A 69,837-nucleotide genomic window follows, 5' to 3' on the forward strand; every position below is an offset into this window, starting at 1 on the left:
AGCTCCCAGTCTCTTCCTGAGAACACGGGTGGGACAAGCGAGAATCAGGTATGGCTCTTTGTTAACTAGGCAGGTGAGGTGGGGGTTGGGCCCAGCACCTCTGTCCTCAAGATATATCCAAATTGCAAAAATACCCTGTTTATATTTTGGTCCCCAACAACTTGATATCAGAAAGTGTGAAATCTTCCACTTTGTTCTTCATTTTCAAGATTGCTGAGGCTATTATGTTGGTCTTTTTTGTTTATTTTTTTGCTTCCACATAAATTTTTGGAATATTTGTTCTAAATCTGTGAATTATGCCATTGGTGTTTTAATAGGAATTGCACTGAATCTATAGATTGCTTTGGGTAGTATAGAGATTTTTTTGTGTATGTGACAGAGTCAGAGAGAGACAGAGAGAGGGACAGAGAGGGACAGACAGACAGGAGGGGAGAGAGATGAGAAGCATCAATTATTTGTTGTGGCACCTTAGCTGTTCATTGATTACTTTCTCATATGTGCCCTGACCGGGGGGTCCACAGCAGAATGAGTGACCTCTTCCTCAAGCCAGCAACCTTGGGCTCAAGCCAGTGAACTTTGGGCTCAAGTCAATGACCATGGGGTCATGTCTATGATCCCACATTCAAGTCAGTGACTCTGCACTCAAGCTGGTGAGTCTGCGCTCAAGCCAGCAACTTCGGGGTTTCAAACTTGGGTCCTCTGTGTCCCAGTTTGATGCTCTACCCACTGCACAACTGCCTGGTCAGACAGTATAGACATTTTTTTGTTTGTTTGTTTTTTATTTATTCATTTCAGAGGAGAGAGAGAGAGAGAGAGAAGGTGGGGAGGAGCAGGAAGCATCAACTTGTGCCTTGGGTTTGAAGCCCAGGGTTTCAAACCGGTGACCTCAGCATTCCAGGTCAAGGTTTTATCCATTTAACGATATTAATTCTTCCTGTCCATTAACACGTATATGCTTCCACTTGTTTGTATCTTCCTTGATTTCTTTTTTCAATGTCTTATAATTTTCTGAGTACAAGTCTTTTACCTCCTTGGTTAAATTTATTCCTAAGTACTTGATTTCTTTGTTTTTGTTGCAATAATGAAGGGGATTGTTTCCAAAATTTCTATTTCTGACAGTTTATTTTTGGTGTATAAAAATGCCACTGATTTCTGAGTATTAATTTTATGTCCTGCCACTTTGCGAAATTCATTTATCAGGTCAAGTAGTTTTTTTGAAAGAGACTTTAGGGTTTTCTATGTACAGTATCATGTCATCAGCAAATAATGACATTTTTACTATTTCTTTTCCAATTTGGATGCCTTTTATTTCTTCTTCTTGTCTGATTGCGGCGGCTAGAACTTCCAGAACTATGTTAACTAAGAGTGGTGAAAGGGGGCCCCCCCTGCCTTGTTCCTGATCTTAAGGGGATTGCTTTTTTTTGCCCATTGAGTATGATGTTGGCTGTGGGTCTGTCATAGATGGCATTTACTGTGTTGTGGTATGTGCCCTGTATTCCCACTTTGCTCAGAGTTTTTATCATAAATGGGTGCTGGATTTTATCAAATGCTTTTTCTGAATCTATTGATATAATCATGTAATTTTTGTCCTTCATTTTTTTTTATGTGATGAATCACATTTATCAATTTGCAAATATTGTACCAGCCTTGCCTCCCCAGAATAAATCCCACTTGATTGTGGTGTATGATCTTTTTAAATGTATTGCTAGATCCGATTTGCTAATGTTTTGTTAAGAATTGTAGCATTCAAGTTCATCAGGGATACTGACCTATAGTTTTCTTTTTTTTGTAGTGTCTTTACCTGGTTTTGGAATAAGGATAATGCTTGCCTCATAAAAGGATCTTAAAAGTTTTCCCTCTCGAATTTTTGGAATAGCTTGAGAAAAATAGGAGTTAGTTCTTTGAATGTTTGGTAAAATTCACTTGTGAAGCCATCTGATCCAGGACTTTTGTTTGCTAGGAGTTTTTTGATAACTACAGTATTTCAACTTCATTTGTTGTAATCAGTCTGTTTATTGTTTCTGATTCTTCCAGATTGAGTTTTGGACAATTATATGTTTCTAGAAATTTATCCATTTCAATTGGGTTGTTCAACTTTATAGTATTGCTGCCTATCTCACCCTTCATGTTCATCAAAATCTGCTTTATATATTTAGGTGTCCCTATATCAGGTGCATAAATATTTACAATGGTTATATCCTTTAATTGGATTGCTCCCTTTATCATTATGTAATGACCTTCTTTGTCCCTTACTATAACTTTTGTTTTAAATGTTATTTTGTCAGATATAAGTATTGCTATTCTAGCTTTTTTCTTTTTTTTTTTTCATTTCCATTTGCATAAAATACTTCTTTCTATCCCTTCACTTTCAGTCTATGTGTATCTTTTGTACTGAGGTGGGTCTCTTGTAGACAGCATATATTCAGGTCCTGTTTTCTTAACCATGCAGCTACCCTATGTCTTTTGATTGGAGCATTTAATCCATTTACATTTAAGGTTATTATTTATATGTACTTATTTATTGCCACTTTATTATTCAAACCTACATCCTCTTTCTCTATATTTCTTTTTTCCTTTGCTGTTTTTATAGCAGACCCATTAACATTTTCCACAGTACTGGTTTGGTTGTAATGAATTCCTTGACTCTTTTTTTTTTTTGTCTGGGAAGCTTTTTATTTCTCTTTCAACTTTAAATAATAGTCGTGCTGGATTAAGTAGTCTTTGTTGTAGGTTCTTGTTTTAAATATTCAAATACTTTGAATATTTCTTGCCAATATTTTCTAGCCTGAAGTGTTTTTGTTGAGAAGTAAAATGTCTTCCTTATAGGGGCAATTATGATTAACTTCTTTTCTCTTACAACTTTCTGTATTCCTTCTTTGTCTTTTAAATTTGGTATTTTAATTACAATGTGTCTTGGTGTAGGCCTCCTTGGGTTTATCTTTAATGGGACTCTCTGTGCTTCTTGAACTTCTGTGACTTTTTCCTTCATCAATTTAGGGAAATTTTCAGCTATGATTTCTTCAAATGAGTTTTTATTCCTTGTTTGTTCTCTTCTCTTTCAGGAACCCCTCTGATGCAGAAGTTGTTTCTCTTTGTGTTGTCACAGACGTCTCTTAGAGTTTCCTCAGTCTTTTGAGTCTCTTTTCTTTCTGTTGTTCTGCCTCTGTGCTTATGTTTATCTTGTCCTCTAACTTGATGATTTGATCCTCTGCTTCATCCAGCCCGCTGTTGATTCCTTCTAGTGCAATCTTCATTTCTGATACTGTATTTGTCATTTCTGACTGGTTCTTTTTTATGATTTCAATATCCTTTTTGATGCTTGCTATCTCTTTAAGTTCTTATTGTGACCATCCATTGTTGCTCTAAGATTCTTGAACATCCTAATATTCACTATTTTAAACTCTTCATCTGGTAGTTTGGTAACTTCCATTTCAATTAGTCTTTTTTCTGGAGATTTCTCTTGTTGATTCATTTGGATCATACTTTTGTGTTTGCCCATTTTGACTGTGTATTAGAAAGCTCTGCTCTGACTTTGAAATTTATTGTGGTGTCTTTATGAGGAAGATGGGCTCAGTGGTACTGACCTCCAGGCCACCTGAATTTCTTGCTTTAGAAATGCTTCTTGAGGGTGGTCTTTACCCTCTTATTGAATGCAGTTGTTCCTTTCCTGGGTGCAGTTATCCCTTCAGGCTGGCTGGCTCTAAGGGTCAAACATGATCATATGTATTAGACACTGTGCAGTGTCTGTCTTGTTGGGCATATTCTCCTCAATATCTGGTGCCTGCTGAATTTCCCCTTTGAGCATGCTGCTTGTGTAGCTAGCTGAATCTAGTCTTGCTGCTGTCCACCACCCACTACTGGTTATGTTGGTTCTGGGTCCTCTTGGGTTGGCACCAGCCATTGTTTGTAACCTACTGTGGGCTACCTGTATGGAGCTACTTCTCTGTTCACTGTTTGTGTCTGCATTTTCTGTGCCTGGGTAGTGCGGGAGGAGCCAACCTGTGTATAAAGGACCAGCTTCTGGCTCTGGCCGGTTGGCTCAGTGGTAGAGCGTCGGCCTGGCGTGCAGAAGTCCCGGGTTCAATTCCCGGCCAGGGCACCCAGGAGAAGTGCCCATCTGCTTCTCCACCCCTCCCCCTCTCCTTCCTCTCTGTCTCTCTCTTCCCCTCCCACAGCCAAGGCTCCATTGGAGCAAAGATAGCCCGGGCGCTGGGGATGGCTCCTTGGCCTCTGCCCCAGGTGCTAGAGTGACTCTGGTCACAACAGAGCGATGCCCTGGAGGGGCAGAGCATCGCCCCCTGGTGGGCAGAGCATCGCCCTTTGGTGGGCGTGCCGGGTGGATCCTGGTCGGGCGCATACGGGAGTCTGTGTGACTGTCTCTCACCATTTCCAGCTTCAGAAAAATACAAAAAAAAAAAAAGGACCAGCTTCCTCTGGCTTAGAGATGACAGAAGCTCTGTAAAAGTCCAAGGTCTGTAAGATTTACCTCCACTTTTCAGCTGTTCCACCTCTTCTTGCAGCTGTGTGGTCTTCCCAAAGAGTCCTCTCTAGAAAGACTGTAGTGTGGGCTCAGACTGGCCTCACCCAAGCAAACTCTCTACAGGTTGCAACCTTGGTGGTTTAGGGGAGCCAAGGTTGGGAATACAGTGTAAGTGGCATCCCCTACTTCAGGAGTCTCTTGGTCAGGAGCTCAGTATGGGGAAAGTGGCCCCTACTTCAGAGCCTAATCCCTCAGACAGTGCTAGATACTCCAATTCTATTTCTCCCCAGAGAGGTGAGTCACAGGTTTAGATTGGGTGAGGCCAACAGGCCTCTCTGCAGAAGTTCTTCCAGCTGGAGAGCCCCTGCTCTCAGGGAGAAACACTGAGAAAGTCCTCCCCTAGGGCTGGCTGTGCCCCCCAGAAAGTGGCTAGGCCCCTCCACCAGACCCAATACTAGGCTCGCAGGGACCCATACTTTAAATATCTGTGCTCCAATCCTCTCTCCCTTCCCCCTGTGGAACCTAGCCCAGTGGGGCAGGATACCCAGAAACCAGGCCCACTATCTATGAAGTTTCACCCTGTCCAATGTGTACAAGCTGCTGTGCTGGTGCTGATCACATAAAGTAGACCTGCCTCAGCTGGGTACAGTGTCTGATGAGCCCTCTCTTAGGACACAATGCCAGCAAGGGTCATTAGGTCCTGAACAGATGCTCTCTGTAGCTGGCCTCTGAATGAGCCAGCCCTGGGCCTCCCTGGAGAGAACCTGGCACAGACTGGTGAGGGACACTGCCCGTGGCTGGCTCTCAGCAACCTTCTTGAAGCTATAAGCAATCCAGAGTATGTGGCTGCCTCTGCTGGGCCCAGGTGCACATAGAAATACCAAGCCACACACATAGGCTGGCTTTTACCCACACTGGACCTGGAGGAATGTCAGCAAAAGGCCAAGGTTCCTTAAATTCTATCTGCTGGCTGCTTTGTTGGGCTAGGGCCCTGGTCGGCAAACTGTGGCTCGTGAACCACATGCGGCTCTTTGGCCCCTTGAGTGTGTCTCTTCCACAAAATACCACGGGCAGGGGCTACCTCAATAAGAAATGTACCTACCTATATAGTTTAAGTTAAAAAAATTTAGCTCTCAAAAGAAATTTCAATCGTTGTACTGTTGATATTTGGCTCTGTTGACTAATGAGTTTGCCGACCACTGGGCTAGGCCACTGAAAAAACCTCTGGTAGAATCTAGAGCCTGAGGAAGTTCAGGGATTAGGAAGAGTGGTGGGTGTGGCTCCTGCCCCTCAGACCCAGGTGTCAGTCTGTCCAGACTTTTTATAGACCTCAGTAGGATGTGGTCCCCAGGAGTCTGGTGGGTGTGGCCTCTGAGATCCAGAAATATGGTCTTCCCACAGTCTGGACAGTTTCTACTGAGTCTCCCCTGATGTGGAAGCACCAGTCATAGACTTTTGGAGGAAGCAGAGTGTAATGCCGGTGGCCAAGGCCAGGCAGATTCACATTGGATTCGGGCAGATGGTAGAGAAACTATGGAGCCGGAAAGTGTTGGGCCATACTCGTTTATTGAAGGCTCACAAAAACAGGTGAGTAAATGAACAAAAGAGAAAGAGCTAATAAACAAAGAAAATTTTGCTATTCACTGTGAGGCAAGGGAGCAAGGAAAACCAAACCTCACTGTGGCAGCAGAGCAATCTGGGAGAATCACTGACCAGGGAAAGCACCCATAGCCTATTATATAGGCCATGCACACATGCCTCTGCCAGGTGCTTATGCACTAATCAAGTAAAGTGCTTGCAGCTGGTAAACCCGTCAACAAGCCTAACACAGCTGCCCCACACAGAGGGAAATCTCCATTCTCAGCGCCAGAAAACTGAGTCACTGACCTGCCCCCTGCTTCCTAGCTGACTTCTCAGAATTGCCAGTCTCCATAAGATGGGGCAGGAGAGACTCCCAAAGGCAGGGTAGTTGCTTTCCCCCAGGTTGATGCTGCTCAGAGGGGATGCTTCACCACAAAAAGTTGGCGACTGCAGTATTGGAGAATGACTCAGCACAGGGGTTCTGGGTGCCATCCACCAGTGTCTTTCCCTGGGACACCAACTTCATAGTCTTCTCATGACTCTATGGTCCTCTCTGTTCTCCTTCTGCCAGAGACCCAGGTAAGTGGTTGTGAACGAGATTTTCTGTGGTTGCCCTTTAAGACAAAGCCTATGTCTCTGAGTTCCATGTCTTTCTCTCAGACAGAAACCTTGGCTCTTTTCACCTCCAAATGCTGTGTGGGCACCTCATCTAGGCTCTGCGGCACTGGCCGGAGGCTTAGGACCCTCCCCTCCCAGGGTGAACCTTTTTGCAGTGAGAGTCCCTCCAGACCTTCCGCCATCGCCCAGTCCTGGGAGCAGGGCAGCCCTCTCCATGTCTCTGCCCTTTCTACCCATCTCAGTGTGGCTTCTTCTGTGATCCTTGGTTATAGACTCCTCTTATTTTAGTCCAAAATTGGTTTTTCAAAATGATTGTTCTTAAATTAAGTTGTAATCCAATTTGACCCTGGGAGGTGACAGTTGGAATATTCACTTACTCCTTCACCATCTTGGAATCAGTTCTGTTCTAATTTTTACTAGTTCCTTTCTTCTGCTGACTTTTGATTTCCTTTGTTCTTCTTTTTTCTATTCTTTCAGATGTAATGTTAGGTTTCTTACCTGAGATCTCTCTTGTTTCTTGATATAAGCCTGTAATAATATAAACTTTCTTTTTATTACTCTTTCACTGCATTGCAGTTTGGATATGTCATGTTGTCATTCTTGTTTGTTTATATCTTTTGATTTCTGCTTTTATTTCTTCTTTGATCCAACCATATTTTATTTTATTTTTAAGTGGTTTTTCTTTTTATTTAATTAATTGTGTTTACATAGTTTCTAGTGTTGCTCCAAATGCATCCTCCTTCTCCCATATTCCCCTCAACATCTCCCTTGTCCCCCTCCCAGCAGCACCCTCCCCCCTTCCCTTCAGGATTTTCCCACCCTATAATCCCCTTTCCCTGTCCTCTTTTCCTCTGGTCCTTTTGATCCCTTCTCTGTCTCAATTCCATTCCTCAGTTCACATTGTTCCTTGGATTCCTCAAATGAGTGAGGTAATATATTTTTCTTTCTCTGCATGGCTTATTTCACTTAACATAATAGTTTATAGGTCCATCCATGTTGTTGCAAAAGGTAATATTTCCTTCTTTTTCATGGCCCCATAGTATTCCATTGTATATATGTACCACTGCTTCTTAATCCATTCATTCACTGACAGATACTTGGGCTGTTTCCAAATCTTTGCTGTTGTGAACAATGCTGCCATAAACATGGGAATGCATTTCTTTTTTTTTATTTTTTGAGTCAGTGATATTGTGTTCTTGGGTGACCCAGCCATATTTTAAAAGTATGTTGTTTAAGCCTGACCAGGAGGTGGTACAGTGGACAGAGCGTCAGACTGTGACACAGAGGACCCAGGTTTGAAACCCCAAGGTTGCTGGCTTGAGTGCAGGTGCATCTGGCTTGAGCAAGGTGTCACTTGCTCTGCTGTAGCCCCCTGGTCAAGGCACATATGAGAAAGCAATCAATGAACAACTAAGGTGCCACAACAAATAATTGATGCTTCTCATCTCTCTCCCTTCCTGTCTGTCTGTTCTTATCTGTCCCTCCCTCTGCTATCTCTATCTCTCTCTGTCAAAAAAATATATATGTTGTTTAATATCCACATTTTTGTGGGTTTCTTTACTTCATTTTTGGAGTTAAATTCTAATTTTAAAGCATTATGGTCAGAAAATATGCTTGGTGTAATTTCAATCCTCTTGAATTTGTTGAGGTTTATTTTGTGGCCCAACATAGGGTCTATCCTTGGGAATGTTTCATGAGCTGCAATAAAATGTATAATCTGATGTTCTGGAATGAAACGTTCTGTAAATGTCTAATATGACCACTTGGTCTAGTGTGTCATTTTAAGGCCAATATATCTTTATTGATTTTCTGTTTGGATGATCTATCTAAAGTCATCAGTGATATGTTGAAATCTTTAAGTATAATTGTAGTTTTGTCTGTTTCTATTTTTAGATTAGATAGTAGATGTCTTATATACATACTTGGTGCTTCCTGATTCAGTGCATATATGTTAAGAAGGGTTTTGTCTTCTTGTTATAATGACCTGACCCCTTTGTCATTATAAATGACCATTTTGTCTCTTCTTACCTTTGTTGTCTTGAAGTCAGCATTGCCAAATGTTAGTATGGCTACACCTACTTTTCTTTGGATATTATTTGCTTGGAGAATCATTTTTCAACCTTTCACTTTGAATCTACTTTTGCTTTGGAGTTTAGATATGTCTCTTGAAGGCAGCATATGGTTGGGTTTTGATTTTTGATCCAATCTGCTACTCTGTACCTTTTTATTGGTGAGTTCAGTCCATTTAAATTTAGGGTAATTATTGACGCTTGAAGATTTCCTATAGCCAGTTTATGTTTTGTTTTCTGGTAGCTCTGTGTATTGTTTGGTTCTTCTCTTTTTTGTTTTTGTCAGTTGTTTCTATTTGGTGGTTTCTTTTTAAAATTGTGTATTTCAATAGTGGCTTTTTCGTGGGTGGTTACCATTAGATTATTAAAAAAAAGTTTCATATGTACAAGAGTCCATTGTCTTGTGTGTGCTTCTGCACTCCATCCTCCTTTGCTACTCCAGATCTTTATCCCCTTTTATATTGTCTCAGATTATCCTTGTTTTTATTGTAACCTTGTTGGAGCTTTATCTGTAGTTTTGATTTGTTTTGTTCTTTGTATCTGGTAGAATAATCCCCTTGAGTATTTCTTGCAAGGGAGTTTTCTGGTGATAAATTTTCTCAGCTTCTGTATGTCTGCAAATGTTATTATTTCTCCTTTGTATTTGAAGGATAACTTTGATGGATATAGTATTCTTTCTGGTAATTCCTCTCTTTCAGTACTTTGAATAGTTGGGTCTACCCCCTTCTCATTTGTAGAGTTTCTGCTGAGAAGTCCAGTGATAACCTAATGGGCCTTTCTTTATAGGTTATGTTCTTCTATTCCCTGGCTGCCTTGAAGATTTTTTCTTTGTCATTGATTTTTGACAATTTTATTACAATGTACCTCAGAGAAGGTCTGTTTTGGTTGAAGTAACTTGGCATTCTATTTGCTTCTTGTATTTGAGGATCTTTTTCTATAGGTTTGGGAAGTTCTTATCAAATAATTATTTGTTTGAATAGACTCTTCATTCCCTTTTTCTTCTCTTCTTCTTCTGATATACCCATTATTCTTATATTGCTTTTTCTGATGGGAGTGGGAAAATTCTTTTAGAGCTCCATCATTTTTTTTTATATTGTTGAGTTTCTTCTTCTTTTTGTAGCATCACTAGTTGCCTGTCTTTGATGTCACTGATTCTCTTCTCTGTCTCACCTGTTCCATTAGCTAAACTTGCTAGATCATTTTTCAATTCATGTATTGAGTTCTTCATCCCTTCATCTTTTTTTTTTAAAGATTAAATCTCCTGGTTGAAGTACTAATTTTGTTCCTTAATTTTTTTGAGCTTATTAAATTGCCTATTTCTGTGTGATTGAGATTGATTTCTGGAGATTTTCACTTTCTTTCTGAACTACATCTCTTTTTTGTGTAGCCATGCTATTCAAATCCTTCTTCCTGGATGATATTTTAGAATGGTATTAAGAAATGTAGCCAAAAAACTAACTAAACAATGAAAAATAAGTAAATAAATAAATAAAAAATACAATGAAAAATGTAAAAGTTTTAAAAGTAACAAAGAAAAGTCACAGAATACAAAGAGTAAAAACCAAAAGATATAATTTAAAACAAACAAAACACCCACAAAATATAAGAATAAAAAACATAAAAGTTAAAGAATATGATATTTAAAAAAAGAGATTTCACTTTTGAGAGGTTTCTCTGGTTTCTTCCAGTAGGGGGTGCTGTACTACAAGTTTAGCTCTGAAATTCCTGGGCTGACCTTAGTGAGATGTTGCTGTTGCAATGACAGAGACAGGGCTGCAGTTGTGATGATAGGTGTGGTGTGCTGTGAGGGCTTTGCGGCTTTAGCAATGTTGATCTCAGGCTTCCTGTGCTCCTCCTCACATCTAAACAGTCCAGATGACCAGATATGGAGCACCTCTGTTCTCCACGGAAGAGACTGACTCTCAAGAACTAGCTGTGGTGTTTGTCTCTGCCACTCTTTGTACCTGTAAGGGGAGGGATGTGGGATCTGGGAGGTTGGGGGTCACATTTTGGTTTTCTCTGTTTCTGCACCGAGTGGCAGCTACTGGCAGACTGCGGGAACACAGGCATGATTGCTTGTTCTGCTGCCACTTTGGTTTAGTATCTCCTCTACTGCTCTTCAATGTCTCTGCTCCTTTTGGCAGAAGGAGACTCAGTCACTCCGTATTTCTCCTCGGAGCTCCTGCACACAAAACTTCAGACAGTCTGGTTTCTCATGTGTCACTCTGGAGCCAACCTCAAGTGTGTCTTACCTTCTTCTCCCCTTCTCAACCATTCCCAGCTTTAATCAATTTCAGGATCTTTTTAGGCAAGCCTGGGAACCTAGCTGTGGTTCTTTTGCTGTCTTATAGCTGTTCAATTTGTTGAAATTTCAAGAGGAAAGATCAAGTGTATCTCTCGTGTCACTATTACTCTGATGTCATCTCATTGCTTTTAATAATCTACTTGCTGGTCTTTTTGCACAAACCACCTCTAGCAATCACTGATTCCAAGGTAAGAATTTTTTAAAGTTTTTTTTCATTGATTGATTTGATAGAGAGAGAAACATTGATCCATTTTTGCACCCATCCATGCATTCATTGGTTGACTCATGTATGTGCCCTCATTAGGGATCAAACCTACAACCCTGGTGCATCAGGACAAGGCTCCAGCCAACTGAGCAACTGAGCTACTGAGCTATGGCCTCCAAGATAAGAATTTAATGTTTATACAATTATTATGCTGTACCAGGCACCATTCTATGCACTGGGACTATCAAAGACTTTAATAGATCAACACTGACTCATTTCCTCACCTATCTCCTATAGATAATAATTAGGGTTAGAATCCAAAGCAGAAGGATATTTAATCTCAGACTAATTCATATTCCTATTTACCCATTCTAGTGGGAATATCTTTTTAGTTTCAGGCACTGATGGTCAGGGATAATAGTATAAATTTAGCTCAGTAATTAAATTTCCAAACATTGTACACTCTCTAAAGTGTTCTGGTAAAACAATGTTTTTCTTTGGCATAAGCAATCCAAACAGTTATAACCTTAATTATTGTCAAATTTTAATCTCCATGTGCTTGGCATTTTCTGATAACACTGACAGGTTAAAAGCAACATTCTGTTGTATGCAGAGTGATTGCTGCAACTAACCTTAATTTCGGTTTAAAGTAGACTGATCAGCTGCCCCAGAGCAACATTTCTAAATTTATTAGCTAAATACTGCCAAAGAACTTTAGATTAAAAAGCAACCAAAACAAATTCTGCAACCTTGCTGCCTCCCCTTACATAAGGAGGGTCTTAAACCAGTAAAAGTGCTAGTAAGACCTCTTTGAGAAAAAAGACATTTTTGGCCTTCATTAGAGAGTAGCTAGAGTTCACTAAAATGATACTGGAGATAATAAAATGTAGGTAAACAATACATTTTACCTGCTCTCTGTAAAAGAACTTTTGAGTTTAGAGTATTTTACTCAAGGTGTAACCATACTATACTCCAAGCCTGAGAAACCCCTTGCAAATTCCTGAAGGACCTCACCAATGCCTAAATGACATCATTTCATTCCTTTAAAATATGTTCCGTAAATGGTGACTATTATTTATGTCCTCTTAATTTCTCAGTGTTGCCTGATTGATGTTATTATCCTTATTAATATAAAGACAGAGGTGCTCAAAATTGTTATGTGCTCAGTTACAAAACAAGTAACAAAGATAGGATACAAACGCAGGCCTGATTCCAAAGTCTGCGTTTTCCATCAAACTGTGCTGCTTGAATGTCATGGGTTAGATCTGCCTTTTGTTTACATGTCAGGATCAAATCAGAAATCAGAATAAGTGTATCTTGAGGAGGAAGGAGTAGTAAAAAAGAGAACAAGATTTCTTAGGGTTCATATTTATTATTATTAAATTTTTTAATTTATTGTGTTAACATGGATACAAGTGTCTCACCCAATATAACACCCTCGGCCCACAACAACATGCCCCCCATTTTACCCCCTTTGCCTACCTCCCTGGGACTCCCACATCCCTTCCCTCTGGGATTTGCTGTCCCATAGATCTGTATCTATGTGTTATGTATATATATTTTCATTAATCCCTTCACCTTCTCTGATCTTGTCCCCTCATGCCCTTTCCCTCTGACAGCTGTCCCTCTGGTCCCTGTGACTCCACCTCTGCCTCTATTCTGTTCCTCAGTTCACCATGTTTATTAGATTTCACATATAAGTGAGATCATATGATATTTGTCTTTCTCTGCCTGGCTTATTTCATTTAGCATAATAATCTCCAGGTCCATCCATGCCATCACAAAAGGGTAAGATTTATTTCTTTTTCATGGCCACAAAGTATTCCATTGTGTATATGTACCATGGCTTTTTTATCCACTTGTCCACTGATGGATACTTGGGCTGTTTCCAGATTTTGGCTATTGTAAAAAATGCTACAAAAAACATGGGGGTGCATATCTTCTTTTGAATTAGTGTTTTGGGATTCTTAGGCTATATTCCTAAAAGTGGGATAGTTGGGTCAAAAGGCAGCTCCATATTTAATATTTTAAGGAAATACCATATTGTTTCCCACAGTGGTTGCACCAGTCTGCATTCCCACCAGCAGTGCAAGAGGGTTCCCTTTTCTCCACACCCTTGTCAGCACTTGTGTGTTTTGCTAATGAGAGCCATTCTGAGGTGTGAAGTGGTATCTCATTGTGGTTTTAATTTGCATTTCTCTGATGATTAGTGATGTTAAACAGTTTTTCATATGCCTATTGGCCATCTGTATGTCCTCTTTAGAGAAGTGTCTATTCAGTTCCTTTACTCGTTTTTTTTTTGTGTGTGTGTGTGTGACAGAGACAGAAAGAAGGACAGACAGGGACAGACAGACAGGAAGAGACAGAGAAGTATCAATTCTTCGTTGTGTCCTTTGTTGTTCATTAATTGCTTTCTCCTTGTGTCTTGACTAGGGGGCTACAGCAGAGCAAGTGACCCCTTGCTCAAGCCAGCAACGTTGGGTTCATGCCAGCAATCTTGGGCTTCAAGCCAGCGACCTTTTGGCTCAAGCCAGTGACCAGGGGGTCATGTGTATGACCCCATGCTTAAGCCAGCAACCCTGAGCTCAAGCCAGATGAGCTCGCACTCAAGCCAGCGACCTCAGGGTTTCAAACCTGGGTCCTCTGAGTCTCAGTCCAATGCTCTAGCCACTGGACCACTGCCTGATCAGGCCCTTTGTCCATTTTTTAAATTGGATTGTTTACCCTTCTGGTGTTGACCTTTAGAAGGCCTTTATAAATACTGGTTATTAACCCCTTATCAGACATATCAGCGAATATTTCTCTCCCATTGTGTGGACTCTTTTATTTTGTTAGTGGTGTCTTTTGCTGTGCAAAAGCTTCTTAGTTTGATATATCCCAGTTTGTTTATTTTGTCCTTTATTTCACTTGCCTATGGAGATTCAAATTAGACTACGAGAAATATTGGAGTTTACTGCCTATTTTTCTTTCAATATTTTTATGGTCTCACAACTTACTTTTAAATCTTTTATCCATTTTGAGTTTGTTTTTATAAATAATGTAAGTTGGTGGCCTAGTTTTATTTTTTTGCATGTACTTGTCCAATTTTCCCCAACACCATTTATTAAAGAGACCGTCTTGATTTTATTGTATATTCTTGCCTCCTTTGTCAAATATCAACTGACCATCAAGGCGAGGGTTTATTTCTGGGTTTTCTGTTCTGTTCGATTGATCTGTGTACCTGCTATTATACCAATACCAAGCTGTCTTGAATACCCTTGTAGTATAACTTGGTATCAGGAAGTGTGATACCTCCCACTGAACAGCTGAGGCTGTTCAGGGTTTTTTGGTTCCATATAAACTTTGAGAATGTTTGTTCCAGGTCTGTGAAGTATGCCATTGGTATTTTAATAGGAATTGCACTGAATTTATAGATTGCTTTTGGTAGTATAGACATTTTAACGATGTTTTAATTCTTCCTATCCATTATAAGATATTGAAAAAAGAAATCAAGGAAGATACAAACAAGTATAATTTTTTGAGTACAAGTCTTTTACCTCCTTGGTTAAATTTATTCCTAGGTACTTTATTTTGTTGTTGTTGTTGCAATAATGAAGGGGATTGTTTCCTTAATTACTCTTTCTGATAGTTGGCTTATAAAAATGACACTGATTTCTGAGTATTAATTTTATGTCCTGCCACCTTGCTGAATTCATTTATCAGGTCCAGTAGTTTTTTGACTGAAACTTCAGGGTTTTTATATACAGTATCATGTCATAAGCAAATAATGACAGTTTTACTTGTTCCAATTTGGATGCCTTTGATTTCTTCTTCTTGTCTGATTGTTGTGGTTAGGACTTCCAGAACTATGTTGAATAAGAGTGGTGAAAGGGGCACACCTGTCTTGTTCCCGAATCTTTGGGTTCTTTGTTCTAATTTACCTTTACTATTGTTTATTGTGTCAAATACATACATACAAATAATGTATGTTTATTGCTTAGAAATTATAATTACATAAGGCAAAGAAAAAACTAATTAAAAATCACGGTGCTTTTCTCATATGTGGCCTGGAGTGACTTCTGGAAATAATTGGCTGTTCACTTGACTCAGCAAATCCCACAAAATTATACAGATGAAGAGGTTCAAATCTTTATGTTCACTTTAAGAACATGCATGAGACTTCCCAGGCCATCAAGGATATGCAGATCTTAAAAGCCACCAAGTAGCTGAAGGATATCACTTTACAGAAGCAATGTATGCCATTCCATTGTTACAATGATGGAGTTAGTAGGTGTGCTCAGGCCAAAGAGTGGGGCACGATGCCAAGTCAGTAGCCCAAGAAGAGTACTGAATTTTTGGTATACATGCTTAAAAATGCAGAGAATAATGCTGAGCTTAAGGGTTTAGATGTAGATTCTCTGGTCATTGAGCACATTCAGGTTAGCAAAGTTCCCAAGATGCAACACAGAGCACATTGGTGTATTAACCCATGTATGAGCTCTACTTGCAACACTGAAAGGATCCTTACTAAAAAAGAGCAGCTTGCTCATAAACCAAAAGAGATCACACAGAAGCAAACTAAAGAAAAACGTATGGCCTGGGAATAAATTCAGCCTAAAATAAATGCTAATAAAAATAATAAATAAATAAATAAATCTATCTCCCTAGCTGGTTGGCTCAGTGGTAAAGCACTGACCCAGCATGTGGAAGTCCCAGGTTCAATTACTGGTCAGGGCACACAGGAGAAGTGCCCATCTGTTTCTCCATCCCTTCTCCTCTTGCTTCTCTCTCTCTGCCCCTCCTGCCACCTCAATTGGAGCAAGTTGGCCTCAGATGCTGAGGATGGCTCCGTGGCCTCCACCTCAGGCACTAAGAAGAGCTTGGTTGCTAAGCAATGTTGCAGGTCCCAGATGGACAGAGCATCACCCACTAGCTGGTTTGCTGGGTGGATCCCAATTAGGGCGCATGTAGGAGTCTGTCTCCCTGACTCCCCTCCTCCACTAAAAAATAAAAAATCACCCATAATCCCACCTACCTACAGATGTCTTGAACTTCATTTGACCTCAGCAAGGTTAAGCAGTGCATGACAGAATAGTGCAATCATCACACTTTGTCATACAAACATAGTAAGACTTTTGGTCCAGCCTGACCAGGCAGTGGCGCAGTGGATAGAGCGTCGGACTGGGATGCAGAGAACCCAGGTTCAAGACCTCGAGGTCACCAGCTTGAGTGCAAGCTCATCTGGTTTGAGCAAAGCTCACCAGCTTGGACTCAAGGTCACTGGCTCGAGCAAGGGGTTACTCAGTCTGCTGAAGGCCCGCAGTCAAGGCACATATGAGAAAGCAATCAATGAACAACTAAGGTGTCACAACGAAAAACTGATGATTGATGCTTCTCATCTCTCCGTTCCTGTCTGTCTGTCCCTATCTATCCCTCTGACTCTCTGTAAAAAAGAAAAACAAAAACAAAACTTTTGGTCCAGAAAGTGCTACAAATGTCAGATGAGGCAATGGCAGCAGAAAGATCTTTGGGTTTTTGACAATAATCACAGCTCTATAGTAATCTTATTTTTAATGTTCATAAACCACTTTAGCATTTGCATGATATAAAACTGAGTTTAAAAATATTATTTTTTTAACCACCAAACTACCTTAAGTAAAAAGACTCAATATAGGCAGATAATTCCATCTTTACTAAAAACACTAAAAAACATATTAAGAAGTCTCTTATTATAGCCTGACCAGGCAGTGGCGTAGTCAGTGGATAGAGTGTCAGACTGGGAAGAAGATCCAGGTTTGAAACCCCAAGGTTGCCAGCTTGAGCATGGGCTCATCTAGTTTGAGCAAGGCTCACCAGCTCGAACCCAAGGTTGCTGGCTGGGCCAAGCGGTCACTCGGTCTGCTGTAGCCCCCAGTCAAGGCACATATGAGAAAGCAATCAATGAACAACTAAGGTGCCGCAACGAAGAATTGATGCTTCTCATCTCTCTCCCTTCCTGTTTGTCCCTCTGTCTCTGTCACACACACTCTCTCTCTCTCTCTCTCACACACACACACAAAAGAAGTCTCTTATTATATAATTTTAGCAGTATATTTCATAGAAGTAGATGGTTGTAACTATCATATTGCAGGCAAGATAGCAATTAACAGACCTGGGTTTAAATCCTGGCTTCACCACTTATTTCATGACACTGGGCAAGTCATTTAATTGTTATTGGACACAATTTACTTACTTGTAAAGTGGGGACCCTAAATCCTCAACATTTCTTTAAGACCCTAAAGAAATGTTGAGGATTAAATTATTTAAGGTATGAGATTAGCGTTAATATCTTGCACATGGGAGCAGTAAAAGAAATTTTTAATAAGTTAAATCTTAAAATTTTAAGAGATTAAGCCATAATTTTTTATTTTTGAAGATATCTATTTTCTAGGACAGTAAATAACATTCTTCCTCCATTAGGCAATGGCTAGTTTTAACGGCATTGCTACACTAAGAATTAAAATATTAGGCTCTATTTAAAAAGACATAGATATGAATAGCTCTTGCCATGCTGATTAACTACAAATGCATTATTCCAGGACTCAATTGTATACTCTGTGCTGTTCAGAATTCTTTTACTCATTCCTAATTAGTAACTTTTCTCATTTTCCAAATTTACTAACCTCCCTCGCCCTCTCAGCAAGGGACAAAAAAGATCACTGTGTATGATCTTCTTACTTACTCCTTGAAACGATTCTCTTTTCATGAAACTTTCTGGAGGGCAATTAGGTAACTCGGTCAAATGCTTGACCTCTTGTGCCACACTAAGACTTTGTTATCGTTTCCCAATACTCATAATCAGCACCCTCTCTGTAGCTGCTACCCTGTTCTAAAAGTTTTCTGTCCAGCCTCTGGATGTGAGGGGCAGCAGTCAGCACGAATAAGCATGACCTGACTGCAGAGCGAGCAGTAGCTACAGGTCACTGCAGGGTCCTACCCACAGGTCATCTGAACAAGGCATGTGTGGTTTTGTTTGAACGTGGGTATGGGGTCTCTGACTTCATTCTTTCTCCATTACCCTGATTAACTGAGACTGTCTGTATGTTCCAAAAAAAAACTTTAGTATGTGATCACTTTTTGCCTAAGAATGACAATTCTAGGAAGAAAAACCAGGAATGCATGTTGTTTATTTATTGAAATAACTTACACACCAAACAATAAGGACTAACATAAATACGTTATGATACAGACATGTAATACTCTGCAGGCATTTAAAATGATTTTGTGAAAAAAATTTACTGAAATAAGAAAACCTTTACAATGTGAAGAAGCAGGCTATGAAACAGTATGCATATTATTTTTGTGGAGAAAAATGTATATACATGCATGAAAAAAGTACTAAGACATACATAAAAATATTAACATTGCTATCTCTGAGCTTCGAACAGCGTTTTTTTCTTTTAACTGTTTTCCCAAAATTTCTGTATTAAGCTCAAATTTTACACATAGGAAAATGCAAAATGGATGTTCATTTACTGAAAGGAAGAGAGAAGGTGCCAGAGCCTGAGGAATATCTACATTTAAGGTGTTTAATAGGAACCAACATCTTAGACTTGTACTGTTTTAGAACTAATTTTCCTTCTTGCTACTTTTGTGCTATTAGATCTATTTTAGCTTCCTAGCTGCCTATCAGTCTTACAATACTCAACTTAGCCTTAAACATCTAGATTAAGACAATGGGAAAAGATATAGAATGTCTTTTGTAAAACAAAACAAAAACATAACCACAAACTAATATTTTTTTATAGTCCTAGTGGTCTCATAAACAAATGCTGGCCATAGATAGAATCTTTGAAGTCTTAAAGAGGTCCTTTAGTTTAATAATGTAGGTAAATCTTCCTCAGTGAGGAGGTACTTCTGGAAACGGAAATAATCCTTTTGGGCTAACGTCATACTATTTGGGTCTTTAGTGTCTATAGAAACAGACTTGAAAGAATCCATTCTATCCCACCCTAGAGGGTTTAGGAGTAACAACTGAGCTAATCTATCTCACAGATGGCCGCTGCTTAAAAGCAGAGTTATCATATAAAAACATCTCATACAGTGGCCTTAACATATAATTCATACTCACGCACACTAACAAGTAGCCAAATAAAAGTTTCATAAAAGTTAAAAAAAAACAACAACTATTCAGAAGCATTAAATTCACTCACATAAAAATAAGACAGGAGGAAAACCATGTTAAAGAATTACATATATTAGTCAGACTGAAATAAGTGTTCTTGTCACATAAATTTAGGATATTACATGAAAATAAAGTTTAAAGGTTTAAGAGTGTACTGTAAAGAAATTTCATTTCTAGACTTTCTCAACCACCCAGAGCACTACAGCTGGAGAAGCACCTGCTTTGAAACAGACTGCCCACCTGGCCCCGCTAGTAACTAACAATTATACAAGAATCAACTTTCTGTTTTAGGATTTGACTGCAAGTATTTCTTACGTAACTGAACTTACATAGCTATGAAAATGTAAAGACTTTTAAAATCTGGGCTTAGGTGGTCCTGAAGAAACTTCAAAGCACTGTTTGCTACCAAAGGAATCTAGGAAAACAGTAGGAAATGGGCAGCCACCAGCTGGCTTAACTGTATATAGCCAAAATATTGTTACTGTGAAGGAGCAGATCTCAAGGAAAGATAAACTCCTTAAGGGCAGTGTTGTGTCTTATTCACTGCTGTGTCCCAAATCTAGAACAGTGCCTCCCAAATGGCAGACACTCAGTATTTTAGTTAATGAGTAAATCAAAGAGACCATTCCTGATGTATATTAGGAGTCAACCCAAATTCACTTTCTATATCAATAATCTCTCACCAATGGAGACTCTTCGAATGCCATATTATGAAGCTAACTGTATTCTTTTGAGTAAAATGAGTGATAAAAAATTATGGTTTTTACTTCTAAGCACAGCCCACTAATTTTGAATTGGCATGCCTGTTAAAAGAAAGAACACAATTGAATTAGAGGGACTTAACATTTCATGTATTTCCATCTTCTTAAAATCCTTCTAAAACATTGTGAGAAAAGCCAGCGCTCCTATCCGGGCGCTGCTTCCTCAGACACTGCGCATCACGTCAGGCACTGGTCCAGCGCCTGCCCGGCGGTGCTAACAGATGGAAGGCATTAGTTCAGTGTTCCCACCTTGTCTGTCCAACTTCAAATGTAACTGCTCTGAGCTAGATGAGTCAGCATCTGGTCTTTGAAAAGCTAGTGCATCTCTCCCAAAGCAAAATGGAAAACGTTCACACTTCAGAGGCCTGAATCAATGCCAGAAGTACCCATGGTGCCTCAACGTTTCAGACTCCCTGACGATCTCTCGCTCCTTGGATACCAAGGCAAAGACAGATCTGAAAGCTACACAGAACCAGGTGGGTTGTCATATACTAGACTGCACCCCAGGCAATATAAATGCTATTTGTTCACACCATGGATTAACTGCTTTGAAAGATCAAAATGCAGAAGACAGCTACATTCAACATGTAAAGTTTCTTAAAAATAAAGCACTAAAAAATGTGAGTAAGTCATAGTTTAATTTTTCAGAAGCAAAAGTCACAAGTGTCAACTTGCCTTTGGAAAAGACATGAAAGAATATTGGGGTAACAAGCTATCTATCTCACAGAGACAGTAGCTTAAGAAAAACTATTATTATAAAGCTCTCAAAGTCCTATTAAATACATCTTGAATAAAATGTTCTCAACTAAAACAAAAAACAAAAACATCAACAACAAAAAATGGCACAGAATCCATAAAATGGTATGTCAAGAAAGAAAAAGGAAAATCTGAAAATCCACAAACTGAGAGGTCACTATGAAAATCAACAACGCCCACATCCTAAAACAGAAAAAAAAAATATATTAAAACAGTATTTTAAGAGTCCAATGAGGTTAATGTAGATGCACATTTTAATGCTTCATTTACCTAAGCCATTTTTCTTACTCTTGGAGCCCTTCTATACATGCTGTAAAGAAAGAATATAAATGTCAACACACCGATTTGCCTTTTCATTGGGCATTTTGATTTTTAAATTTCAAATTTGAACCTGGAATCCCAATTAATGTTTACATAACAGGCTACAGAGAATGGAATTGCTTTTTAAATTACATTTGCTTAATTTTTACACATTATGGTTTAAAAACAATTTATATACTTTTGAATGGGACACAATTTACAGAATGAAAAAGTTATGTGAAACTACTCAACCTTTGTCATAAAGTAAAAGTAATAATTTCCAAAATGAAGATGCTTAATATATAATGATATAACTGGGGGGGCGGGGGGGCGGTGGAGAATCACCAATGTACTCAGGGATCTAGATGCCAGTTTCAGTTTCACACTGATTGTGTTTTAGTCTCAATTTGTTCTCTGATAAAGAGAAGCAGATGGATCTCTAAGTTTCATTTCAATTTTAAACCCAAGAACTCTTATAGTTTATAAAAAAATATTTAAACATTTTTTGGACAATCAGTTGAATAAATTCCTTAGATCTTAGAAGGTTCTGCTCAAACTTATGATAATATCTATAAAGTATATTCCATAATTTTACTGAGAAAAGAAAAAAAACCTTAAGGGCAAAATTATACTTTACATCCTATTTATATACAACGTAGAAAATAAATGTGTATTCCCCTACTGGCTTCTAGAAGCACTGTCTGAGATAGAGCAAATTAAAAACCCTAGGACTATGACTGTAGCCCAAACATCTAGCCTGTCTTCCTGTCTTCCCTCTGTCTCTGAAAGCTGCTAGAAAGTTCAAAGTGAACAATCACGTAAGAAGTACCCTGCACCCTCTACGTTATATAGAGCACTTCTCCAGTACAGAGAATGATTATACCAGGAAATTGTTTCCCTGAGAAAAATCTAGCATTACTGGAAGATTACTTATTAAAATACACATGGAGATAAAAACCTTATAGTAGCAGAGTCCTAGAGAACCAGCGTTGAAATCAAGAAGACTAATGGTATTTCTGACTTCTCTAAGCGTATTGTCTATTTCAAGCTGAGGCCAATTAATAATTTTCATAAGAGCCAAATTTTAGGTTAGAATAAGTACTAACAGGAGTTCAGGTTTGAGGCTCTATCAACTTCCAGGTTTAGGGAAAAAGAAAAGAAAGAGGTTTATAGATTATATTGATCCTACTATAGAGAAACAGCAGAAAAGATATGCTTTATTGAACTAGAGACAGCAGGAAAGATATGCTTTATTGAACTATCTACAACATACACTTTCATCATAACCATTATATAATACTATAGACTTTTTGTTTGTTGTTATTTTTTCTTGTGAATTTTGTCCTTTAACTATATTCACTGTAAGGAAAAAAATCTGAATTAGGAACTACAGGGGCAATGAGCAACAAAAATACTTTACAAAGATTGGAGATATTTCAGGCATATCACACCCGTGTTTCCTGAGAAGCAAAAGGAGAGGTTTACAACACTGAAGGTTATCTTCATTTTCCTATGGTTCTCAAGTTCTCCTCATTTTATACAGATAATATACTGTAATTAATATTATACATACATATCACTTACTGTATCTTTTTAAAGTATTTATGGATATAACTGTGTTTTTCTAAATGTCTCATTAGTAATACTCAGTCTTGTAAGTCTGGTTCCATAATAATCTATAATGTAGCTGCTTCCATCAGAAGGTCCGACAACCTGGAAGAGAAAAACTTCAAAATTATTCATTTTACAAAAGGTAAAAATGCTTTGAGTTTATTTTTGTTTTAATAAAATTGTTTCAGTAGCACTGATAAGACAACTCAAATTAACTCAAGCAAAAAAAAAAAAGTCATTTAGTGACTCATGTAGCTAAAAAAGATACGGGGGAAGTTCACAGGGATCAAATGAGCTGCAGGACTGAAATTCCCCGCCCCAGAGGACCCCAGGCTGGCTTCCCTGCCTCTCTGCTCAGCTCTGCTTGCCTTCACTCTGCACACAGGCACTCCCAGTCGGCTGCCAACAGCTCCAGACGCACATCTTCACACTCAGCAGATCCCAATAGAAAGAAAGAAAAACTTTCTTCCTCAGTGTTATAAACAAATCCAATCCAGGGAAGGACTTCAATTTATCTGCTTGGTACTATATTTATGCCTATTGCTGGACAAATTACTATATCCAAGGGAATAGGATTAACATGATTAGCCAGGCCAGGATCCCTGTGGAAGGTAAGACAGTGTGACTGATAGTCCTACCAGAACAACATGGAATGGAAAAGGGGCAAGACAAGACAAGACAAAACAAAACCAAACAACCTCATTACAATCATCTTGTTCCTGCCCGACCAGTGAGTGCTGGTGCAGTGGGTGGACCTGGGAAACTGAGGTCTCAGATTCAAAATCCCAAGGTCATTGGCTTGAGCACAGGCTTGCCAGCTTTGAGTGTAAGGTCACCGGCTCAAGCACAGGATCACCATCATGATCCCCAGGTCACTGGTTTGAAGCCCAAGATAGCTGGCTTGAGCAAGGGATCAGTGGCGTGGCTTGAGACCCCAGTGAAGCTATCAGTGAACAGCTAAAGTGAAGTAACTACAAGTTGATGCTCCTCATCTCTCTCCCTGTCTCACTCAAAACACACACACACACACACTCCTCTTGTTCCTTTAACCACATTTTTAACAATACAATTAACATAATTTCTACAACTTATCCTTTAAAGCAGCAATCTTCAAACTGTGGTCATAAGGGTACACAAAGATTTACCAAGGTGTATGTGAGCCCAGATCGTTCCAGGGAATCAATTTTGGCTCAGTGGTAGAGCGTCGGCCTGGTGTGCAGAAGTCCCGGGTTCGATTCCCAGCTGGGGCACACAGGAGAAGCACCCATCTGCTTCTCCAACCCTCCCCCTCTCCTTCCTCTCTGTCTCTCTCTTCCCCTCCCGCAGCCAAGGCTCCATTGGAGCAAAGATGGCCTGGGCACTGAGGATGGCTCCATGGCCTCTGCCTCAGACGCTAGAGTGGCTCTGGTCGCAACAGAGTGACGCCCGGATGGGCAGAGCATCGCCCCCTGGTAGGCGTGCCTGGTGGATCCCGGTCGGGCACATGCAGGAGTCTGTCTGACTGCCTCCCCATTTCCAGCTTCAGAAAAATACAAAAAAAAAAAAAAAAATTGAGATTCTTAATTCCTGTATGTACTCTCTGTAAAACTGCTCCCCAATACCATGCTATGGTGGAAGCATTACCCTTCCAAGTTTCTTTTCACTGTAGTCTTTCTCCAACTTAACAACAGTAAAAATCTGAGGTACCGGCCTGACCTGTGGTGGTGCAGTGGATTAAGCATTGACCCGGAATGCTGAAGTTGCTGGTTTGAAACCCTGGGCTCGCCCAGTCAAGTCACATACGAGAAACAGCTACAAGCTGATGCTTTCTGCTCCTCCCCTTGCCTTTCTATCCTCCTCTGGAATCAATAAATAAACCTTAAAAAATAATACAAAATAAAAACCTCTGAGGTGCAAAATAAAGAGGTAATGCAAAATATGGAACTTGGGGAGATCTCTTTTAATCAAGAGGTCAAAAATATGCTCTGCCATATCTTGTTCAGACGATGCAATCATGGACACGGACAACAATGCTGGTGATTGCCGGGGGTGGAGAGGTGGCGGGGGTACAGGAGGTACGGTGATGGGCAGAGACTTGACCTGTGATGGCAAACACAATGCAGTGTACAGATGATGTGGTGTGGAACTGTGCACCTGCGATCTGTATAGTTTTGTTAACCAGTATCACTCCAATAAATTCAATGAAAAGGAAAAATAAAAGTAGAACTTTCATGTTGGAAAAAATTTTTTTAAATAAAAAAGCGCTCTTTAAAAAAAAAAGTTCTAAAATTTGTAACTTGTTTATGCAGTTTTGATCAACTGCATTATCATTAATGATTACAATCTAAACTCAGTCCAGATCACAGAAAATTTGAAGTCTTTTAATTTTAATGAGTCAGATGATTAATAGAAATTTTAAACCACAAAAATACATTACATTAGGGTAAAATTCTGTGGGAGAATGGAAAAATAAAAATTCAAGAAGAAAAAGAAATTATGTAAAATTTATAATGGTTAGTGAAGGGTTCAATTATGTCTTTTTTAAGAGAATGGTATTTAAAATTCTATGGTTTATATTCTGTCTGATACATTTTTAAGTTCATGTAACAGTTTTTAATATGTCAATATTTGCAAACTAGGAATTATATCCCTTTATTTAAATTTATGATAGAAAATTTAAATGTCAACTTACAAATATAGAGAGGGTAGGAATTTTTTAAAAATTCTTTTATAACCTGACCTGTGGTGGCGCAATGGATAAAGCGTCAACCTGGAAATGCTGAGGTCGCTGGTTCGAAACTCTGGGCTTGCCTGGTCAAGGCACATATGGGAGTTGATGCTTCCAGCTCCTCCCCCCTTCTCTCTCTCCTCTCTCTCTCTTCCCCTCTCTCTCTCCTTTCTAAAATGAATAAAAATAAAAAAAAATTCTTTTATAGGTTATATAACCAGAGTTTGATGAAGACTGCTGCAGAGAATTCTTCGTTTTAAAAATGAATTTGGGCCCTGGCCGGTTGGCTCAGCGGTAGAGCGTCTGCCTGGCGTGCGGGGGACCCGGGTTCGATTCCCGGCCAGGGCACATAGGAGAAGTGCCCATTTGCTTCTCCACCCCCCACCCCCTCCTTCCTCTCTATCTCTCTCTTCCCCTCCTGCAGCCAAGGCTCCATTGGAGCAAAGATGGCCCGGGCGCTGGGGATGGCTCCTTGGCCTCTGCCCCAGGCGCTAGAGTGGCTCTGGTCACGGCAGAGCGACGCCCCGGAGGGGCAGAGCATTGCCCCATGGTGGGCAGAGCGTCGCCCCTGGTGGGTGTGCCGGGTGGATCCCGGTCGGGCGCATGCAGGAGTCTGTCTGACTGTCTCTCCCCGTTTCCAGCTTCAGAAAAATACAAAAAAAAAAAAAAAAAAAAAAAAAAAAATTTTTAAAATGAATTTGGTTTAAAAAACCCTTTAACAAACACTTAATTCCTATAATATTCCAGACACTGTGCTAAGTATTACATACATAATAATATATAGTATACAAGCTTTGCCAACAGGGAGCTTATTCTAGTAAATTATAAATGTTTATAATCAAATGACACAAAGCACTTTTGTGCTAGGTACCATGCTGGGTATTGTAATGCACTTTGACTTACTTTTGTAAAGATTAATTTATTTATTTAAGGCAGGGGTCGGGAACCTTTTTGGCAGAGAGAGCCATGAACACCACATATTTTAAAATGTAATTCTGCGAGAGCCATACAACAACCCGTGTACGTTATGCATTATCCAATAAAAATTTGGTGTTGTCCTGGAGGACAGCTGTGATTGGCTCCAGCCACCCTCAACCATGAACAGGAGTGGTAGAAAATGAATGAATTGTAATATATGAGAATGTTTTATATTTTTAATGTTATTTTTTTTATTAAAGATTGTCGCCTGACCAGGTGGTGGCGCAGTGGATAGAGCGTTGGACTGGGATGCGAAAGGCCCAGGTTCGAGACACTGAGGTCGTCAGCTTGAGCGTGGGCTCATCTGGTTTGAGCAAAAGCACACCAGCCTGATTGAGCCCAAGGGTGCTGGCTCGAGCAAGGGGTTACTCGGTCTGCTGAAGGCCCGTGGTCAAGCACATATGAGAAAGCAATCAATGAACAACTAAGGCGTTGCAACGCGCAATGAAAAACTAATAATTGATGCTTCTCATCTCTCTGCTCCTGTCTGTCTGTCCCTGACTATCCCTCTCTCTGACTCTCTCTCCGTCTCTGAGAAAAAAAAAAAAAAAAAAGATTTGTCTGCGAGCCAGATGCAGCCATCAAAAGAGCCTCATCTGGCTCATGAGCCATAGGTTCCCGACCCCTGATTTAAGGGGTAGGTTTCTCTGTAGGTGCAAAGCCTACAGCAAATCAGGAAACTTTAGAAATACATATTAAAGTCAAGAAAATTAGGAAGTGGTCACCAAACCCCACCTGGCTGGCTCAGTGGTAGAGCTTTGGCCCCGCGTGTGGATGTCCCAGGTTCAATTCCCGAACAGAGCACACAGGAGAAGCGACAATCTGCTCCACCCCTCCCTCTCTCCCCCTCTCCCTCCCTCCCCCCCCCCCCCCCTCGTTTCCCCTCCTGTAGCCAAGGCTTGACTGGTTCGAGCAAATTGGCCTTAGGTGCTGAGAATTGCTCCGTGGCTTCCGTCTCAGGTGCTAAAAAAAAAATGGCTCCGTTGCTGAGCAATGGCGCAAGGGCCCGAGATGGGTAGTATATTGCCCCGGTAGTGGGCTTTCCTGGGGGATCCGGGTCAGGGTGCATGCAAGAGTCTATGTCTCTGCCTCACCTCTTCACACTAAAATTTAAAAAACAAAAAAAAAGTCACCAAATTTCCTGTTGTTTTTCTGCTCTTTATCTTTGATTTCCACTCTAATTCTCTACAACAGCCACCCACACAAATGGGCATGCAGTGAATTCAGTATTTGACTTGGAAATATATTTATTCTTGAAAAACATATGATGTTCTTTGAATGTGTAATTTTAATTTATCTAAGTAAAGCTGTAGATCTTCAGTTCTAAACTATGTCCACAGTACACTATAATTTCAGGACATTTTCATGTTGCTGTATGTACATCTAAGTGCTTCTAACTGCTGTCTAGTGTTACAGAGGATGCATCCATTTTCCTATTAGTGCACACATCTAGGGTGATTCCAACTTCCTGTTACACATATAGTGCTGTAGCAGACATCTTTGCACATGTCCCCTTGTAGACAGGAGTATGAGTTTTAGGGGGTAAATGCCTAGAAGTAGCTCTTTATTTACATATTTGGGTGATTCTGAGAATCACCTATTAGTTTACTGTGCTCATAGGAGCTATTAGGCTCCCTATCATTTTCTTATTGACTTGAAGAAATTATTTGTATATTCCATATATGAATTCCTATTGCTAGCATCCTTTTACTCAGTCAACTGTTAATTTAGTCTATGGTATTCTTTTAAAACATAATTTCTTAATATTAATATTCTCAAAATTCAGTGTTTTTTTTTCTTTATGGTTTATGTTTTGGGGATATTCTTTAAGAAAGCTTAACTCATTTAAAGTTATAAAGATATCCTCTTCAATTACCTTTATTAAAATTTTATCTTCTCCCAGGTATATACCCAAAAGAACTAAACATAGACTTAAACAGATAAACAGATACCTGTATACAAATATTCATAGCAGCATTATTCATAACACAAAATGTAAAAACAATGCAAGTATCCTTCAACAGAAAAATGGATCAACAAAATATGGTATACACATATAATGGAATATTATTCAGCCACTGAAAGGAGTAAAGTTGATATAGACCACAGTATCAATGAACCTTGAAAACATTATAAAAAGTAAAATAAGTCAGACATAAAAAACAAATACTGAATGAATTTACATATAAAGTATCTAGAATAGGCAAATTCAGAGAGATAAAAAGCAGACTGGAGATTACCAGGAACTAGGAGAGAAGAGTGGGGAGTTTTTGCTTAATGGGCATAGAGTTTCTGTTGGGGGTGATGAAAAAGTTTTGGAAATAGATAGTAGCAACAGTTGTATAACATTCTCAATGTGATTAATGCCAGTGAACTGTACACTTAAAAATGTAAAGTTTTATATATCTATTTTATCATGTAAAAAGAACTTAATTTATTCATGCTTATAGTTTTATTTGTAATTTATAAACCTTTGATTTTATTAGTGGAGAATTTATTTTTAAGTAGCATCCTAATAAAAATCAATTAATAAAGAAAAAAATGTGGGCCCTGGCCGGTTGGCTCAGTGGTAGAGCGTCGGCCTGGCGTGCAGAAGTCCCAGGTTCAATTCCCGGCCAGGGCACACAGGAGAAGCGCCCATCTGCTTCTCCACCCCTCCCCCTCTCCTTCCTCTCTCTCTCTCTCTTCCCCTCCCGCAGCCGAGGCTCCATTGGAGCAAAGATGGCCCGGGCGCTGGGGATGGCTCCTTGGCCTCTGCCCCAGGCGCTGGAGTGGCTCTGGTTGCGACAGAGTGACGCCCCGGAGGGGCAGAGCGTTGCCCCCTGGTGGGCGTGCCGGGTGGATCCCTGTCGGGCGCATCCCTGTCGGGTGCATGCGGGAGTCTGTCTGACTGTCTCTCCCCGTTTCTAGCTTCAGAAAAAAAAATAAAAGAGTCTAGCGTGCGGAGGACCCGGGTTCGATTCCCGGCCAGGGCACACAGGAGAAGCGCCCATTTGCTTCTCCACCCCTCCGCTGCGCTTTCCTCTCTGTCTCTCTCATCCCCTCCCACAGCCAGGGCTCCATTGGAGCAAACATGGCCCGGGTGCTGGGGATGGCTCTGTGGCCTCTGCCCCAGGCGCTAGAGTGGCTCTGGTCGCAACATGGCGACGCCCAGGATGGGCAGAGCATCGCCCCCTGGTGGGCAGAGCGTTGCCCATGGTGGGCGTGCCGGGTGGATCCCGGTCGGGCGCATGCGGGAGTCTGTCTGACTGTCTCTCCCTGTTTCCAGCTTCAGAAAAATAAAAAAAATAAAAATAAAATAAATAAATAAATAAAAAAAATAAAAGAAAAAAAAGAAAAAAATGTGGTTACCAGTATGTACCTTTAACTCTTAAATCTTAGCAAGAGATATGACACTCCATTTAAACGGCTTTCTATTGTCATTGAAGTCATACTGTTTAGGTAACACAAATGTCTTATAAATTTAAAGTGTTATCATTAATTAATGAGTGAAAAGACAAATGTAGCCCTTTTCTATCTAGTCCACTTATGAATGCAGATATTAACACTGGCAAAATCAAATCATCTCCTGAAGACCTACTAACCTGGTGAGAAAAATAAAATGACTCAGCTGCCTGCAATCAGAGGATAATGAGTCAACCTGTGTCCATCCCAATTCCCTCAAAGTAAATTTATAATTTCTTATAAATCAGATTACATTTTTGTGTCCAGAGCCGACTCCTGTGGTGGTTAATATGAGGCCATTAAAACCATTTGATTTGCCTGACCTGTGGTGGCACAGTGGATAAAGCGTCGACCTGGAAATGCTGAGGTCGCCAGTTCGAAACCATGGGCTTGCCTGGTCAAGGCACATACAGGAGTTGATGCTTCCTGCTCCTCCCCCCCTTCTCTCTCTCTCCCTCTCTCTCTCCTTTCTAAAATGAATAAATAAAATAAAATAAAATAAAAATAATAAAAAAAACATTTGATTTGCCACATTTTAATTAGGCATAAGATTCCTAAACAGTGAGAGAAATTAGGCATTTAAAACCCCAGACTTCATTTGATATCAATACTGGTTAGCAATCCTTAATGACCAACATAAACATCATTCCTCAAGAAATGAGTAATAGTCACCATTATATCTCCTGAGGAAAACACAGCTTTGGGATTCGTCTCAAAGCCAGTGTAAGATACTCTTTGTTTTATGAACATTCCTTTAATTCACTAAAATCTGCCCACGGGTAAGTGAACTAAGTGAAATCTACCTAATTAAAATCACATGACACAAACTGTCAGTCTCCTCAGTTTTCTGGTTTATTTCTCCAATAAATCACACTAGGGTTAAATAAATAATCCACAGAGTTATTGGAAAGACTTACAATATATAAAATGTCCACTGGTTTTTTAGTAAAAAGTATTTAAACAAGACAAAATCAAGATAACTTTTTTATTTCAAATCTGCAGTGCCCAAGAAAATATTTTATTTCTATTAATAAGTGAAATCTTATCACCAGACTATTCTTGGAATATTAGATTGTAAATTCCTTTAGGGCAAGACCTCAAATAATTATACCAAACTGTGCTCACTAAACTCATTTTCATTAATGGCATAAAACCTAATATTTACATCTTATCATACCAACTTTTATTTGTATTCATTATCTACCTCTCAAGTGGCCCTATAAAATTTAGATCTTTAAGGTCATAAAAAAAAGCAGTTACCTTTAAAAACTGCAATTTTTAGCTTCTCATCTTCTCTGTAATTGACATAAAGCCACATTTTCACAAGGTATATACTGCATTTAGTTCAAATCACCAAAAGTTTTTGAGGGCATACTCGATGTTCAGCATACTATTAGTGCTATATAGGATTAATAAGTCTTTTTTTTCCCCTCAAGAAATTGATCTGTGAAAAGTCAAACTTGATGTGTAAAGTTAATACAAAAGCAATATATAATCCAATGTTAAAGTGAATTACTTATATTAAATGCCAAACTAATGAAATATTTTATAAATTTGATAAAGTTATTTGTAAAATTCATCAATGTCTTGGAGATTATGCAGCTTTCCTGAATTTCTGCTTATAGTTATTAGTCCTTTAAGAAAATCTACTCTGTAATGTTACTATGAATGAAAATGAGAGTAATTTCTTTCATAATGTATAGAATTTTTAAAAATTTCACAAAGAACTGAACATACTTCCTTCTAACTAATTTCTACATTAAAACTAACCATCTGCTGCCTGACCTGTAGTGGCGCAGTGGATAAAGTGTCGACCTGAAATGCTGAGATCACCGGTTCGAAACCCTGGGCTTGCCTGGGCAAGGCATAAATGGGAGTTGATGCTTCCTGCTCCTGCCTCCCTTCTCTCTCTCTCAAATGAATAAATAAAATATTTTAAAAAACCCAAAAAACTAACCACCTTCATCTTTCTGATTTGTAGCTGTCTTATTTCCACTTAACAGAAGAAACTTTCTTTTCTTTTTGTTTGACACAGTGCATATCAGTGGTTGGGGTATAATTTAAAATGTCCACATTTTGTGAGTGAGAAAAGAGGTTTAAGTGGAATCAAGATATTCTATTTTTTATAATAAAAAATTTTTTAAATTATCTAATCTATCCTTCATGATGCATAGAAAAATATCCAAGCACAAAACAAATAGCGTTTTAAAGTCATCAGAATTGCCTGATGTATATAGTAGTTATACACAATTGTTACCTATAAATGAAAGTGTATGCTACACATGCACCACTGACTTAGATTTTTTTTTCTTTTGACAGAAAGAGACAGATTGGGACACACAGACAGGAAGGGAGAGAGATGAGAAGCATCAGTTCTTCATTGCAGCACCTCAGACGTTCACTGACTGCTTTCTCATATGTGCCTTAAACAGGGGGCTACAGCAGAGTGACTGACCCCTTGCTCAAGTCAGCAACCTTGGGTTCAAGCCAGTGACCTTGGGCTCAAGCCAGCAACCATGAGGCTATGTCTATGATCCCATGCTCAAGCCAGCGACTTCGGGGTTTCAAACCTGGGTCCTCTGAGTCCCAGTCCGACGCTCAATCCAGCCTTAGGCAAGATATTTTTGTTGGTGTTGAATGTACAAAAGAACAGAATTCTATGTGTTTTTTCATGCCATTCATTTACATAGTGCTACTTGAATATTTTTAAGAACAAAAAACAAAGAAAAACTCCAACAGTTTATTAACAAATAAACTAACGGAAGTATTTTCAGTATATATAGCAAGATGTAAAGTTTACTTACTTCAGTAATATGTGCGTTATACTTTATGTTGTTTTGGTTCAAAGATAAAATTACTGGAGCTATTTTTTAAAAAAGGATTTTCCTGACTTTTTGTTATAAACACTGTGAAGCAAAGTATGATTTTATAGGTCCTGAATTCATGCACAATATGTTTCCGGGATCACAGCCCAATAGAATAACACTGCTATTCACTGGGGAATAATATTTAATGGCAAAAAAAAAAAAAAAAAAAATCAGGGATGGAGAGAATGAAGAATGAAAGAAGAATAAACAAAAAGATTATGGAAAAAAATGTAGAAAGTCCATTAGAAATTGGAAAAAATATATTTGTGACATAGTTTATAATATCAACTTATTTGATTTGCTGAAAATTTTTTCTAATGTCATTAACATCACATGTTAAATATATGTTTTTTTCCTTTTTTTGCAATAGAGACAGAGAGGAATAGATAGGAACAGACAGACAGGAAGGAAGGAAGATGAGAAGCATCAAGTCTTCATTGGGGCAACTTAGTTGTTCAGAGATTGCTTTCTCATATGTGCCTTGATGGGGGTGGGTGTAAGAGGCTACAGCAGAGTGAGTAACCCCTTGCTCAAGCCAGTGACCTTGGGCTCAAGCGAGTGACCATGAGGTCATGTCTATGATCCCACACTCAAGCTGGCAACACCGTGGTCAAGCTGGTGAGCCTGCACTCAAGCTGTTTTTGAACCTGGGTTCTCCACATCCCAGGCCAATGCTCTATCCACTGCGCCACCACCTGGTCAGGCAGTATATGTCTTATTTAAGGATATTTATTACAGAAATTCAAACATTCTGTATGTACCTCAATAATTTCTTAATGTAATAGTCTCAATTCCAGACCTTTAAGGAAAGAACTACATATTTGTTCTGAAAAGTTTAGGCATACATATACCAGAAAGAAGTGGCTGAATCAAATAAGTTCTATAAATATAAAGCTATAAAGTAATGATATCTCCAAAGAAAGAACCTAGTGTGAAAAAAAATTTTTTTTTCAATTTTTCCACTAATTTGAGAGAGAAAGAGAGAGAGAGAAAGAGGCAGGTGGAGAGAGAGGGAGAGAGCGAGAAAGAAACACCAACTTGTTCTACTTAGTTGTTTCATTTAGTTGGGTATTCATTGGTTGCTTCTCGTATGTGCCCTGACCGGGGATCGAACCCACAACTTCAGTGTGCCAGGCCAATGCTCTATCCACTGAGAACCCAGCCAGAGCCTAGTGTGAAAATATTAACTAAATGGTTGAGCTTCAGAGATATTGAATTGTGGACCTTAAAGAATCCCAATAATGCATTAAATCCCTTGGATCCTCATTTAAAGTGAGAAACCCATTTCAAAGTATATGTGCACAAGTACCTTAGCCCCTTCATGCCTGCTTGCCTGTCCCACAGAGATGGCAGGATTCTGGTTAAATATATGTTTATGAATAAAGACAGGAGAATCCCATCTTTAAGACCAAATATTTTCCTTGTTTAATTCTGATATCTTATTGGTCCATATGCTGCCTCCTCCTCACAGTATGCTACCAAAAATCTACTAGATTTTGACTTTCTTTTAAAGCATAAGGATAGCATCAAACACAGTGAATTGAGAAGTGAATGCCGTTTGAGAAAGAAGAGCAACACTAGCAACACTGCCGATGATCAAAATACATCCTGACACACTTGCTGAAAACGTTAGGTGCTCCATAAATGGTTACTGAAATGGTTTTGTGACATTTGTTATGATAAATTCATCTTCTCTAATTTAAGAATCCTCATGAGTTAACCACAACCAGTTCAGCCTAATTTAATAGAAAACATCTGGTGGCACTTGGAAATCCTAAGGACGGCATTTCACAAACTATGCCTGCTTCCACACCATTGCAGAAGCAGAAAACGAGGCAAACACAGAGAAGAGATAAATATCAGGAGAGCCTGAGACATCATTTGATTATATCGATTTGGTCTTGCCCGAGACCAGCCCTATTCTTCAATTATCTACAGAGAATCCCAGACATTCCTTTTTTCTTTTTGGCTTAAGCAAGCTGGACTTGAGTTTCTATAATTTGCAACTAATACTAATGTTGAGTGCCTATCCAGTGCAAAAGAAAATCTTGTTTCTGTCTCCATATGTTCATATGTAAATATCAAATTCCCATCAATATCCTATTATAGTAATTAACCATGTGGCTGTAACTATCAGGAAAAGAAACAATATGTCTGAGAAATAACCTCAATCCTCCTTAGAAATTCATAATACAAACTATAAAGATTCTGAGAAGTTATCCAGTAAAGGAATCTCTTCAACTCAGTTGAACTCACATTTACAAATCATATTTAATCATGAATCCTTTTTTTTATAGTTACTATATTTTTTAGGACTACTTATTGGTAGAGCACAGGTTGAAAAATGCTACTTGGAAACATGGCCAAGATCCCCTGAATCTAGCATCCGAAGAAAAACTGAAAAAGCATTCTTAACTGCTTCCTAATATATATATTTAATATACCAGAAGATCACAGAACTCAAATTTGAAGGTAAAAGTAGTTCGTCTTCTAGATGAAAACTAACTTACCTGCATTGAAATAAGAATGAAATCAATTAGGCTCCCAATTCCGCAAAACCCTACAGTGCAAAACTTTAACAAACCTAGAAAAGAAGGTAAAATCATTTACCACCTAGAAAATCCTATAAATATAATATTAACAAACTTTTCCATTTCCCAATGAACCATTATATATACCACAAACTCTTTATGTTAAGTATATAAAATTAACACTTTAAAAAATCAAATCTTCACCTGAAAATATGAGAAAAGTTTTTAAAGTTTCCTCTATATAGAAAAGCCACAATAAAATTTATTAACTCACTTAACAAATAAATATTAGAAACTGAAAGATAAACAATATAATCTTGCAAAATTTCTTAAAAGAAAAGGCATAAAGAAATCTTTAAATCTCAGTACATGAGAATTAGAGAACATCTTTTAGTTCTAAAATCTTTATTAATTTATTTAGACTTAACATATTATATAATCTAAATTTTAATATGCATTTATAGTAGACAGTACAAATACAAATGACAGGGCACAGTAAAAATTATCAGGAAAAAGACACTGATATTATAGTTAAATTGAAAATTTTTATTAGTACCCAATTATTTTGAATTTATCCTATAGTTTTTTCCTAAGCATCTCAGTTTATTACTTCTATAGTTAAAATAACAATTCTCTACACTCTATATACACCTCTTTTCTTGCTCCCAACCTTAGAGCTAAGGTACTAAAACAGACGGTAATAGAGCATATATAAGCTGTAACACAAAAATGTGATGATAAAATCAGAAGAGGCAGATTGGGGGGGAGGCGGGATGAGTAATCTCTCTTTATATTTAAACCTGAATTGTTTTCCAGATTATCCCATTTGAGACATAAAAATGGTATGTATGTATGAAACAAGATTCTGTGTGAAAGGGTAGCTCTAAGTATCCACTACGTATAGATGCCAGCTAAAATCATCTCCTGCACAGTTTGGAAAAAACAAGTAAGACTGAAATATGTAGGCTCATTAGATGATTTTCCCCTTCTTAGTATTACACATATAGCAGAGTAGTGTTGTAAGTACTACGATAATACTGTACACGTCGGAAATAATTTAAAAATTATTAAATTATATTAAATTACTCCTTTAGTTTTTTTCAAAATACTTATTATGTACCTAATATTTTATATTTGATTACTGTCACATGGATGCCACATTAGGGAAGTGTCCTTTATCTGTTTTATTTACTCCTGTGCCTTTAGTACCTGTGACATTGTCTGGCACATGGTAATGCTCAATACCTACTGAATGAATGAATAAATTTTCTCAGCTTTTCTGTTCCCTAAAGACTTCTAACATTTTATCCATCATCTTATATAACAACTCCTTTAATTATTTTTTATTAGGTGCATTTTATTGTTGCCTAAGGAACTTATTCACTCAGTATATTATATCTATTCACTCACTCCTATTTCTGAAATGTATCTCTTCACATAGCATTCATAAATTTGAAAATATCAGTCTCTCTTCCTTCAATTTGTTTATAAAAAGAATATTAAGAATGAGCCAAAAAAAGTTTGTCTTTACTTAACTGCTACCCTATGCAGAAAATATAACCATGTCAGAGCCTTTGCCCTTGTCATTCAAACCCTTTTCCAACAGATATTTTCCTGTAGCTTCTCATTTCTCAGGCTACTTCTTTAAAGAAATGTCCCTAACCTACAAGTCTACAGCGGAATACCACTCCCCGGCCCCCAACCCAAGCACTCTATCACATCTCCCCTATTTGTTTTCCTTATGGTACTGATTAAAAATCTCTAACGGCCTCACTCACTGGTTTGCTCATTCATTCTATCTTCCACTGCCAGGTAAATTCCTAAAGGCAGGGGAGCCTATCTGTCTTATGCAAGTTGTTTCCTTGAACAGTACCCAACAGACAGTAAAAGTTTGATAAATATTTGTTATTGACTATTAAAAAAAAACCCAGAAACAATCTAAATGTTTAATAGGGAGGAACTGCCCCATAAAATTCAGGTACATCTAACAATAAGAAAAAACACTATGCAACCATTTAAAGCAATGATATGGAAGAATATCTGTTGGCAAAGTAATGTGGTAACACTAGATAGAGACAGATAATGAGCTCATTACAATTTAAATATTCTATTGCTGAGCCCCTTCTTCAGAGCGCTTCAAAATGAATATGAGGTTCCTATTGAGATAAATATTAGATAAGGGAATGACAGGTATGTTAGGAACTTTGGTAAATTTTACCTACTCCTGGAGAACAGATTTAGAGAAACTACAGAACAGATCCAAGATGATCTTTAAACATTTAAGAAACACACCTATCTCTCTGTCTCTCTTCTCTAAAAAATTTATAAACTAAAAAAAAAAAATTTTTTTTAAAGGCCTGGCCTATGGTGGCACAGTGGATCAAGCGTCAACCTGGAATGCTGAGGTCACTGGCTCAAAACCCTGGGCTTGCCTGGTCAAGGCACATATGGGAGTTGATGCTTCCTGCTCCTCCCCCCTTCTCTATCTATCTATCTATCTATCTAATCTGTCTCTCTTCTCTAAAAAATGAATGAATAAATAAATAAAAATTTAAAAAAACATTTAAGGAACCCGCAAACCAATCTGTGGTGACAGCAAGCAGATGCGTGCTTGCTTGGGAAGGAGCAGGATAAGGACGGTTGGGGGCAGGGGGTTACACACAGGCATGAAGAAACTTCTGGGCATGACAGATAGTCATTATTTTGATTATAGTGATTGTTTCATAGGTGTATATGTATGTCTAACTTATCAAACTACATTTTTAATGTGCACTTTACTGTATAACATTTATACCTCAATAAAGCTGTTTAAAAAATTTAAAGAACTTAGTTGACTGTTAAAAAGAAAAACTTTAGGGCCCTGGCTGGGTGGCTCAGCGGTAGAGCGTCGGCCTGGCGTGCAGGGGACCCGGGTTCGATTCCCGGCCAGGGCACATAGGAGAAGCACCCATTTGCTTCTCCACACCCCCCCCCCCTCCTTCCTCTCTGTCTCTCTCTTCCCCTCCCGCAGCCGAGGCTCCATTGGAGCAAAGATGGCCCGGGCGCTGGGGATGGCTCCTAGGCCTCTGCCCCAGGCGCTGGAGTGGCTCTGGTCGTGGCAGAGCGACCCCCTCCCCCGGAGGGGCAGAGCATCGCCCCCTGGTGGGCGTGCCAGTTGGATCCCGGTCGGGTGCATGCGGGAGTCTGTCTGACTGTCTCTCTCCGTTTCCAGCTTCAGAAAAATACAAAAAAAAAAAAAAAGAAAAAGAAAAACTTCTAAGTTTAGAATCATTACATTGATTTATATCCTGTCACACTCCAAATGTGCGATCTTAACAATGATCTATCTATTTCTATAAATTTAAGATAAAGAATGCTTAACTAATGAAGTTGCTAATAATGCTATCTTAAATTTGTTTTAGCTTTCCTATATAAAAATACTTCATAAATATTAGATAGAAAGGGCACTAAGGATTTAAAAAGATAATGAGGCAAACTAAAAAGTTAAAATAGTATATGGCACATGGAAAACGTGGTCTAGATGTTGGCCCAGCTGTTACTTGTGCTACAACTATTTCTACTACAATTGTTATTATAACCAAAAAATTTAGACAACATAAATCCACATTATTTATTTATTTATTTATTGTGACAGAAAGAAAGAGAGAGGAACAGACAGAGACAGAAAGGGAGAGAGATGAGAAGCATCAATTCTTCGTTGTGGTACCTTAGTTGTTGTTCATTGATTGCTTTCTCATATGTGCCTTGACTGAGGGGCTACAGCAGACTGAGTGACCCCTTGCTCAAGCCAGCAACCTTGGGCTCAAGCTGGATGAGCCTACTCTCAAGTCGGCAACCTCAGGGTTTCAAACCTGGGTTCTCCGCGTCCCAGTCTGACACTCTATCCACTGTGCCACCGCGTGGTCAGGCTGAATCCACATTCTTTATAGTAGCATCATCTAACCTAGTCTCATCTCTTGCAAAATACTTCTGCCCATGTTATATCCAAAGTTCTCTCAATGTGCCCTGCTCTTCTATCTTCATCAATCTCTGCATTTATGTGTGCTGCACTGTTCTTGCCTCCCCCCACCATTTCCAATCAGCTAGCTAACCCTTAAAAATGCTCTAAAACTTCTACAGTCTTCTCTAATGCCACCAGATGAATGTAATGCCATTCCTTGATGGTCCCAAGCACTTTAAGCTGCAGCACAGCACACACCTCACGATATGTGTTATCATGTATTTGTCTGTCTTCCCTGTGCTTTCTGTGAGCAACTGTAATCAGGGCGGTGTCATTCCTATGCTAGGCAGTATGACTACTGAAGAAACAAACTATATCAATATGTTCTCTTATTTGTAAATAAACATTGATCAACTTGAACAAAAAGCATACATTCTAAACAGCAAAAATACCTTTTTTTTTTTTTAATATGGAACACTTCACGAATTTGCGTGTCATCCTTGCGCAGGGGCCATGCTAATCTCCGTATCGTTCCAATTTTAGTATATGTGCTGCCGAAGCAAACACTACTTGTTTTTTTTGTTGTTGTTTTATTTTTAAGTGAGAGAGAGAGAGAGAAAGGAATACACAGACAGGAACAGAGGAAGATGAGAAGCATCAACTCATAGTAACAACACCTTAGTTGGTCATTATTGCTTTCTCATGTGTACCTTGACTGGGGGCGACAGCTGAGCCAGTGACCCCTTGCTCAAGCCGGCGATCTTGGGCTTCCAACAACCTTTAGGCTCAAGCCAGCAACCATGGGGTCATGTCTATGATCCCACACTTAAGCCGGTGACCCCACATTCAAGCAGGTAAGCCCAAGCTCAAGCTGGTGAGCCCGCACTCAAGCCAACAACCTTGGGGTTTTGGACCTGGGTCCTCAACGTCTCAGGCCAACCCTCTATCCACTGTGCCACCGCCTGATCAGGCTAAACAGTATTTATTAAAACCAATACAAAACATTACTCTTATTGATCTCATTTATTTTAAGCATCAATATCAGGTTTTAAAAGATGGGATATTTGTGAACCACCAAGAGTAGACTGACTTATTTTTTATTCCCCCCAAAATAGTTTTCTCTGTATAATTCTTATTTACTAACTTTCAAAAAATGTTTATTTCACTGATTTGAGAGAGAGAGGAAGGCAGAGAGAGAGAGAGAGAGGGAGAGAGAGAGAGAGACAGGAACATTGACCAAACAACCTATCTGGCCAGGGCTACTAACTTCTTATTCTGGAAAGAAGTATCAGCTTTAGATTTTAAAGAAATTGCTTTAAAATGCAAAATAAAAGTGTTTCTAATAAGAAGAATCCATTTTTATCCTGTACCATTACTACTATATATTTTTTCATAAATGTTACCAGGTGACATTAATAAAGCTCATGTTTTGAGTGTACTTTATTTATACTTTAGTAACTTAAACTTTACATTTTAAGAAAAATTCATTAAAAGGATTTATTTGGATATAAAACTTAAAAAAATTACTTTTGGGTATTTAAACTTTTTTCTGGTATTTTTGTTTTATTACAGGTTGAGTCTTGCAATATACTCTTCTTTCTGCGTAACTGTTTTAGAGAACAGATTACTTCATATTGAAGCCGCTGCTGCCAAACAAGTGTTGTATAATGATTTGGTTATCATTATTCTTTTAGTGTCTGTACCAATAAAGGAGAGCTTTTGAATCTTAAGTTTAGCCTACAAATCTCCTTATCTGTCCTATGATAGATATGTGTATATTACATACCAGTCCAATCTGGTAACTTCAAACTTAAAGATAAAAAGAGAAATAATATAACCAAAGATTTTTAAGATATAGGCTTTAAAATATAACACTTTGTTATTTTTATAAGAAAACATTTATATTTTAAAACAAGTATCATTATGAAAAGAGCATCTCTCCTATTAACTACTCTAAAAGAGCTTTTATCTTAGAGAATCCATAATCTTTTAATACTAGAGATAGGCAAAACAAAATATGCTAGTTCTTGAATATTAAAAAAAGATGTCACAGTTAAAGGTACAAAAACAATATTATTAGAAAAATAAGGCTTTGTGGTAAAAAATAAAAAAGGCTTCTAGCTAAAGCAGCACTGGTCTATTGAGAAATAAATCGACGAAAAAAAATAAATGTGAGGATGTAAATTATAGCATAGAAGATATAGTCAATGATACTGTAATAACCACGTATGGTGTCAGGTGGGTAATGGAAATATTTGAGAACACTTTGTAAAGTATATGACTGTCTAACTGCTATGCTGTATACCTGAAACTAATACAATATTGAATGTAAACTGCAATTAAAAATCTTTTTAAAAAAATGTTTTTATAAAGAAATAAAGCCATACATTGTTAAAAAGAAACAAGATCTCCAAATTTACTCAGCCAAATTTTTATTATTTAAAACACAGTCATGCCTGACCAGGCAATGGCGCAGTAGATGGGAGTTGACACTGGATGGGACTTGGTCCCAGGATGCTGAGGACCCATGTTTGAAACCCTGAGGTCGCCAGCTTGAGCGCAAGCTTACCAGCTTGCACGTGGGGTCTCACCAGCTTGTGCGTGGGATCACAGACATGACCCCATGGTCACTGGCTTGAGCCCAAAGGTCGCTGGGTTGAACCCAAGGTCACTGGTTTGAGCAAGGGGTCACTGGCTCGGCTGTCTCCCCCCACCCCCCGTCAAGATAAATATGAGAAAGCAGTCAATGAACAACTAAGGTGCCTCAATGAAGACTTGATGCTTCTCATCTCTCTCTCTTCTTGTCTGTCTGTCCTTATCTGACCCTCTCTGTCTTTCTTGCTAAAACAAAACAAAACAAAAAACATAATGTCATTACTGTGAGCTAAAAAGAAATCTGCAATAGCTAGAAACAAAATTTTTCTTAAAGGAATTTTTTAGATCTTATCAAATTCTACTCAATCTCACCTCCCAATAAATTTCCCTTGTTTAATACTGAAGTAAAATTATACAGTGAACTATCATACTCAGCACTAAATTAATTTACTAAAGCAAGTTTCATACCTGCACAATGTATATTTATTCTGTTCTTATATAACTCCAATGATTATAAATGGCACCAAAAAAGTATTGTTAAAAGCTATCTATAAATATAACTATTACATAACCATAAAAATTAAGTAATATTATAATTAAATAGAATTATATACCAGTCAACATTATTTTATCCAGTTAAGATTTTTTAATGGAAGTATTCATTTAAATTGAAAATACCAAAATTCCTTAACCTTGGATTCATAATAAAAATTAAAATTTTTGCATGATCTGTGGTGGTGCAGTGGATAAAGCTTAAGTTTGCTGGCTCAAAAACCCGGCTCACCCAGTCAAGGCACGTAGAAGAAGCAACTACTACGAGTTGATGCTTCCCACTCCTCCCCCCTTTTCTCTCCTTTCTAAAATCACTAAATAAAATCTTTAAAAAATAAAAATAAAAACGAAAATGAAAATTTAACTAAAAACATTTAAATTTTTAAAATTTACAGACATTGCAATTTGACATGATAGTTGATAAAATGTATCAAAATCCTTAACATTAAGAGAGCTTAAATGCAAGTAAAATACAGATAAAAATATTTGAATGCTTAAAGAAATGAGGATTTCCGCTAAAGATATTGAATTTGACATGCCCATTTAGCAACTCTCACTCCAAAATCCCACTAAAAAACAGGAAAGGGATTTTTAAAGTCACAAACCCAACAGAATAAAGATAATGCAATATAGACAACAGCAACAAAAATTCAGGAGCTGTAAGACAGATTTAATCTTGAGAAAGTTGTATCCTAAGCCAATAGTCAAAATGTTTGTTGAATTAATAAACATCCAAAGATTGTGATAATAAAGTAAGTTATTTAAAGATTTAAAGGGGAAAAAAACCCTTTACACTGAGGCATAAAGTTAAACATTAAAAATTATATTTGCAAGTTTATAGAGTCTCTGACTCATACTGAAAGGTTCTCTTTGACTGGAGCTAATAATACATTAGAGTAGCAGTGGTCAAAGAAAGGCTACTCCTGGTAGGAAACTAACATTCACTAACAAAGCTGCTACACAGAATTGTATGTAGAACTTTATACCTAGAGTTTGGTTGTGCAGGGAAAAATTTCACAATGTACATATCAACATATTATGTGCTGCAGTAAGTCAAAATCATACGTTATAGGACATGACAGCTCATTGGACACACATCACAAGAAGTTAAAAACTCACTCATTAAGCCAAATATTTAAAATATATTTACTATTCAAAATCACTAAGAAAAAACTACAGTAGTTTTCTACTACACTAAAATAGTGTTTTCTCCTTCCCTTCTAACCTTTTTAAAAACTTTTTTAAAGTTAGAAATGTTTCAAAAATATATATATATACTGGTATATGATCCTGTTCTGTTAAAGTGAACATAAAAGAGGCCCTGGCCGGTTAGCACAGTTCGTTAGTGTGTCATCTGGAAATATCAAGGTTGTTCAATCCCCAGTAAGGGTACATATGGAAAATGACCAATTAATGCACAAAGTGGAACAACAAACAAATGCTTCCCTCTCTCCCTCTAAAATCAATCAATCAAAAGAAAGAAAGAGAGAACATAAAAGAAAATACAAGGACTAAGGCAAAAGGCTTTGACTGTATTCTAACATCTTTCATCACCATGTCATTTTACTTTCTCATTATGAACCGAGTTTCTCCATCTGACCACATGTCCTTCTATCTATCCATCATCTAAAGAGTAAATTATTTTTATTCTCGCAACTTGGAGGACTTCTGTGCGTATCATACGGTTTTCCACTATGTGATAAAAAAGTATGGTCAGAAAAGGCATGAATGTATAGTTACACCATCACTCCGCCAGGACTATCGCATCAATCTCTTTTGGCTTGCTCTGCTACCATTCTCTCTCCCAGGCGTCCCCAAACTATGGCCCTTGGGCCACATGTGGCCCCCTGAGGCCATTTATCCAGCCCCTGCCGCACTTCCGGAAGGGGCACTTCTTTCACTGGTGGTCAGTGAGAGGAGCACTGTAAGTGGCGGCCCTCCAACGGTCTGAGGGACAGTGAACTGGCCCCCTGTGTAAAAAGTTTGGGGACTCCTGGAAGCCATTTCCCACAATTCCTCCAGTATTATCTTCCTGAAATAGAAATCTAACCATGATACTCCTCTATTTAAAAACTTTTAAGGCTTCTGATATTAGAGGGTAAAGTCTAAACTCCCTACCAGCTCAAAGCCTTTTATGATCTGCAGTCACTTTTCACCTCCTGCCATAGTTCTTTCTATAACATAGGCGAAGGTATCCACTTTCAACATGTACACATGCTCCTTCATGCCCTATGGCCTCTGACATGCTAATCCCTGGAGTACCCTAAATCTCTGTAATCTGTCTATCCTTCAAATCATAGTTCATGTGTCACCTCATCTAAGAAGTCCTCCCTCACACTTCAAGGATGACAAAACCAGTCCTCTTTCTGTGCTCTCATAGCACTGTTACGGTTCTATAACAGTGCTATATCATAAATTGGCCTACCAACATATTTAGTTTATATTTATTTTCTTTTTAACCAGTATAAACTATGATCATAATTATTTCCAGAGCACTTAATTACTTAATAGACAAGAGAATGTTGAATGTTTGTTAACTGAATAAATTCAAGTATGTAGTATTTTAAACTTTGACTTCTTTTTATGACTTTATAATACTAAGCACAAAGTAAGGCTGTAAGAAACATACTTTCCACCAACCCCACAGTGAAGATTCCTCTTTGATCTCTGGTGGGTAGCAACATGGAAAGAATAAGATTAGCTCTGCTAGCTGGAAAGTAGAGCTTTCAGAAACTTTAAATTTGCTCAGTGAAGGGCTAATATAGAAGCAGAGTACTACAGTAAATAAAGCATAATCTCTTGAGCCAGAAAACTGGGGTTCAAATTCAGGTCAATAACTTAGTGCCCTTGGGTAAATCTCTTAATCTCATAACAATTTCCCTATCTATAAAACAAGCATGATAACAGCAAATATGTCACAGAATAAAGCAAGACCTCTAGTCAATAAATCCCTTAACTTCTCTGGCGACAATTTCCCTACCTGTTAAAGAAGATTTATAGAGGATAATAAACCTAGACAGTTGTAGGGCTTAAGTAAGGGCCAGCATGTAAAAGTACTGCTAAAACAAAAACTATCGTCAAATGTAGATAGTTTTCTTTTTTTTTTTTAAATATTTTATTTATTGATTTTTTAGAGAGAGAGACAGAGAGAGAAGGGGGAGGAGCAGGAAGCATCAACTCCCATATGTGCCTTGACCAGGCAAGCCCAAGGTTTCGAACCAGCGACCTCAGTGTTCCAGGTCGACGCTTTATCCCACTGCGCCACCACAGGTCAGGCAAATGTAGATAGTTTTCATAAGCTTTAGTAGCAATGGTAAATGGAAGGATTACAATTAGGAGGAAGGTATGGGAAGTAATGCTAAGGGTAATAGAAGTCAGGCTCAAGCTGACCAGGTGGTGGCACAGTGAATAGAGTGTTGGCCTGGGACGCTGAGGATCCAGGTTTGAAAACCCGTGTTTGCCAGCTTGAGGGTGGGCTCATCTGAGCACGGGCTAACCAGCTTGAGTGCAGGGTAGCTGGCCTAAGTGTGGAATCATAGACATAACCCCATGGTCTCTGGCTTACGCCCAAGGCTGCTGGCTTACGCAAGGGGTCACTGGCTCAACTGGAGCCCCCTAGTCAAGGCCCATGTGAGAAAGCAATCAATGACCAACTAAGGTGCCACAACTATGAGTTGATGCTTCTTATCTCTCCCTTTCTGTCTGTCCCTGTAGAAAGAAAGAGAGAGAAAGAGAAAAAAAGAGAAAGAGAAATGCCCTGGCCTGGTAGAGCGTCAGCCTGGTGTGTGGAAGTCCCCGGTCAGGGCACACAAGAGAAGCACCCATCTGCTTCTGCACCCTTCCCCGTCTCGCTTCTCTCTCTTTCTCTCTCTCTTCTTCCCCTCAAGCAGCCATGGCTCAATTGGAGGGAGCTGGCTCCAGGCGCTGAAGATGGCTCCAAGGCCTCTGCCCCAGGCCCTAAGAAGAGCTCTGTTTTGGGCAGAGATCACCCCCTAGGGTGGGCTTGCCAGGTAGGTCCCCACTGGGGTGCATGTGGGAGTCTGTCTCTGCCTCCCCTCCTCTCACTGAATTAAAAAAAAAAGTCAAGCTCCAAACCAGCTTATGCTGGCTGCTGTAGCTCTGACGCCAACTTCTTCGGAAAGAAGTAGTCTCTATTTCCAAGCCAACACTGAAAGAGGTTCAAGTAGAAGAAAATATATGATATTTTGGAGAGACAGGGAGAGATATGCATTTATTCATAAAATATTTATTGAGCATCGACTGTGTGCACAGCAATAGCAATGACAGCTCAGGTCCACCTTTCTAAGTGACTACACTATCTTGAGTATGTGTTCTCATAAAGATGAAAACACAGGAAAAGTCAGTACTGTATTTCTTATCCAAGCTGAAGTATAGAGCTAATTGCTAGCTCTATACTCACAGAAGAACATGAACGATTCCAATCCAGGTACACAGAACTTGTAACTATTAATAGTATGCAGAGATTTAGTCTATAAAAATAGGTACATTTACCTACAACAAGTTTCATAGACTTTTTTTTAATAAAACATACTCACCCAAAGCAGGGTATCCAAGGTAAAATCGATCTGCTCCCAACCATCCAAGAAAAAGTGACAGTGCAACAGCCACTTTATATGAATAGCCATTTCTGCACAAAATTAGAACCTGAGTGTCACCTTCATATATTTCCAACATGTAACATGTTAGAAAACAAAACTGTTAATTATTATCTATTTGACAATTGATTCATTTATTCATCCATTCATTCACTCATCCATCCATCCAATTAATGCTTTCTGGGTAGCTACTGTATGCCAAGCACTATTTCTGGCTATTGGAATATTTTTAATGAACAAAAGAGACAAAAACCCCTGCCACTAAAGAGCTTAGTCTAATGTCAGCAAGCAATCAACATATTTAAAAATTAAATCATATATTACATTAAGAAAGCCATACACATTATGAGAAAAAGAAGTAGAACAGAGTGTGTAGGCAATCCAGAATGCTAGGGATACAAACAGGAGCCATGTATATGGGGTAATAAGAGGGCTCATTAAAAAGGTGATATATATTTTTGAGAGAAAGATGACTGGATAGAGAGAGAAGCATCAAGTCGGTCCACTTAGTTGTGCCATTTAGTTCACTCACTGAATGCTTCTCTTTCGTGACCTGACGGGATCAAAACCATGACATTGGTGCGCTGAGACTACACTTTATCCACTGAGCCACCTGGCTAGGGTCAAGAAAGTGACATCTGAGCAAAGACCTTAGGGAGGTGAGTCAGCCATGTCATGAGGGAAGAGTATCCCAGATAAAAAAACTCCTGTTACAAAGGAAGCACACCTGAGATGTCTGAGGTCTGTTAAGGAGGTCAATGTAGCACGAGCACGAGAGGGGGAAGAACAGTAAAAGACAAGGACAGAGAGGTAATAGGGGTCAAAAAGGGCAGCTCATGCAGGGAGGGCATTAGATACCATTGTAAACTCTGCCTGTTACTCTGAGAGATAATGAAAAACTACTGCAGGATTTTTAAAAATACAATTTATTGGGATGATGTTGGTTAATAAACTATAAGGTTTTAAAATAATCACTCGAGCTGCTGTGCTAAAAATAGACTACAGGGGAGGATTTGTCACAATAATTTTGTATAACAAACCACCTCAAAACTCAGTGGCTTACAACAATAAGCAATTATTCTTACACTGGTTGATTGCAATTGGCTGTGGTTCAGCTAATCCAGGCTGGGTTCAGCTGGGAGATGCTACTTAAAGCTGAAGTCTGGCTAAATTTGAATCTAGGCTGTGGATTCGGTTTAAATCAGTTCCACTTAAGTTTTCTAAGGGCCCAGGATGAAGGTGCAGCATTTACTTGGGGCAAGTTCTTTTCAGGACATATTATCAAAGTACAAGAGGAAAGTTAAACCTCACCAGCACATTTAAGCGTCTGCTTGTTTCATACCTGCTAAATTATGCAGAACAAATCAAATCACATGGTCAAGCCCAAAAATCAATGGAGTGGGAAGGATACACTGCCCAGTTAAGAGAGACAGAAAGGGATGAATTTGCTGAACAAATTCAAACTACCACAGGGACAAATGAGTTTGAAGGCTATTACAGTAATTCACACAAGAATTAAAAAGTGTCTTGACCTGGACTAATAGCAAAGGAAATAGTAAAAAAGTGATCAGATTCAGTATATATATATTTTTAACTTTTATTTATACATGGAGAGGGGAGGAGAGGAGAGGGGAGGGGAGGGGAGGGGAGGGGGAGGGGAGGTGGGGGAGGAGCAGGAAGCATCAACTCCCATATGTGCCTTGAGCAGGTAAACCTAGAGTTTTGAACTGACGACCTCAGCATTCCAGGTCGATGCTTTATCCACTGCACCACCCCAGGTCAGGCCAGATTCTGGATATATTCTGAAGTACAGCCAACTAAATCTGATGTATTAGATTTAGGATATATATATATATATATATATATATATATATATATGATAATGCTAAGTGTATCCTGAGTAACTATGAATTGGGAAAGGCTAAGGATGGACTAGACCTTGGAAGGATAATCAGTATTTCAGTTGGACATGTGAGTCTGAGATGTTTATCAAACATACAGGTAGAGCTATCCAAAAGACAGTTGGATTTACAACTCTATAGTTAGGAAGAGAAGTCTGAACATGTAAGTTAGGGAGTTACAGGCATATCAGAAGTATTTAAAGTCATGAAAATGCCATGTGAGTACATATAAGATAAAAAAAGATTCACAGACTGAGCCATGAGATATCTAATATTAAGGGATCAAGAAAATGAGAAAGCAGAAGACTGAAAAGGAGCTAACAGTGAGGAAGAAGTATAACTAGAAGAGAGTGATATCTTGGAAGACAAATGGAGGCAATGGTAATCAACTGTGCCAACTGTGAATGACAGATCACGTAAGAGGAGAGCTGGGAACTGACTCTAAATTTAACCGAGAGGAGATCATTATTGACCTCAGCAAGGCCACTTTGGTGACATAATGAGGGCAAAAGACAGAACAGGACAGCCTTAAGAAAGATGGAAAGGAAAAAAATTAAATAAAAGAAGTATTAGACAACTCTTTTGAGGGGTTTTGCTGCAAAGAGGAGTAAAGAAATAGAGAGGTAGCAGGAACTATCATTTTAAAGTCTGATTATATGTCTCCTGCTTACAATCCTATGCTTTTTGTACTGCATTGACACTTAGGACATTTTCGAGGAGTTGGGTAGATGGTAAATGGGCAAGAGGTCCTGTTTATGCATATATTGCAGGGATGTTAGATTTTATGCTGAGGGTAGTGGTACCCCATCTATATTGGAATGTGGTACCAGACTAGAAGTAGAGAAATAAATTAGGAGACTTTGTAGAAACTCAAGCTATAACCTACTGGACAGCTGCAGTGAAGAGAAAAGTGAACAAAATTAGGAAACAAAAGAAGGCAGAAACAACCAAACTAAAGGTAGGGAATGAGGAGAAAGAAGAAGTGAAGATGACTCCAAAGTTTCTGCTTAAGAAACTAGGTAGCACAGGTGCTATTCACTAAGACAAAGGAGAAATGAAGGATAGATTCAGTTTGGGGTTTTCTTCAGAGACTGAGAGAGAGTCAGAGAGAGGGACAGAGGGACAGAAAGAAGAGAGGTGAGAAGCATCAATTCTTCATTGTGGTACTCTAGTTGTTCATTGATTGCTTTTTCATATGTGCCCTCATGGGGGGGAGGACACAGCAAAGTAAGTGTCCCCTTGCGCAAGCCAGCGACCTTTGGCTTCAAGCCAGCAACCATGGGGCTATGTCCATGATCCCACGCTCAAGATGGTGAACCAGTGCTCAAGCAGGATGAGCCTGTGCTCAAGCCAGCAACCTCGGGGTTTCGAACCTGGGTCCTCTGCATCCCAGTTCAGCGCTCTATCCACTACACTACTGCCTGGTCAGGTTGGGAATCTTAATGTATAGACAGATAGTAAGGAAAGTCAAAGGGGTGGGTGAACGAAAAAGAAAAAAGGACCAGAGATATAATTTGAGATATCAGAATTTAAATTAGAAAAAAGAAAATTAAAGGAAACAAAAGAATGTTTTATACTAGAAGTTAAACAAAGAAAGTATTTTAAGACAAGAGAATGCCATATGCTAGAGAAAGATTAAGATATGGACTATAAATATGCACTTGATACAGCAAAACAGATTGCTGATGAATTTTAGCATGGTCAAAAGCCCTGCTGCATTAGACAGAAAAATTCATAAAAAAAAGAAACAAGCCTTTAAAAAAGCTTGGCTGGGAAGGGAAGTAAATTAGAAAAGGAATTATCTATATAAATAAATCACCATATAGAATAATCGGAAAACTGGTGGTATAGTAGAGATTGTCTAATTATTCACCAAATCATTTCTCTTTTTCTCATGGACATATAGCTAAACTACATAATCTAGCCCACCTTGCAGTTAAGTGCAGCCATAACTGAGATTTGTCCAATGAAATGACAGAAGTGATATATGCCATTTTGAGGTCTGGCCCATAAAACACTTTTATAGGGGGTACACTTTCTTCTTCCCTAACTGCTGGCTGAATGGAAAGGATTCTAAGAAGTAGACAGAGAAAGCAAAGCTACAAGATGAAAGGAAGAAGGCCCTTAGATGACTATATGGAGCAACCATCACTCCCTCACCTCACACAGACCTCCAAGCCAACACATACTGGACTATGATGTGAATGAAAAATAACTTTTATTGTTTTAGGCCACTGAAACTCTAAAGACATTTGTTACAGCAGTTAGCCTGCTCCAATGAATATAAATAGTGTGTAACTTGGAAATCAATCAGACATGGTTACTAGACTTTAGCTCCTGGAGAATACATTATATAATGGCTATATCTGCAATACTAAGATGGGAGTTTTAATCAGTATCAATATGATATACAGAAGAAAAACATGTAAACTGGAAAAAGTACATTCAAAAATAAGAATCTGTCAGTAGCTGATCAGCAGCTGGCTCTTTGATAGGTGTGTACTGAATATTCTGAGAGGAAAATGATATATCAGGTTATCTTAATTTTTGACTTATTAAAATTAACCATCAATCTAACTCCTTTTGATTCAATGTTCATCAAGAAAATTCTATTTTGGAACAGTAGAATTTACTAGAGAAGGGAAATAAGTTGGCCACAAGACTTGGAGTATCTGGTTTCCTTGACAGTTATAATTCTTATCATTATTGACATCAGTATCTTGTGACCATTAGTGCAGTTCAGTCCAATTGAGACTAATCTAACCAGAGGCACTGAAAAGAAAAATCAGAATTAACTTAGAAATTAATTAACATCATTGTGTGTTACCATTACAGGTAATTCCAACCTGAGTGTCTAGTTGTTCTCAACAGATTATCTTTAAAAAAAAGTGTCAGCCACTATTGTTTTTCTTATTTTTTATTTTTTAGATTTTTTCATTTTAGAGAAAGGAGAGAGAGAGAGAGAAGGGAGGAGGAGCAGGAAGCATCAACTCCTATATGTGCCTTGACCAGGCAAGCCTGGGGTTTCAAATGGCTGACCTCAGCGTTCCAGGTCGTCACTTTATCCACTGCGCTACCACAGGTCTCAATAGATTATCTTAGTTATTGTAGTATAGGCTATGATATCTTAGACCAGCACTTAATAAATAGCCATTTGAAATGTTTAAGGTAGAAATGTCAATCTATAAATTTCAAAATTTACTAAATCATATCTAAATAAAAAATAATCCCTTTTAACAATTTTTACTTTACTAATGAGAACTCTTAGAACCCAAGAATCCTAAGTGATTGGTTTAGAATTACACAGCGAGATAGAATCTAAAGCTCCTCATTAATTCACTGAAGTAGAGTCAAAAGAAAAAAGACTCTAATACACTTTCTAATAATTCTAACAGAACTTGTAGAAACAGCCAAACAGTGGTTATTTCTTGACATAACTTTCAATAGTGTGTGGATGTCTCGGGTTCCATTCTTGGTCAGGGCACACAGGAGAAGCGACCATCTGCTTCTCCTCCTTGCCCCCCCCCTCTCTCCTGCAGTCATGGCTCAACTGGTTGGAGCATATCACCCCAGAGTGCTGAGGATGGCTTCCTGGAGCCTCTGCCTCAGGTGCTAAAAATAGCTCAGTTGCAAGCATGGCCCCAGATCAGCAGGGCATCTGCTCAAAATGAGGTTTGCTGGGTAGATCCAGACCAGGGGGCATGCAGGAGTCTATCTCCCCTCCTTCTACTTGGAAAGGAAGAAAAATAAATAATAAAAAACAAAAACAAACAAAAATTTCAAATAGGTATCATCAACTGCAACAATGTACAGTTAAAAGGTAAAAATATAGTGTCAGCAATTAATAAACGTGGGTACACTAAATTAAATTTTTAGCACAAAGCAGAAATATAAGAATAAAATGGTTAGCTTTACCGTAGCAAATTTAAAAGTCCTCTAAACAAGGAATATTTCTAACAAAATAAAACCATTTGTCTTACTATTCCAAACTTACTTTTGAATTGTTTTACATTACCATTTATTATCCATACCTACTACAAAAAGTGAAAACTAAGTTTCAAAATGCCCTTACTATGCAAACAATTTAATAGTTAGCATTCTTTTAATACTATGGGAGCACAATCCTTTATTTAACTCTAGAAACTCCCCCAAATTATGAAGACAGAATTTTTTTCAGATCCCATTTGGGTAGCCTAAAAGACTGAACTGACATGCCATGAGGCCATTCAGTCTTTATATTTATCCCAAAAATGAACTATAAAGCTTTAGCAAATACAAATAGTTGGCAAATTATACATATAAAAACATATAGTAGAGGTCTTCTGATACAAGCAAAAAGTTAAAAGTTATATTAGTGCAGAGTTTTCTCCATAAATTAACTCTTTATCTCTTCACTCCATGCAATCAAGATACAACATAGGCAAGTAATCTGAAAATTTAGCTTCAATAATGTACTTACACATTTCGGCAAGAGATGGGCTTGAGAAAACCAACTTCGTTTCCATTAAAATGTGTTTCATTGCCACTGAAATCCTTACAAGTTATGTTGGGTGCTGGAAAACATGGAACTAAAGGCAGAAAAAGGCAAGAAACCACTTTTTTTCTATAGAAAAGGTATTTTTTTTTAAGAATAACAAAGTGCACAAGAAAATATAACATATAACTAACCACCTCCCAATATAACATCTGACATGAGATTTTAATTTAGATAGGAAAAACTACATTATAGATAGATACATATACATTCAGGTATAAGATGAGGATGATATGATATAGCGGTCTCAACACAAGAATATAAGAATTGTCACAATGGGTTAGATGCATGACCTATCTAGTTCAATCTCCTGTCTGTGACAAAGTTGACAAGGGAAGAAAAGCACAGTATCATTGCCCTTACTCCATCTCTAGGATAAAGAATACTTTTAGAATTTTTGTTGCTAACTCACTGAATAATTGAGTAATCCATTAAATCTAACATAATTTGACTTTATATTTTCAGTTTATATCAACTCTTGTAGGTTATGGCTGCCATAAACTTTTTATCTATTCTATTTATTTTTTTATTTTATTTACTCATTTTAGAAAGGGGAGAGAGAGAGAGAGAGAGAGAGAGAGAGAGAGAGAGAGAAGGAGGGAGGAGCAGGAAGCATCAACTCCCATATGTGCCTTGACCAGGCAAGCCCAGGGTTCCGAACCAGCGACCTCAGCATTTCCAGGTCGACGCTTTATCCACTGAGCCACCACAGGTCAGGCCTTTTTATCTATTCTAAATAGATTCTTTTTATTTCTAAATGTATTTGTTTTCCTAGCTCTCTAGGATTTGGTATAGTATATTAATTCAGCATTCAGCAATTTTTATCTTTACTCCCAGATGACAATAATAAGAGGAAGTAATACTGAGCTAATATAGGTACTGTCCTGAAGCCTTTATAGCCTCATGGTGTAAGAGCAAGAACTTGTAAATCTTCAAAGCAATAAGTTCTGGATTAAAGAACTGTGCCACAAAATAATTCTATTACTAAATTTTGGATAATTGTTCTCTAAATGTATTACCTTGCACTTGCTCAGTTTGAAGCTGTCACTCTCTTGTCATACAGCCTTGTTTGATCTTCCTGCAGACTATCTAAAATCAGATCTTAAAGAGACAATTGTAATACAAAACACTATAATTATGATTCAAGTTGGGGTTATTGTCCAGTATACCAATACACTAATGGAAATGCATTGTTTTTGACAATGAAAGGTTCCTGTACAAAATTTTTAAAAGATCAAACATTTACAGGTGAATTGTAAAAATGCATTATAAAATAATAAAAACTAAGAAATCATACTTTTTATTTTTCAATTAGGTACTATTAAAACTTTCATATTTTGACAATTATAGTTTTCAAGGATATATTTTATCATTTCTACTACATTTGTATTCAATATGAGCTGCTTTATATTCAATATGAGATGATGCAAGAGAGAAAAATGCCCAAGACTCCAGCCTTAGAACCTCAAGATACAAATAGCTGTAGTAGAAAGAGGTGTCAGCGTGAAGGGGAAGACATCACACTGACACAATGAGTCCAGAGAAGTTTGACAGAAGTATGAGATAATTATTTCAAGGGATGAAAATTATGTACTTAGAGAGGAAAGATGACCTGCTACTCTAAGTATATAGAGAGATGACATAAAAAAATAACACGGAGGCTGATCAGATTTGTTTGAATTGATAGAGAACTCTAAAGAACAGAACTTTAGAACTGGACATATCTGGGTTTAAGTCCAAACTCTGTCCCTTAATAACGTGTGCTTCTTTGGGCAAGTTACTAAACCTCTCAAACTTTCTGTAATAGTGAAATGGGGATAATACCCTTGTAATGATATTATATGTGTATTAAAGGCATAGGGTGTGTAAAGCACGGTGCTTGGTTAGAGAAACAGTTCAACAAGTGTTAGGTTCTTCCCTCTAGGAAATTAGAGAACTTCAACATTGAGAAAACTAAGAGAATGAACCTGACATGAGAAATAAATCTAACATTTTGAATGGCTGTAAAATTAATGGAAGACTTATGAAATGAAATTAATTCAAAAGAAGCCTACAACCATAGAGTTTATCTATTTTTATATACTTTATAATTTCATTGAGCCTTGTTTAAAAAAAAAAACCTATGAAGTAGACACAAAACTAGTAATATATTCCCTTTTTTTCCTTTTAAAAACAGAAAAACTGAGGTTCTAAGAAATTGAGTTCATCATGTCTCATAATTAGATACTTACAAGTCCTAGACTAACACACATTACTTTTAATCTATACTCTTTCCACCACACCCCAATTCCATGCTTGCACTGATTTCAAGAACAAAGATAAATCAATATGATGATAAAAGAAGCCAGTTTCCAATAAATGTTAAATAACAGACAAAATTGAACAACATACTATAAGCCTGAAAACTATTCAATTTGCAGTTTTCTTGCAAAAAGTTTGGCTCTGTCAATGTCTAGACTTTAGATGGCATTAATATTTACCAATTACAAAAAGCAGCACTGTTTTTAAATGGAAAAAAAGCTAACCTAGAAATAAAGTAATGAAGTTTCTTTTCTTTTTTTTTTTAAATTCTGGTGGGGTTTTTTTTATTTTTTTATTTTTTTATTCATTTTTAGAGAGGAGAGAGAGAGGGTGAGAGAGAGAGGAGAGAGAGAAGGGGGGAGGAGCTGGAAGCATCAACTCCCATATGTGCCTTGACCAGGCAAGCCCAGGGTTTTGAACCGGCGACCTCAGCATTTCCAGGTCGACGCTTATCCACTGCGCCACCACAGGTCAGACATGAAGTTTCATAACAGTAAAAAAGCTTGACTTAGGAGTAAATGGGTGATTTGAGATCCTACGTCTGTTAATGTCACGCTTCTGGACTGAAGTTGTGATCCATCAAATAAAAGATTCAGTATGATCTCTATAATGGGTTATACTGCATATCGACCAGATAATTAAAATTGTCAATCTAGAATCTGAGTGAAAGCAAGTGAGAGTATACTTATAAATTAACTTAAGGAGGAGGGGAGCCTGACCAGGAGGTGGTGCAGTGGGTAGAGCATCCACCTGCTACACTGAGGACCCGGTTCAAAACCCCAAGGTTGCAGGCTTGAGCGCAGGCTCACCAGCTTAACTGCGGGGTTTCCAGCTTGAGCGAGGGATCATAGACATGATCCTATGGTCGCTGGCTTGAGCTATGGGTCAATGGATCTGCTGGAGCCCCCCAGCAAGGCACGTATGAGAAGCAGACAATGAACAACTCAAGTGACATAATGATAAGTTGATGTTTCTTATCTCTCTCTGCCTTCCTGTCTGTCCTGTCTCTCGCTTTCTCTCTCACAAAATAAATAAAAATAAATTTAAACAGGGGATTCTTTGCTAAGTTCCTTTTAGTACATCTAAATTAAATAAATTATATGTTAAACAATGTCTACTAGACAAATCTGTATATATAAAACTGTTACATACAGCAAAATATCAATTATAAAAGTTTAACAGAACTTACTTTCAAATATCTGCTGACTAGAACTGGACTAAGAGTGTGACAAAATATAAAGATATAACAAGATAAAAGGATGTCTGCTTTTAAAAATATATATACAAATTCATAATCAAGAGGTGAATTATCTGATACTTTTTAAAAACTAAGTATTTTGCTTAACAAAAATAATTCTTTTGATCTCATTTACATAATGAATCTGTTTAATAGCTTTAACTTATAAAAAAACATCAATTATGGGCTTATTTTATGTCTAATACATAAAACCATCAATATATATTCAAAAGGTGCTCTTTTCTCAAAACAGTACTATGTAATTACCATCATTATGTACCATGCCAAATAAGAAAGCTAAATAGCTTCAATACACGTCTATCTGCCTCCCTTAAAACATGTATCTTTTTAGAAGAAAACACTAAACAAAAAATGATGAACTTTTAACTGGCATTACACATATTTTAGAATAGAGGCTCCCCCAACTTGACCGGTGGTGATGCAGTGGATAAAGCATTGACCTGGAACACTGAGGTCCCCGGTTCGAAACCTCAGGCTTGCCTGGTCAAGGCACATACTAGAAGCAACTAGAGGTGGATGCTTCCCACTCCAACCCCCCCCCCCCCAACACACCTTTCTCTCTCTCTGAAATAAATTTTTTTAAATCTTAAAAAAAATAAAAATGGAGGCCCTGACTGGTTGGCTCAGTGGTAGAGCGTCGGCCTGGCGTGCAGAAGTCCTGGGTTCGATTCCCGGCCAGGGCACACAGGAGAAGTGCCCATCTGCTTCTCCACCCCTCCCCCTCTCCTTCTTCTCTGTCTCTCCCTTCCCCTCCCACAGCGAGATGGCCCCAGGCGCTAGAGTGGCTCTGATCGCAGCAGAGCAATGCCCCAGAGGGGCAGAGCATCGCCCCCTGGTGGGCAGAGCATCATCCCCTGGTGGACGTGCCGGGTGGATCCCGGTCAGGCGCATGTGGGACTCTGTCTGACTGTCTCTCCCCGTTTCCAGCTTCAGAAAAATACAAATAAATAAATAAATAAATAAAAATAAAAATGGAATGCTAGAAGCTCCCCCAAATCACTGAGCTGAGGTTTAGCCATCCATCATCAAAACATCTCTAAGAATATACTGATACAAAAAAAAAAGGAAAAAGAAAAAAGAAAAGAAAATACTATTTATCCTTATCATACTATTTTCATACTTAGGATGTACCTAAGTATATTTTTAAAAGCACATAATGTGAGTGATACAGCTGCTTACTGCAACTTATTGGACTAATAGAATCATTTCAAGTTCTTTACAAGTGATTAAAAATCTAACTAAAGAAGCACCTTTGCAATAACATAGCTTGGTAAACAAAGCACATCAAGACAGCTATATAAACTAATTCCAAAGGTTTAAAATAACTTTTAAAGAACATAAAACTTCCCAGTTAATATAATTTTTAAAAATAAGATTCTTTTTTAACCCCCTAGCCAGTTCTCCAATTTTAAGTTGTTCCAGAAACTGAAAAATGTTGTAACTCAAGAAAAAACACATTAATTACTTTTAGTGATCATACATTTATCTATAAGACAATGTTTAAAAAATTATTTTTAAAGACGTTTCTGGAAGTCTTACCATGAGCTGTGTAGTTTGTACAGTTAACTGGTTCTTGTGTAGCATCATTTATTTTGGGGTCTTTACAAATATATTTAAGAAAAGTTAAGGAAACATGAACTCTGTTTCAACACAAAACATTACCATCTGTTTACTATCTCATATACACTCATGTTTATATTCACATGTATAGAGAGGCTGTTAATTTGTCCAGGTCAAAAAACACAAGCAGAAACATACTTTCAATGTCACTAAATAATATCTGAACATTAATTTATTACAGGAAAAGTGTATTAACATATACTAAAAACTCTAGAAAAGAATGCCATCCTTAAAGAACATCAGGATTTAAGCACAAAGCACAAAGAAAAAAATGAAAATAAAAATATTTACCCAATTATTTTAAAAGAGCTTTAAAATTAAAAAACCCATCAGTTTCTAAAGATTTGATTGAACTAACTTATGGGGTCCCACCATTTATGTATATATACATAATTTCATGTAACATGAATAACCTCGTGAGGTAAATACTATTATTCCTACATTAAGGAAGCACAAACTGAGGTTCAAAGTTTGAATGACTTATCCAAAGTCATATAAGTTTTGGGTTGTAAAATCAGGTTTCCTGACTCCACGCCCAGGGCACTATCAGACTGCAGGGAAGATGGTATTTTAGATGGGTCTGAAGGGCTCCCCAACAGGATTTTAAGCTTTTGTAACAGACATAAAATTATTTTCTTATAGATGTTCAAAACACTTTGGCACTTTTCTGTTTCATAAATATTTTACTGACACTCTACTGAGATAAGTAAGGTCCTCACAAGATGTCTCTGCAGTACCTGTTTAAGCTTTTGGAAACTTCATTTTTATGTCAGGAGTCATAGATACTTTCCAGTTACCATTACAGCATAGTCCTATATGCTCAGCCACTTTTCTCTAGGGTTTAAAAAGCACAACTCTTCATACTGTCCAATTATTTTCTTGGAGAGAACTATCCTGACATTGTTGCCAAAAAAGAACTCCATTTAGTAGGTCAGTGATTCTTAAAGTCCACAAACAAAATGGTATTCAGCAAATTAGAGGTATTCTGTAAAAATAACCGCTGTTTCTCAACTCACATAAAAATACTATGGGATAGAATTTTCTTAATTTTAGGATTTTCTCCTATAAGAATCTTTCTTATATTTCTGGCTTCTGTCATTAATGCTTTTGTTACACAATCTGCATAAAACTAATTTTGTACAAAAATAGCTGTTTGAATGGATGCAATTCCCATTTCCTAGTAGTGTCCCTCAGTCTATCAGAATTGTTACAATGAACAGATCCACTCAACCCCGTCAGCCTCAGTTTTCTCTTCTGTAAATAAACAGGTAACACATACAGTCCCTATTATGTGCCAGACATTATTCTAAGTGATTTACCTGTACTATCCATTTATCACTACAGACCCTGAAGTTGCTTCCATTGTTACCTGTATTTATAATTATGAGAAAACAAGAGTTCAAGTAATTTGCCCCCTGTAAGTCTGGCGTCTCACGTAGTTTAAGAATAATACACTGGCTTCAGCGTTATTATCTACCACTTGTGTCAAACTTCCAGGGGAGACCCTGTCAATCGTTTTATTCCTAGTTCCTAGATTAGGACTTGTATACTCCAGGAACTATGTTTATTGAACAAATAAACCCACCAGCTAAAAACAAAACAAAACAACAATAAAAACCGTGGATCCGAAGAGGGAAGCGCCAACCGTAAAATCCCAAGGAAATCACATAGGGTGGCCTGTTTTCCCCCTCCCTCACCTCTCTTCACCTCCCAGAGTCCCGCGTCATTAGAGCGCAGATCACCGCTTTCAGTAGAACCCTGGCCCACATGGAGGGCCACGACCCACTCGCGACCCTCAATCTACCTCGCCCCCAGGGGGAAGCTCTTCACAGAGGATATTGTCCCAGTTTGAGGTCCTCGCACTTAAGCGTCTCCTCACCCCCGGCGGCAGCAGCTCCCCAGGGTCCCGTGGTGACTGACACGAACCATAGGACGCCCAGGAATTGGAAAACCAGTATATCGGGAAGAATCTGTCCGGAGGGCCAGGCGGCCGCCATACTAGGGACCGGCGCGTCCCTCACGACTTCCGGCTCCGCCTTCGCGCAGGCGCAGGCGCAGGCGGGAATAGGGCGGAGGGAGATAGGTTCTTAAAGGAAACTTGCCTTCGCGTTTGGCTGGTTCTCTGCCCTGTCCGCGGACTGAATCACCTGGAAGAGCGCTGGTTGGTTTTCCAGACAGAAAAAAAGAGTTGCGACCTCCGTCCATCCCACTGCTCACTTTGGAGCTACCTGTTTTAACTGTTTTGTCCAAAGAAGTGCCTGGAGCACCCTGCGATCTGATAAGCGCTTTATAAACATTATCCCCGTTAGTCCTGGTAGGATTTGGGTTTGCAGAAAACGAATCTGGCTCAAAGACGTCTATTAATAAAGGTGACCAATTGTCCTCCTTTAGGGAGGACAGTCCTTTTGTAAGTTCCATCCTCCCTCGAAAAGTGTCCTCCTATTTGTCTTCCTTTTTGATATTGGAAGACTAATCTGTAAATGTCCATATTCATATTGATGTGGAGTCGATTCATTGCGTGTGATGTGACGTATTTGTATCTAAATGAGTACTTTTTTCTTACAATTATTATTAAAAATTAATAGGCATGTAAACATAATTATAATATAAAATATTACAAGTGCTTTTATGCATTTATCATATTATATTGTATTATTGTATAAGTATTATTGTTGCAATGAATAAAATGTTTTTTATTTACAATATTGTTTTCTCGGATTTATTTTTGTCCTTTTCATTGTAAAAAAGTTGATCACCTTAGTAATGTCCATCTTTGCGCTGCAGTCCTTAAGTACGGTTCGGGGCAGCATTACACAAATTCTCAAAGCTGATAGGGAGGCCATTATAATAGTAAGAGCACAGATTCTGAAATTAGACAAACATCACTTTTATTCCAACTCAGTAATAAGGTCAACATGCTTAATAGTAAGGTGACACCATACATAGTTAATATAATTTATTGACTGTATTTCCTATGCTGTACTTTACATTCCTGTGACTTTTTATAACTGGCAATTTGTACATAGTCCCTTAAGATCTATTTCTCATTCACCGCCAATTCTCCCCATGCCTACCACAGTGCCTAGCACATAATTGGCACCCAATAACTGTTTTGAGGAAGGAAAGTAAACTAGCATTTCGCAATGTCGTCTACACATGGGCAGGCACATTCTCTCTGTGAATGCAGAGCCACTTCCACATTCACAAAAAGATGAACTCTTTGATGCATCTTTGTGCCAAAGGAATGAAATACTGACTCATTGACATACCCTTAGCTCCTAAACAAATAGCATTAATTTCATAATATTTTAGCATTCTAGAAAAATAATAAAAGATCACAACTAACTAAAAATGTAAATCTTTGAAAACTAGAAAATGTTAAAAAGTATATTATTTGCTCTTTTGCTGCTGTAAGCAAGGCATTATATTCAGCATTATAATTCCCATTTTGGGGAAATCTTAAGTAGCTGTGCGGAGCTACAGGCAGAACTAGGACCAGTGTTGCAATTCTTATCATCACCACTGACCAGTCTTGCCAAACCCTTTGGTCCGTTTTCTCTGCCTTAGTCACTCAGCAGTTTGAGCCAGTTGACTAATCCCTTTTAAACTCCTCTGTTCTCTCTAGGCTGCATGCCACCTTGCCTCCCAGTCTCTCTTTTACTTCTTTAAAAACACTGGCATTCCCCAGGGAGCTCATTACTTGACTGTCTTCTCTATTCCTGGATGATCTCACCTAGTTCCATAGATGTAGAAAACACCAGTGGGCTGATGTCACCCAAGTCCACATCTCCAGCCAAGATTTCCTCTCTCAGCTCCATACACATTTATTAAGGTGACCAACATTTTTACAATAAAAAGGAGGACAAAAATAAATCAAAGAAAACAATATCGTAAATAAAATAAACATTTTATTCATTGCAACAGTAATACACTATAATATGATAAATGCATAATAAAAGCATTTGTAATATTTTATATTGTAATTATGCTTACTTGCCTATTAATTTTTAATAATAATTGTAAGAAGAAAAGTACTCATTTATTTATTTATTTATTTTTTTCATTTTTCTGAAGCTGGAAACAGGGTGAGACAGTCAGACAGACTCCCGCATGCGCCCGACCGGGATCCACCCGGCACGCCCACCATGGGGCGACGCTCTGCCCACCAGGGGGCGATGCTCTGCCCATCCTGGGCGTCGCCATGTTGCTACCAGAGCCACTCTAGCGCCTGAGGCAGAGGCCACAGAGCCATCCCCAGCACCCGGGCCATGTTTGCTCCAATGGAGCCTTGGCTGCGGGAGGGGAAGAGAGAGACAGAGAGAAAAGTGCGGCGGAGGGGTGGAGAAGCAAATGGGCGCTTCTCCTGTGTGCCCTGGCCGGGAATCGAACCCGGGTCCTCCGCACGCTAGGCCGACGCTCTACCACTGAGCCAACTGGCCAGGGCAAAAGTACTCATTTAGATACAAATACATTACATCACACGCAATGGATTGACTCTGCATTGATTGAATACTGACATGTGCAGATTAGTCTTCCAATATCAAAAAGGAGGACATGTAGGAGGACACTTTTCGAGGGAGGACGGAACTCACAAAAGAAGGACTGTCCTTCCTAAAGGAGGACTATTGGTCACCTTAACATTATACCTTTCTTTTGTCCTAGTGAAAGTTTAGGTGAGTGAAAGGGCATGTAACAGACCAAAAAGTTTAGATGACACTAAGTGAAAAGTCGGAGTTTTATTTTTAATTTTAATTTTTTTTATTTAATTCTAAAGTCTACATTAAATAACTACAATATATGTACTTTAAATTTCCATTGATTTAAGATGGGGGGTAAGGGAGAGGGAAAGAAGCATCAACTCCTTGTTCCACTTAGTTGTACCATTTAGTTGTACACTCATTGGTAGCTTCTTGTGTGTGCCCTGACTAGGGGGTCAAACTGCCACCTCTGGTGTAGGGATGGAAAGAGGGCTGGTTGGCAATGGAGGCTTTAGCCACTGAGCTACCCTGCCAGTGGGGACTGGATCAAAGAAGGTGAAGGGATTAGCCAAAAAACATATCGTATTTCCCCATGTATAATACACACCCTTTTCCAAAAAATTTGGGGTCTAAAAACTGGGTGTGTCTTATATAGTGGTTATAGACTTTTTTACTGCATTTTCTACTTTTTCACGCAGATGAGGAGTTGTATGAATTTTATGATGAATAAAACTTGAGTTCAGTAACTATGTAATATTTTTTTTTTCAAATTTTGAGCCCCAAAATTAAGGTGCATCTTATACATGGGGAAGTACAGTATATGAATAACAAATGTACGGACAACGGAGTAGCAGTAGCTAAGAAGAAAAGGGGTGGGTGGAGAGAGGGTGAGGAGGGCGAAGGCGTAGGGATTGGGGGTGGAAAGAGACTTTGCAGGGGGCATGGAGAGGCATAATGTGTATGTAGATGGTGTTGTATTGAATTGCACACTTGAAACCATGTCAACACATTAAAAATAAATTTAAAAATAAAAAGCCTAGTTATTTTATTTTATGATGTTTGTATGCACGTTTCCAGCTAACATGGCTCTGTCCATTTCCTCTTAGAGCAAGTTCTTCAGCCGAAAAGTGGACTTATACCCTCAGACAGACATAAGAGATTAGAGCTGGATTACAGTTGTTTTATTAAATAAATGTGCATAATTAGTAACAAGTATATTTAGCTATCACTGTGTAACTAAGTGAACATGAGATTCACCAGGATGCTGTTAAAAATATAAATTCTTGGGCCTCATCCCTAGAACTTTGATTTCTAGTTCAAGATAGGGGAACCACTCTTCTGATATAATTCCTTTACTTGCAGATAAATTGGTTGTGCAGACACATTCAATGGTTTGAAGATAGGAATTGATCTTTGGCTCTTTTTTTTTTTTTTGTACTTTTCTGAAGCTGGAGACCGGGAGGCAGTCAGACAGATTCCCGCATGCGCCCGACGGGGATCCACCGGCCCGCCCACCAGGGGGCGATGCTCTGCCCATCTGGGGCGTCGCTCTGTCACCACCAGAGCCATTCTAGCACCAGGGGCAGAGGCCAAGGAGCCATCCCCAGCGCCCGGGCCATCTTTTGCTCCAATGGAGCCTCGGCTGCGGGAGGGGAAGAGAGAGACAGAGAAGGAAGGAGAGGGGGAGGGGTGGAGAAGCAGATGGGCGCCTCTCCTGTGTGCCCTGGCTGAGAATCGAACCCGGGACTTTTGCACACCAGGCCAACGCTCTACCACTGAGCCAACTGGCCAGGGTCGATCTTTGGCTTTTGACTTAAGCAGGCTGTAATTACACAAACAGAAAGCAGCAGAAAAATTGGAGGGTTTTTTCCTCCATCTCTTCTTTCTAAATATTTATACTAAAAGCTCTCTTGGGGATATCTTTTATACTGAACAACTGTGTATTTTTTAAGTGAAAGTTTAATCTTTTTTTCCCTAATGTAACAGTATTTGAATTTGAATAGTGCCTTTTCATCCACAGTAACACTAATTTTGAAGAATTGTATTATGCAGTGATTCTCAAATTTAGGGAGCATTAGAATCACCTGGAGGATTTGTTAAATCATAGAAGAATGGGCCCTACCTGCAGAAGTTCTGAATCTGAAGATCCAAGGAGAGGCAGGATAATTTGCATTTCTAGTGAGTTCCCAAATGATACTGCTGATGTTGCTGATTTGGAGACCACACTTTGAGAACCCTGGGATAATGTACTGTATTAAAAGTATCATTTTGGAATAGGAGGACAAAATTATTCCAGTAATATTTTAGTATTATATATTTTTTCTAAAACCAATGTTGCAGCATTACTGTGCTATTTTTTAAAATCTCCTTCCTTGACTCTGCATCCTCCAGAAAGATGCCACCTACAACAAGCCTTCTTTCCTTGTTAACCAATAGACTGCTCATTTTAGTAGTTGGTGTTTATAGGTATTCAATATAAAGCTTGATGATTATGATACATTATTTCTAATTTAGTCTCCAAAGCTTAACTTGAAATCTAAACATGTAAATTGACTTTCAGTTATGTATTCATAAAGAATGGGTGATCACTTGTGCCTGGACAACCAAATACCACAATACTGGGCCCTTCTCTGCACCCACTTACTCTGTAAAACAGAGGGCCCAGTGGCTGTCTCTGTGACAGCTACTTCTCTGGCACCCACTAAGATCTAGTGACAAAAATATCACCTTTCCCATGACTCCATGAGAAAAGCTGGTTTCCTTTCTAGAAAAGCTGGTTTTCTCATGGGCTGTGGAACAACACAAGGAGGCTCCCCCTTTCTTCCCCACCAAGGTCAGAGAAGACAGGAGGCAGCGTTGAACTTTTTGTACTTTTACAACCATACCTTGTGAGTCTGTGCTCTCTCTAGGGACCCTATAATTTAGAGGTAAAAGAAGTAACTTCTAGCTCTACTCTTGAACCTAGAAATCAAGTCCCAAGGAGATAGCTATTTTCAAATTAAAACATTTATGTTTCACCCTGGCCAGATAGCTTAGTTGGTTAGAGCATTGTTCTAAACCATAGAGGTTGCCGGGTCAATCCCTGGTCAGAGTACATACAGAAAGAGATTGACGTTCCTGTCTCTCTCTCTCCCTTCCTCTCTAAAATCAATAAGTAAAAAAATAAAAAGACACACTTATGTTTCAAGGTTTAAGTGATAGGAAATTTGAAATGTACTAGTTCATTTTTCAAACTTAAAGTATCTTATGTATGGCCAAGCTAAGATTAAAATGAATACGTCACTTACATCATTTTTTTGTGTGTATTTGTGAACTCTCATCTGATCTTTTAAGTTTTTTGTCATTTGCAAAGAGTATTTTACTCTGATGATTTTGCAAAAGTGTTTCTGCAAAGATGTTTCATTTTCAAAGAAATTCATGGAGAGGCCATTGACACTTACTCTAAATACAGGGTTCTAATAAACAAAATTTTATTTATTGATTGATTTTTACTTATTTATTTTTAAGACAGAGAGGAAGGGAGAGAAAGAGATAGAAAAATCGATCTGTTCCTGTATATGCCCTGACTAGGGATGGAACTCACAACCTTTGCGTTTGTTTTCCAAATATAAGGAATTTTCCCTAAATTACCTATGACCTACAGCAATTCGATAAATTATACTTTTGTAAGCAGAATTGAAACATTTACCTTTCTCTCAAAAATCTAGAAACTCCTAGTATATTCTGACTTTATTTTTTCCCCTTACTTTTTTTTTTTAATTTTTCCCCCTTACTTAAAATAAATTTTTTTTCCTTGATTTGAGAGAGAGAGAGGGAAGCATCAATTCCTCGTTCCACTTAGTTGTTCTTTTAGTTGTGTGCTCATTGGTTGCTTCTCCTAAGTGCCCTGACTAGGAATGAACTCCATGACCTCAGCCTGAGGGGATGATGCTTCATCCACTGAGCCACCCAGCCAGAGCCTTTCCCCCCTTACTTTAAGTTCCTTCCTGTATCACAATTAATGTGAGAAGCCAAAAACTCACTATAATAGTTATTATTTTCTTTTTCCCCCCTTAATTTCATCCCAGAAAGATCAACATTGGGCATTATTAAAAAACACACCACACAATTATTTATTAATTTGAGAGAGAGAGAGAAATAATGATCTCTTCCTTTATATGCCCTGACTAGGGATCGAACCCACAACCATTGTGTATCTAGGACAATGCTCTAACCAACCAAGCTACCTGGCCAGGGCAACACAGGGCATCATTTTAAAACCTACTTCACAGGTTAAAATGTGCAATGGGTTGCACACATAGTCAAGAATGCTCATTATGCCTGACCAGGCGGTGGCTCAGTGGATACAGCGTCAGACTATCCCAGGTTTGAAACCCTTAGGTCACTGGCTTGAGCGTGGGCTCACAAGCTTGAGTGTGGGATCATAAACATGACCCTATGGTCGCTGGCTTAAGCCCAAGACCACTGGCTTGAGCAAGGGGGTTACTCGCTCTACTGTAGTGCCCCCCCCCCCCCCGCCAAGGCACATATGAGAAAACAATCAATGAAAAACTAAGGAGCTGCAATGAAGAATTGATGCTTCTCATCTCTCTCCCTTCCTGTCTATCTCTCCCTATTTGTCCCTCTCTCTCTCTGTCACAGAAAAAAAAAAATTGTTCAATACCTAGCAATGCCAATCTCAGTGAAGATACCAGACTTGCAAAAATACTTTTCCCTTAAGCAGGTATTGCAATGAATAAATACATGATTAAAAACTTATCAAGACCTAAGAAAAAATTGCTGGAGCTATCACCAGAGCAATAGCTAACCAGGAAAAAATGTTCAATTCCCATGTGCAAGTTATATTAGACAATAGGGTTGGTCTTAACAACATCCCAGCTAAACAAGGAGAGTTTCACTATGTTGTTAAAACCTCTTATAGTGGCCCTGGCTGGTTTGCTCAGCGGTAGAGCGTCGGCCTGGCGTGCGGGGGACCGGGGTTCGATTCCCGGCCAGGGCACATAGGAGAAGCGCCCATTTGCTTCTCCACTCCCCCTCCTTCCTCTCTGTCTCTCTCTTCCCCTCCCGCAGCCGAGGCTCCATTGGAGCAAAGATGGCCCGGGTGCTGGGGATGGCTCCTTGGCCTCTGCCCCAGGCGCTAGAGTGGCTCTGGTCACAGCAGAGCGATGCCCCGGAGGGGCAGAGCATCGACCCCTGGTGGGCGTGCCGGGTGGATCCCGGTAGGGTGCATGCAGGAGTCTGTCTGACTGTCTCCCCCCGTTTCCAGCTTCAGAAAAATACAAAAAAAAACCCAAACCTCTTATAGTTAGATAAAACACCTCTGGTAAAATAGAGTGGAACTAGATAAAATCCAGGCACAAGCCAAATGATTAAATACAATTCCCACTGCCTAACCCAGGGGTCCCCAAACTACGGCCCGCGGGCCACATGTGGCCCCCTGAGGCCATTTATCCGGCCCCGCCGCACTTCCAGAAGGGGCACCACCATCTCATTAGCCAAAAGCAGGCCCATAGTTCCCATTGAAATACTGGTCAGTCTGTTGATTTAAATTTACTTATTCTTTATTTTAAATATTGTATTTATTCCCGTTTTGTTTTTTTACTTTAAAATAAGATATGTGTAGTGTGCATAGGGATTTTTTCATAGTTTTTTTTTATAGTCTGGCCCTCCAACGGTCTGAGGGACAGTGAACTGGCCCCCTGTGTAAAAAGTTTGGTGACCCCTGGCCTAACCAGTGGTCCCAGGTACAAAACCCCAAGGTTGCAGGCTTAAGCGCAGGCTGGCCAGCTTGAGCGTGTGGTCACTGGCTTGAGCATGGGATCATCGACATGATGCCATGGTCGCTGGCTTGAGCCCAAGGTCGCTGGCCTAATCAAGGGGTCACTGGCTCGGCTGGAACCCCCAGGTCAAGGCACGTGTGAGAAGCAAACAATGAGCAATTAAAAGTGCCGCTATACAGGTTGATGCGTTTCCTCTCCCTCGCTCTCAAAAACATACAGTGCCCACTGACACCTCACGGTTCTTCAATATCTTCAGCTGACTGCTCTCAGGTTTTGTCTCCTGGTTCAGATCTATTTTTCAAATTGGACTTAACATTTTGTTTGTTGTTATAAGAATTTTTGCTGCAATGAAACTTTATTTTACATAGCTCAATGTTATAAAAACACCACTCTGATCATTATTGTTCGATGTTTTGAGATGATCACTAAGGCCTTTGAGACGTCATACAAGAAACCTCAAGAAACTACAAAAGATGTTTGTTCTTCACGGCTTCCTCTGTTCTGGTGCTCTTGTAGCTCAATTGTGGCCTAAGTCTCCTAAAAAACACTTTCGCTTCTCTGTGGGACAGACACACCAGAAATGAGCCATCCCAACAGTGGAGACCCAATGATGCTTTTAATAACTGGTCAGTGCTGCTTTCCAGTGATTGATCAGCAATGCTTTCAAGGACCAAAATGGGGAAATATTAAATATAATAAAGGAGGGAGGCCACTTAAAAATAGTCAGAGTTGTTATCCAGAGTAACTGCCTTGCATATCTTACTCCTTAAAGCTTTGAAATGTTTTTTTGTTTGTTTGTTTCCTCTAGAACAGGGGTCTCAAACTCGCGGCCCGCCGAACAATTTTGTGCGGCCCGCAGACTAATCCACGAAGTTCAAAATATTTTGGATAAAATTAAGTAAGCCT

General features: G+C 38.7%; 1 protein-coding gene and 1 non-coding gene across 3 annotated transcripts; both read right to left on the reverse strand.

Annotated features, from left to right (window-relative positions):
- Nucleotides 1-18,392: 18,392 nt before the first annotated feature.
- On the reverse strand, nucleotides 18,393-60,695 carry TM2D1 (TM2 domain containing 1). Of its 2 annotated transcripts, XR_010750264.1 has the most exons (8): nucleotides 60,509-60,695; nucleotides 58,593-58,662; nucleotides 53,420-53,528; nucleotides 47,000-47,091; nucleotides 35,336-35,409; nucleotides 22,803-22,931; nucleotides 21,189-21,228; nucleotides 18,393-21,101 (listed from the first exon to the last, which is right to left on the reverse strand). XR_010750264.1 is itself a non-coding variant. In XM_066376435.1 (7 exons), exons 1-6 carry the CDS (start codon nucleotides 60,668-60,670, stop codon nucleotides 22,821-22,823), a joined length of 618 nt encoding a protein of 205 aa, XP_066232532.1. In that variant the 5' UTR covers nucleotides 60,671-60,695; the 3' UTR covers nucleotides 18,393-21,101; nucleotides 22,803-22,820. The 2 variants fall into 2 exon arrangements, 1 of the variants encoding a protein (XP_066232532.1); XM_066376435.1 differs by lacking the exon at nucleotides 21,189-21,228.
- LOC136401939 (U6 spliceosomal RNA) lies at nucleotides 39,760-39,863 on the reverse strand. Its single transcript, XR_010750862.1, has one exon. It is a non-coding gene; the product is annotated as a U6 spliceosomal RNA (small nuclear RNA).
- Nucleotides 60,696-69,837: the final 9,142 nt, after the last annotated feature.

The sequence above is a fragment of the Saccopteryx leptura genome, chromosome 3 (assembly GCF_036850995.1).
Source record: "Saccopteryx leptura isolate mSacLep1 chromosome 3, mSacLep1_pri_phased_curated, whole genome shotgun sequence".
NCBI lineage: Eukaryota > Metazoa > Chordata > Mammalia > Chiroptera > Emballonuridae > Saccopteryx > Saccopteryx leptura.

What these genes read in the sequence shown, in the direction of transcription:
- TM2D1 (XM_066376435.1), bottom strand. Translation starts at nt 60,670, where the DNA reads ATGGCGGCCGCCTGGCCCTCCGGACAGATTCTTCCCGATATACTGGTT. An exon ending in TACAAACTACACAGCTCATG is followed by an intron (nt 53,529 to 58,592) that starts GTAAGACTTCCA and finishes TTCTGCCTTTAG; the next exon opens with TTCCATGTTTTCCAGCACCC. An exon ending in TCATTCTTATTTCAATGCAG is followed by an intron (nt 22,932 to 35,335) that starts GTAAGTTAGTTT and finishes TTTCTCTTCCAG; the next exon opens with GTTGTCGGACCTTCTGATGG.